The sequence below is a fragment of the Bidens hawaiensis genome, unplaced genomic scaffold (genome assembly GCF_021521415.1).
Source record: "Bidens hawaiensis isolate Kalapana, Puna unplaced genomic scaffold, B.hawaiensis_p1.1 tig00000697_1, whole genome shotgun sequence".
Lineage (NCBI taxonomy): Eukaryota > Viridiplantae > Streptophyta > Magnoliopsida > Asterales > Asteraceae > Bidens > Bidens hawaiensis.
This window is the reverse complement of record NW_027491041.1, coordinates 884,422-956,510: the sequence shown is the minus strand read 5'-3', so window position 1 is coordinate 956,510 and position 72,089 is coordinate 884,422. Positions and strand designations below refer to the sequence as shown.

General features: G+C 35.2%; 1 pseudogene across 1 annotated transcript; it reads left to right on the top strand.

Annotated features, from left to right (window-relative positions):
• Window positions 1–42,303: 42,303 nt before the first annotated feature.
• Window positions 42,304–50,146, top strand: LOC143531159 (beta-1,3-galactosyltransferase 7-like; annotated as a pseudogene). The gene is made up of 11 exons (XR_013134981.1): window positions 42,304–42,400; window positions 42,497–42,573; window positions 42,667–42,713; window positions 47,374–47,556; window positions 47,661–47,724; window positions 48,311–48,383; window positions 48,469–48,589; window positions 48,692–48,779; window positions 48,883–49,008; window positions 49,727–49,821; window positions 49,911–50,146. The product of XR_013134981.1 is annotated as a beta-1,3-galactosyltransferase 7-like (transcript).
• The last annotated feature ends 21,943 nt before the right edge of the window (window positions 50,147–72,089 follow it).

Here is a 72,089-nt window from a genome sequence, read left to right as displayed (position 1 = left end):
AATCAAATGCTTTAAACATGATCAATCAAGCATATGATGAGGGAGATTCGGATGTTGAGGGGGAGGATAAAGAAGAAGAAGAAACCAAAGAAGAAATTTTGAAAAGAAAAGCAAAGGGAAAGGGGGTTGCACTTACTGATGATGATCTACATCCCCTGCCCCAACATACAGTCCAATCTGATGATATTTTGTACAAAGAAAATGTAATTGATCCAGATGTTGTAGAAGCTGAATATGTAAAGACAGCCATAAACTTAATGAATGAAGAATTAGAGGCTTTGGAGAGAGAAAAGGAGGAGGAAATCCCTCAGGAAGTGCTTGAAGCACTTATAAACATGAAAGAGAAAGAAGAGGCAGAGGAGAGGAGGCTGAAAGAGGCAGATGAAGCTATAAAAGCTACACTTAATGCTTTGAGAGAAAGAATGAATGTTTATGAATCTGAAAAGGATGAAACTAAAGAACCTGTGACAGCTGAACAGGAAGAGCCTGCAATATTTGACCCTGAAATCCCTGAAACTGAACCCATCAACATTGAAGTGGAAATAGATGTGAACAGGAGACTGGTTTGGGATTGAGTGATGAGCCTGAGAAGGATGAAGGACCAAAGATGCCATGGAATGTATATATCAAATTTATTGCTCAGTTGGTACTACTCAGAACACATTATGATATTCTTCTACATCCTGAAGAATACAGTCCAGAAACTGTGGCTGCAGCCAGGAGGGCTCAAGAAGAGCAAAAAAAAGAACAGTGGGAGAAAACCAATTCCTGCTGACAGACACATCTGAACATATCATAGAAGAAGTTGGTAATAAAGACAACTATGAATCAGAAGAGTCTATGACATCAGAGTCAGTTGATGAGGAGATTATACTGGAAGGACCAGAAGTTGAAACACATCAACCTAACACTCCCACTCCATCTCAATCAAATTTGAAAAGAAAAGACACAGCTGAAATAGAAATACCAAAGTCCAAGAGACAAAAATCAGTGAATAAAATGTACAAATTACGATTGGAAAAACTGGAAGAAATAAGGAGAGCTCAACCGGAAAGAAGTGAAGAACCTATGATTGAGGCTCTCCATAATCTTGAATAAGTGATTGATTTAGATGATAAGAATGAAGATGAGGAGGGGTTAAAGGATTCTGAAAAGGAAAATGAAGATAGAGCTTACCTGATAAATCTTGAATATGATGAAAAGTATCTTCAAAGACTGACAAAAGAACAAATAACCAAAGAAGCAGAAGGTTGGAGACAGAGAGATATACGAAGAGAATTTCTAATAAAGGTTGGGTATAAGCCTGCATTTTTAAATCTACAATCCTTTGAATCCATCGATAAATTGTACAAAAGGGCTCTGGTAGATGATATGGCAAGCATGGTTTAGAAAGTGAACAAAAGAAGAAAGAAAAATGAGGACAAGGACTATGAACCTATGAAAAAGAAACATAAAGATATTCAATTCCTTCAAATTCATGGTTTTGAGTATGAGTCATTAATCAAACTCACTCTGGAGGAATTGAAGAAGAAAGTGCAAAATGTGAAAGACTCTCATGCAAGAAAACAGACAGCTGCAAATTTTGAAATAAAGAAAAAGCAAAATGAGCAGAAAGAAAAAGAGAGAATTGAATCTGAGAAGAAAGAAACTGAGGAAAAAGAATGGTTTGAAGACCCTCAGAGAGTCCAAACTTTAAAAGACCTAGTAATGGACAAGGATAGGACTGGAGAGGAATTTAATAGAATGCCCCATGCTCAACTACTAGAGATATACAAAAGGGAGCAAAGAATGTACATGGAGACAGAAAGAAAAATGCAGGAAGAAAGAAGGAAAATGGATGATTTGGTCAGAGCAGAAATGATGGCTGCCTTACATAGGAAGGGTGTCGGTATGGATAGACTGATAAATCAATCTGATGAGACATTGAGAAGAGGGTATAAGAAAGAAGGGCTGGAAAAGGTAAAGACAACTCAACAAGGAAACACCAGCCATACAGCATCAAGATCTGAGAGTGTGAGGCTTGAGCCACCAAGGAACTTAAACTTGCCCACACATCTCTACTACGAAAAAAGATCAAAGACCTTGAGGGTGGTAACTAAGGATAAAGAGGAAACACTCATAATATTCAAAGATGACCGGAGGAAGTTTTCAAAATAACAACTGAAGAAGATGGCTGAACTAACACTATATGACAATCAAATCAGAAGTCAGCCATCTGGTCAGCAAAGAAATGATCTCTCAAAATTTATCAAAGAACAAGCAGAAAGGGGGTTCCCATTCTTGCAACAAAGGAGAAGAGAAATAAGAAGTGAAGCAGAGAAGGAGAAGATGAACAAAAGGATTTGTGAAGTGCACATCTAAGAACTCTCCCTCTTTGATTCCAAGAAACGAAAGTCTGAAGCAATCAGCTCACACCATAAAAGGAAGACCTTGAAAGAGTGCTTGGCGATGAGGGAAGTGATGCAGGAACCAAACTCAATGGTACAACAATTTGGGAGAATCACGTACATAACGTACAATCAGCATAATGATTCAATCACTTTGAGAAACGAGTATGGAATTCCCATTGCAGTGATAAGACAAAATGAAGATCTCAAGTTTATGCATCCACAGGATCTTCAGGACTTGATCACTGCCAAATTTTCTTTTGACTCCTCTGATTCCGTAGAGCTAGACATGATTAAACAGAAGGCAGCCTACGTGAAGAAAATGAAAGAAAATGCCGATGCAGGGAGGAAGAGAAGAAGATAGTAGAATGGAGCTCAAAGAGAATCAATTTGTTTCTGTTTATCTTGTATTTTTGTTTAAATTTGTATTTGAGGCAAAAGAACTTTAATTTGTAATGCCCTAGTGGCAGAATTCCTACTTATGTAATGAAATGACATGTTCTCAAATGATATATTTTTTATGTCTGATACATGTGTAACTCTATGCAGGTATGTTGGTGCATCTGAGCTTGTTCCAATCTAGGGGGAGATTGTTGGGTCGGATTTATGATAAGGAAGATTGGAATCTTCTCAACCTCTTCTGAAAACGGCTAAGTATGGACTTCGAGCAAGCCTAGACGATCGAGCATGGCTTTACTACTTCGAGAAAGGTCTACAGAACCTTAAATGGTTAATTCTTCTAAGTGTTAAGGCTTCTAGCAAGCTACACTTCAACGAGCAAGAGTATTCTTCTATCGAGCATGGATTGCCAATCGAGCAAACAGCTTGATCATACAAGTTTTAACCAAGTGTTACCAGCACAGGATGATCGAGCACATGGGGACAAGCATGGATGTAATAAGAAGATGTCAAGTGATCAAAGCAAAGACTTCGAGCACAGTTCAGTTCCCGAGCAAGATTTACATCCGAGCATGATAAAGATTGCTGAATAAGAAAAGCTGAAGACATCAAGAAGAATGAGCTAGCTCGATGGACTAGTTCGAGCAAAGCATGGACCAGTCAAGAAGAATGAAGTCTGCTGGAAGGGAATATCTTCACTAAAGATATTCTAAGTAAAGTATGCTCGAGGACACACATCAAGCATACATAGCATAGTGAGCTTGCTCGAGCAAGATTGTTATCTTGCTCGAGGACTCAACACTTGTATTATTTTGTATTTCATTATGTAATGATTAGGAGCTTTTAGAAGGAATGTCAGGGTCTATAAATAGGGGTCCTAGGATACCTTTTAAGATACGGATTTCCAGATGGAATACAGGCTGGCACACACTGAATAAGAAAAGCATTCCAAAGAATATTCCATTGTTTTCCTCGTACAGCCGCCGCCGCGTCACACAAAACCCTAGACATTCCTTTCACTGTTTCATTAATGAATCATTTAATACAGTGAATCTTTGTCTTTGAATGAGCATTTATTGATTATCTATTATTGTTTTGTGTTTGCTACTTACACCACTTCGTTCCCACTCCTTGGATATCCTGATTCCGCCGGGATATTCAACAGGCCTTTTAGGTTTTCGAGTCGGTGTGTTCTTGTCAACCTTTTAGAAGGTTTCTCCCGATTCACCGTCCTGACATGAAGTATCTTTCACCATTCCTTGTCATTGCCTTAAAAAGACCACATACATCCGAATGTATGATACCTAATAAGTCTTTTGCCCTTTGGTTTGTTCCACTAAAGGGGTCCTCGGTCATCTTTCCTAACATACAAGACTCGCATTTATCAAATGAATCAGTTTCACTTGATTCTAAAAGACCATTCTTTTGAAGTGTATGTATGCGATCTTTGTTTTTATGACCAAGGCGACAATGCCAAAGATAAGTCTTACTCAAATCCATTTTGAGTCTCTTGGTGCTTGATTGGTATAATATGTTATCATAAGATGTGTTATCATGAACCAATTCATAAATGCCATTAGATGGCATTGCTTTAAAACAAAATACATCATTCATGAAAACATAAATACAATCATCCATAAAATTAAAATCATAACCATATTGTCTTAGATGTGAAACGGAGATAATATTCCTAGTCAAACTAGGAGCATACAAAACATTATTTAAAATAACTTCCAAACCATTTGGAAGCTTTAAAATGTAGTCCCCTCGGGCTTCGACAACAACCTTTGCTCCGTTGCCCATGAAAAGACTAATATCTCCCTTCTTGAATCCTTCATTTCCTTTGAACCCCTGCAACAAATTGCAAATATGAGTTCCACATCCGGTATCCAATACCCATGTGTTAGAGGAAATAATATTAAGATCAACATGAATCATGAAAGTTGTACCCAAGGTTTGACCCGCATCCCTCTTAGCTTTCAACTCTTTGACACTGGTTGGACAATTCCTCATCCAATGGCCAATCTCCCCACATCCAAAGCATGGATCCTCCGAGCTAACCTTTAGCTTCTTTGGTTTGGGTGTTCCACTTTTGCCTTTCCTGAAAAACATGTTAAAACGGGTCAACTACAAATAGTTGGTGAGTTTCACGAGTTTCAAAAATCAGTTGTGCGCACAACAATCACAGTTGTAAGTACGCAAGTATGTATATATGTACGTTCACATGTACGTCTGTTTGTATGTTTATGATGTAATTATGCTAAGCTACAGTGAAGCCTTGACTTTCTGTGCTGCGTGCATCCATTTCCCACGCTCAATCAACCACTGTGGCTCCCCTTCCGCCCACAACATGCTCCGGTAGCTATGTCTAACACTACATGCCTGTTTGTATAAGTATGGCCATGTGCAAACGGCGCTATGTGACACGGAAACCAGGCCGATTCCGTTTGGGTTTGTCAAACCAATAGTACTATTCACAAGCCACCGGCTCGAAGTTAATCACTGTGTTCGTGAGGACTTTCATGTGTTAGCACTTAGATAATTCCCATCATCAAACAATTCAGAGTATATATAGATATGTATCAACATGTTTTTCACCCCAAAAGTTCGTAAAGGCAATTTAAAAGCAGGGTCATGAAACTCACCGTTTAATCAGTAATCAGTAATCAGTAGTGTAACAGTCCAGGGTTTGCTCGTCTCGTAATTACTGGTCCCTATAATCAATTTTATAATAATATTAATATTTTAATATTATTATAATCTCAATACTAAACTGGGCTGTATAACTAATCTGGGTATAGTTGGAACACCCAGAAAGTGGCAATAGGCTTAGGTTGTGATGTTGTTCAATGTCTAATACTTAAAACCGAACTTCGCTCAGATTCTCGTTTTCCCAGCTGGGCCAAGTTGTTGGTTTACGCGTTCAGAAAATAGTTATAGGGAAGTAAGCTTGGGTAAATGTATTGGTTAATAAAATGATTAAGTTATAAAGAAGGATCACATACTAGGGTCCCGGATTAGCCACGGGGCCCGTTTCCGTTTATTCAGTTTGATTTAAGAATAAACGCGCACAATCTATCCGGATTGTCCAGGTTTCTCATAGAAAAGTTTTTTTTTACTTAATTAATCCAAAAATATGATTTTTGATCACTCTTGGTGTTCTGATATTCCCGCAGGTTCGTTAGTCGCGAACTTGCTGGTTTTTATAAAAACTGAATTTGTTTAATCTTTAAATTAGCATAATTAATTAACCGTTAATCATTAAATTATGAAAATTTAACCACTTATCAATCAAAATATGTAGATTTTTATAAAAATATTTGGAATTATTTACTGATTTATTAATTTATAAAAATTCATTTTATCAGCTATATTTCGCCTGAAAATCGTCCGTTTATCCCAAACAATTTTCAAAAATTCCACAAAAATTCCTGAATACTCAAATTATGTCTCAAAACAACCTGTATCAATTTCAGAATGTAAAAAGCTCGTGCAATATTCTTTTCAGCCCAAATTCGGCTATAAAAATTCACACGAACGCATATGTACAAAATACCCTTAGACTTCTCCAAATGATCCCAAAATTCATATGTGATCAAAATACATTAAATCTGAGTTCTCCAAAAATTTTCATTATTTTTCAATTATTTTAACTATTTTTCTCAAATAAATGTCCCAATTCGGTAATAAATTCGTCAAATATTCTCGGATGGTCAAAAAATTACCAAATTTGAACAGGGACTCAATGACATGGTCCCTGATGTTACTGCAAAATTTCAAGGCCTAATAATATGCACATCAGAACCGTAACCTAAACAGCCCGTAAGCGAGTTTTCGGCATTACCTTAGCGGTTTTGGTTCGTTTCCGCCTTTCTAATCAACTTTTCAAGTTCCTATGCTCCTATGCAGGCTAGATACAAGTCCTATATCACAAACCAAGCAATTTTTCATCAACATAACAGCCCTTAACTTAGGGTTTCGGCTAGTGCACAAAAACGAACTTTTAAACCGTAAAAACGCCGTTTCAACCCTTAATCCGTGTTTATGGCCAAAAAACTATCAAACCAGGTTCCTAACCATGTGTATGATCAAAGTATATTTTTGGACCATTTTTTAGGGTTTTCGCATGGTTAGGGATATTTTTTTGGTAATCAAAAGTTCAAGTTTTATGTACATACCATGTTTAACAAAGCTTAAATGACAAAAAAAAATACCTTGGAATTTATGTGTGTGTGAAACTCCAAAGTTTCTTATCAGTTGTGAAGATGATAAGATAAAGAAAAATATCTTACAACAACTTAAAGTGTGAAAAGAAACAATCAAGGGTGGTTTCCCCTAACTTGCGGCCGAGAAGGGTTAATGGGCCTCCCATGGCCCATTTTGGCCCAAACTAATAAATTTACCAGCCCAAACGTGAAAGCCAAGTCCAAATTTAGTTCGGGTTCGGTTTTTGGCGTGAAAAATTTATCAGGTAAGAAAACAGTGCGAAAACGCGTGTTTTTCTGTTAGTTTTGTGTAAAATTATAAAAACATACTATACGTTTGTAAAAAACAAAAATATTTTCACGGATCGCTTAAAACATTTCAATTAAGTGTTTGGTAAGTCTTTTTCGGCTTAACGGATGATACAATGCTTGGTTTGTAACTATCTTTCGTGTTTCAATCTATTGCGGGTAGTTAAACGAGCATGTTTTCGTTTAACTTGTTTGCTATCGAACTAAGGCCATATTACCAATATTTTAGCTTAGATTAGACGTATATCACTTATAGATGGCCCCCCGGGATATCTGGGTCATAACCCGACCCGTTCGGTTAATCGTTCGTTCGTTACGTAATAAGCGTTTATTTGCTTATTCAATTTGTGAAAACTGAGGTATATCCGGTTTTGTCACGAATGTCACATTTCATCTTAAGTACATAAGATGAAACCGATTGGGTTTCTTCCATACGACATGCATGAAGCGCTCGAACCGTTTCGAAGCGTTCCATCCTAGCTTGTGTAAGGAACATTTCCTTATGTTGGGTGATCATGCCGTATGCCCCATGAAGTTCAAAATCCTTTTGAATCTCGGGAATCATAGTTCCCAACATGAGGCAAGAAACTTGCACCGAATCCTCATTGTGCTTAACCCAATCGTTATGGTCTTGGACATCGTCAACGCTAGGTTCATCGGGAATAGGTTCGTCTATTACGTAGTATTTCTTTTCTTTCTTGAGAACGATTCTCAAGTTTCGATACCAGTTCATAAAGTTGGTATAGTTTATATGCTCCTTATCAAGAATAGATCTTAGTGATAGGTTATTAATGGGTGGGATAATAACGTTAAGTGGATTGTTGATTGCGGCCATCTACAAATATAACAAAGCTCAATTTTAGTATTTTCGATATCAATAATTAATTTTAATCGTTAATACCCTTTATGTCTCCTAGACAATTAATGATTAAAATCTAGAACTCAACGTTACATTCAAATAGTAGTTAGGTGTGACCTTTATCCTACTATTTAAATTAACAAGGTAGTCAACGTTTGACGATTGCAACCCTTTGCAACTTCTAGTTTTATGAGATCGGTTAAACATCTAATGTTTAGTTGGCATGTTTAATCCCATCAACACCATTGTACACTATGCTTCGGTGACCCTATTCACATGGTTTCCAATTTAAGTCGTCCTACTTATACACACGTGTGAGTTTACACATACAGGTGGTTAGGTGACCTTTATCCCACAAATATGGTAAACCCACCTCAAACTCACAAGTTTCCTCCAACATGGTTAGGTGACCTTTATCCCATACCGAGTTCCCAAGTGATTTGAGTGTTGTTTAAAAGGATGGTATTCGACTTATTTATAAAAGGGATTTTTTTTTGTTTTCTAAATTCTAGGTTGGAAAACAGTTTATGTACCTTTCATTTGCATGAATTCAAATGTATGGTACTTAGTTAAAAAACCCATTTTCATAGTTCCTATTAATAAAATCCATTTTATTGTGAAATCATTAGCCTTTAATAAAACCAATTTTATTACCTAACGATTTCTAAGGAACCAATTTTATGCTTGTTGTTGATTTTAAGTTGTTAGCAAACCACATTGCAATAACACAAACAAAAATAAATCAACCATGCAAGCATAAAACATACAACCACAAGTTCATAATCATAACCTCCTAATGTTGACTACACTTGTTGACCGAAGACAAGTGTGTTAAAAGTCTCTCCTAAGGGACTCATAAGAATATAAGCTTGTGTCGGTGAACTCACACTTGATCCCGCATCCAAATGCTCCAAGTGTTCACCCCCGTGTTGTGGTCTCCATCCACTTTATTTGGGCTTCCTTCCATGCATCTTCTTTTACAAAATATATCCTAATACATTTTTTCTAGTAAAAGAAATGCATCTAATCTACTTATTATTACAAACCAAATGAATGAATAAATAGATTACAAACCCAAATAAATATTACAACCATATCGAATGAACAAACAACCACTTGAATGAACAAACACATCAACACAATCATTCAACCAAACACAAGGCCATGGCTAGGTTATGAACATCCATTACACATCCAAATATGCGACAACACAAGACCAAAAATGGTTCCCCTTAACCCCTTAAAACTTTCGGCCATAGCATAACCAAACCGAAAGTTTCGGGTTTTATCCAAACAACACAATCAATCAACCAAATGACTTAGTTTTTCAAGATTACCACATGCATGTAAAGTATAATCTTGAAAAACCATGGGGTAACCATAACCCCTAAAATTTTTGGCCATATGGTAAAACCCCACCATAAACCCGAAAATTTTTGGGTCTAATGAAGCATGCATCCGTATAAGCGGCTCTTGATGCCATTGTTGGGTTTTAAACAAGATTATCAAAGTCATAAAACCCCAATTTTATGAAAAACGCAGCGGATAAAAGTTTTAAATCTTGTTAGTTTATAGTGTATAAAACCAATTTTATACTTGCAAAACCTAATCCCGGATCCATATACGAAATACATACAAATAATCACATGCATGTCACTATAAATCCATGCATGTCAAGACTACCTTTCAAAACCAAAGGAACTGTGAAAGAGATGATGAATGGTAGGCTAGAACTTCAAGGTAGGAGTTCCTCAAGCTTGTATACCCTTCAAGCCTTCAAGCAAACACCTTGTAGCTAGGATTTACACTCAAAATTTTCTTCCTCCCTTGGCTCCTCCTTTTTGGCCGAAAATATAGAGAGAAAAAGGAGAGGGTGGAAAACTTTTGTTACTTGCAAACAAATGAGAGTGAAAGAGAAAGTGTGTATGTGTATATTTTGGCACCACCCATGGCACCAATTATAAACTTTGCATGTCTCCACTAATGTTTGGAATAATAATAAAATAACAAAAGAGAGAAAGAGAGAGGGGGGCACCCTCCTTCCTTTCTTGTTTTATCATTTTTTATTACACTTTCCATATATATACATATGTTATAAAACTTATATATATATATATATATATATATTGTGTTATAAATTAACACGTTATAGGTAACATGATAGGTAACAATTTTCACATATTGTTACTTAATCATCTTAAATAACACTATGGAATGTTCTCTCTCAAAATATAAATCATCCATATGATCATTTATTTCACAAGTACACTGTGTTTAGAAACTCTTTCCAAATAACATAAGTGTCAATATTTATTTACTTATGACCATATCATATATAAACAAATATAATTGGTGTTTGTCTAGCTTATTATTGGGTATGACCCGACTTGGATCATAACGTACTAGCCACATTAATCATAATATGTGTTTTGGGCAGACCGAGTCCAACACATACGCCTAACCTCTTTATATCAAATTTGATCTGTTATAATTAACGTATTTATGAAAAATAGAACTTTTGTGTATTAAGAATTTTTTTGATAAATTATTATTTTCTTTTTGATTTATTTTATTTCAAAAAAATTTTAAAAATGCATGTTATTTTTAGAAATTAATTAAATCAACCAATAGAATAAAGAATGTATTGAATAGTTTTAATAGTAGATATAGAATAGAAAAACATTCTTAAAATCCATAAAATCAACTAAGATAAAAAGAATCTATAAAACAGAATTATTATCAATACTTACATTTCTAGTATTGGTTGAATCAAATTGAAGACTAAACGCCTCAGAACTCCTGCATTCGACCGAATAGAATATCATGAGTGTGAAAACCAGTTACATATAACGCTGTTTACATTAGGGCTTGTTTGGTTTACAACCAAAGGAATGTTTTTAATAATTTTTTGAAGTAAATAAAAAAAATTAACTTGAATCATCAAACATGAATATCATTATTTTTTAAAATTATTTTTAATAACATTTTAACATAATTATGACATCATATTAAATAAGGCTCACTAATTAAAATTAAATGTGTATTTATTAAATGACTCATTAAGTTGTTACTTTAATACGGAAGACAACATAACACGAAAGAATAATATTAAAATAAATAAAAGTTAGAACTGTAGGTAACTAAAAGAAACCAATTTTTTTATTTTAAAACGTATTAATTGAAATGAAACTTATAAACTAAAAAAAATAATAATGAATCTAAATCAAATAAATTGAAACGAAACTTATCAAAAAAAAACTGAATAAACTGAAACGAAACTAACAACCAAAAAAATCTAAGTAAAACGAAACCAAAAGCCGATAGAAACAAAATAAAAAAATAAAACCAAACGGAAATGACTAAAATAGGAAAAGCATGTGATCGAATATAATCAATTTAGAAAAGCATCCTTAAAATCCATAAAATCAAAGGAGATAAAAGAAATCTCCAAAACAGAATTATTATTAATACTTACAATTCCAGTATTAGTTGATTCAATTTGAAGATGGAAACGCCACAAAATTCGTGCATTTGACCGAATAGAAGATGATGAGTGTAAGTACCATGAGAAGATCTTTCAATGTGATATTAACTCATTGATTAGACAGAAATTAATCAATAAGCCGATTCTATAACAACCAAAGCAATAACAATGAACACGATGAACTAGCTTCAAAATACACGTATATTATTACGTCAGGTGCTTAAGCACTTAACAAACATACACGGGTGATCGACCAGCTTAGACGAACAACACTACAATGAACTACATACATCGTATATATAGATCTACCAACCTAGGCCCAAAACATACTAAAGCCCACCGAAATCTAAAGATTTTGGTTTACATATTATAGCCCAACTAGGTCTAATAATACAAAGCATAAACCACAAAATACGGCCCAACATTCTCCCCCTTTGTTTATTGCTTCATCATCACTCATGCTCAAGTATGTCAGTATCTGCTTCCCTATGCGCATCATCCCATAAACCTGTTCGAATAATCGATCCTATCAAGCTCGTATATTCCTTAGCGGCTGGCTCATAAAGTGGTTCAGCTGAAATCTGAAATCCGCTAAGGGTCTTGATGTCTCTCTCACCAAACTTCAATAAATCCCTAGGATTAACAAGACGGTATTGACCCTTGACCAGTCTTATGATTACCGTAGCCGTTTCACTATCATACGTCCAAAACTTCATTCCATCAAGAGCTCCCTAAGGAAATCTCTTGGTGATCGGTATTGACGTTTCATATCTGTTGGTGGCCACATTACATTTACCATTGTCTTGTTGGTGTGAGGGTCACGAACACCTTTTGCTTTCTTGAGAAATTACTCTGCTGTAGGCATATTGGGAAACCCACGCTCCACTTGATTTTTCAAATAGCTCCACAGCTTTGCTGCCCTTGGATCATTGTTCGGATTGCTAAAAGGAGCATTAATCAAATCAGTCAGATCAACTTTCGTCCATGATCCAAAACTCTTCATTTTCTTGTAATACTCAAGACTACCCAATTTCCGTTTGACCCACCACATCTCCTTGTCTACATCATATCCCCACTAAAGAACCCCAGAACGATCACCGCATTTGTCCTAAACACCCTTTTGTAGTTCCACAACGAATTTCTCATGGTGATCAGGGGATACAACATTTTGATTTCAGTTTCGTGTTATCAACATCTTTCTCATCAGCCTTTCCTTCTTCTCATCTAACTTTGGTGGAGCAGACGTATATTTTTCCATTTGCAAAGAAGTGTCAATGTTTGAGGCATGACGCATGTCGTGAGCAATATTAGCATCACTTCTAAATTCATCTCCAAATTTCTAAATAAGCTTTTGTTGGAGGTCCAAATACATCGCACTAAGGCCACCCATGCTAGCTTGAAGTTCTTGAATCTTTGAGTCTTTGCCTACAGGGCTATATTCAAGCTCTTTAATGCAAACATCCTTTACAACTGAGTCTTGTTCAAGCTCAAATACTCTACGTTGCAATTCTTGAATATCAATAGGTGCAGCTTCTAGAACAATCCCCTTGCCCTTGTCTTGTACAAACTTGTCTTGCATGGCTAAAATATGATCTACCTTCTCAGCTGCACTTGAACTTTCTTGACCAATCGGATTAGACGATCCCGATGGTTCAGTGGTGAATGAATATGAGTCTCAAAGTCAAACTCATGTTTAATATATTCAAAAATATGTTCTTGAGATTGTTGAGAAGCAATAGAAGGGCCTTGAGCTGCCAGAGTTTCAATAGTTATGGGCTCCACAGCATTTGGTTGAGTAATTGGTATCACCTCACTAGCCAGCACACCCGGTCTCGGACCTTCCTTTAGTCGTTTGCATGGAATGAGATCGACGGCTGGCTCTTCTTCAAATTCTTCTTCAACATGTGTCATAGTGACTAATTGAGGAGGCTTCAATGTAGTCGACTGGAGCTTTTCTTTAAACGCTTCGAACTCTTTGACTTGTTCAGCAGTAGGTAGTTACTATTGTACCTGGTGTTCAGTCTCCATAGGTTGTGATGGAGGACTATCAGAGTCATCATCATCAGACAATGTCTCAAAGATGGTAAATACCTTTGAGCAAGAACCACATGTTCCTTAGTCTAAACTGCACCAGCAGCATCAACATTCATCTCGGTCTCAGCAAGTCTTCAAAATTTAACCAACAGATGAAGACCTCGATAAACCACTTTGGCTCCTTTCCTTTATTTCATCATTAAGCCATGGGTGTTAGGTCCCAACACCTTCATATCGAGCGTCTCTGCAGATTTGATCAGGTAAGGATAATGAGAATCAAAAATAATCTGTAGAAACCTTGGGTACATTAGAAACATCTCCTTCTTCTTCCCTTTGAGATTGCTCAACATTTCATCAAACAAAAAATTGGAGTAGTTATAGTTCCATCTAGGATCAGAGCAACTACAACCGACATCTGAGTAAGGCTGATCTTGTTAGTACCACCTTTTCGTCCTGATACCCACGTAAAGAATGTGTGAATCAAGAATCTCCAGTACGGATGAAAGAGCTTCTTGATGGCTGGAGGGTAGATTCCCTCGTAGTTCATTCTTCTCACAATCACAGCAACATCATCAGTTGAAAGCTCTGTAGGGTAATGAGGTTGGTCCCCAAATAGTAGCACTTCACGGATTATAGCCTCAGAAATAATGACAGGCCTTTTCTGGATCTTTGACTCAATCACAGCTGCTCCCCCGACACCACTTGGATTAATGGAAGCAAACTTCTAGAAATCAGTCACCATCTTCTTACATATTACAGGAGTTTCTCGTAAGGCGTGAGAAATCCTGCATTTATTCAGCCCAATAATCATGGACTCAAATTCCTTATGAGTAGGGGGAGGATCAAATAATCATCCAGCAACATTGTGAGAGTAAAAAAACTTCAGAGGTGCTTGGTCAGCCATAACTGTGACAAATGAGTCAAATTAGTGATGCATTCAGTTAATCATAAGGAATGAATATGACTTGAGGATTTGACGCTTTGACCGGAAACATAATTATGTTAATGGTTATATGATGAGTTTTAGGTTCAATCTGTGAGTATTCAGTCACATTTTGGGGGTTTTCTGTCCAAGTTAGGAGTTTTCGGTCCAATTTTTATGTTTTCGGTCCACATAATGTTAGATACACCAAGAACAATGAGTTCTTGGTTGACCAAGAGGGTTCTTGGTCAAAGTTTGACCGAGAACTCATAAGATATCAATTGAGCCAAAAGATATCTAATTTGGCCAAGGGTATTCAGTCAACCAGTACCGAAAACCCTTAGATTCAACATCTTCATCTTCCCAAAATCGCCAAACACCATTGATGAACAACCAACAACTTCAAGGAAAAATCATAGCACAGTCAATCAACCTTAATCGTTCACCATGAACATATAGACAAGATACATCTCACACTCTAATCGTTCCAAAACGACCCCAATGTCCTCGCAACCATAATCCAAAAACCAATTTTGGTTAAGTTTTATTAACTTTTAATGCTGAACGAAATCAAGATGTGAATGTTGATTAAAGAATTTGGAGTTTTTCCAGGTGTTTGGAAACAAGGGCTTTAAAGTTTTTGTGAATTTAAAAGAGATGGCCAATAATACACCAAACTCTGCCTTTTAAACTTCTGATATACCCTTTGGGCCGAGATCATGAGAATTTTGAACGAGTTGGGCCAAACAGAATGGCCCAAGAACATGACTTGCAACCGTCCAATTTCATGAGCTAAAAAAACAATCCTGATTCATGTTAAAAAACGATTTCTTAAGGCATTTGTTTCAACACGAGTAAACATGAGGTAAAAATTAAAAGGTTAAAAATAAAATAAAATTAGAACAAAAAACTAAACTAAAACAAAAATAATTTACCTATATAGCCTTCAGTAGATTTAACATATTTTGGGATCAAATTTCAGCGGTTTTAAACAAGCAACCCTTTTAAGAAAAAATCTAAACATGAAATCATATTGATTAAGATGCTTTCACAATGATTCATTTTTCAGCATTATTATGACATAGTGAAAAGGTTGATAGCAAGTAATTAGAAACTTAGCATGACTTTCATTGCACCAGTGATATGCTTAGATTAAATTAGGCATAAATCTTATATGGACATCACTTATGGACCTATAATGCCCCTCATCTCTTCTCAAAGCATATTTGGCTTTCCCTAGATCACCCCAATTTGACTCCAACCCCCTAGTGCTTGATCAAAAGATTTTCTCTATACAAAAATAATTTTAAGCTTTAAGGTTGAACGTTGGACTTACATGCCATCCGGACTTACAAGCCTTACATTCAAGGTATTTAGGACTTAATTGTATGTCCCACCCCTGTAGTTCACTGGGACCACTTTAAGCTTTTAGAAAACAAATTTGATTGACAATAATTTTCATATATATTTAAAAATTTTTTTAATGATATATAATAATTTTGGCGATCAAGACATTAACGGGCTCGTGTATGACTGAGTAACTGCTTTTCTGCCTATCATTTGGAGAGATGTATCTAGAGACATTCAAACATCTTCAAAATGACTCTCCACAATAACATTAGCAAATTTAGTTTATATCACTTCAAACTTTTACTTATCATGGAAAGCTACCATACACATCATTGACTGTTCAAAAGCCCTTTTAGCTTAATAACTTCACACGTTAGGCACACAAAATCAATTTATCTATCATCTTTCAAAGGTTGGATCCATTTTAATTTGAAAATATTTTAAGGTTCTATAAATCTTTTAGCTGAATAATCGTATCACTTTCCAGATGATAAATTAGAAGACAAATTTAGATTCAGTCACCCCAGTCACTTTCAGTCTTAAGGTAAATGGCTATCCTATATGTCTAAAAGTAGACACTAGGATCAAGCATATATTAATATATGTCCTTCAAACTTAGGTAAGCGACATAATTTTCAGTGAAAGAATTAAAATCAGATAGTTAAAACAAAAACATTATATATATATTTTTATATTCAGTCGCCCTAGTTAGTCCTTAGGTTAATGGCTATCCCGTATGTCAAAGATTGACAACGGGACCAAACACAAAAATGTGTCCCTTGAACATGAGTAACCGGCATAATTTTAAGCGACAGAACAAAACCGATTTTAAAAAAACACACGCACACACACACACACTCTTTTTATATAAAAACACATACACACACTCTCTTTTTGTATTTATTCTTTTTCTCCCCTTAAATTTGTACAGAAATTATGATAAAACAAGAGAATTTTTATGTACAGAATTTAACCTCAAAATTACTCAGTCATCGAAACGCAACATCTTAAGAAACCCTACAAGCACATTAAATCTGGCTGTTCCGACCGGTTTTGTAAATAAGTCTGACACATTATCGTCAGTGTGAACTTGTTCAAAATGAATCAATTTCTGATCGTAACACTTACGAATAAAATGAATTTTGATATCGATGTGCTTGGTTTTAGAATGCTGAACCAGATTTTAACAATGGCAATGGCAGCATCATTATCACAAAAAATAGTAGTGTCAAGAAATTCCAAACCGTAATCAAGCAATTGATGTTGCATCAAGATAACCTATGAATAGCAGGCAGCAGCAGCAACATACTCAGCCTCAGCAGTGGATATGGACACTGTGTGTTGTTTCTTGCATTGCCATGAAATTAGTCGATCCCCCAAGAATTGACATCCAGCAGATGTAGATTTCCTGTCAGCATCATCACCTCCATAATTGCTGTCAGCAAAAGCATACAGATCAAATTATGAATTTTTGGGATACCAAAGACCTAGCTTCGGTTGCCCTTTCAGAAATCTAATAATACATTTAACAGCAATTAAGTGAGAAAGTTTAGGATTAGCCTGGAAGCGAGCGCATTGACAAACTACAAACATGATGTCTGGGCGACTAGCGGTGAGATACATCAGGGATCCGATCATCGACCGATAGTACGTCTGATCTACGGGTTTCCCTTCAGGATTTGATGAAAGATAAGGTCTTTCTGACATATGAGTCGCTGCAATCTTGGAATCATGAAACTCAAACTTAGACAACATGTCCTTGACGTATTTCCCTTGATGAAGAAGAATACCTATTAAGCTTTCGCGAACCTACAAACCTAAAAATGTCGTCATCTCCCCCTACGAACTCATCTCAAACCATTTCTTCATCACTTCTTCAAACTCATAGTGCAAGTAGAGCCGAAAATGATGTCATCCACATAAATCAGATCCTTTTCCAATAGTCTTAATGAACAGTATCTGATCTATGGTTCCTCGCTTATACCCATGCTCCAAAAGATGAGTCGTCAACGTCGCATACCATGCCCGAGGAGCTTGATGAAGACCACGAAGAGCCTTGTCCAACTTGTAGACGTGTGACAGATGCTTTGAATCCACAAAACCCGGTAGCTGATCCACATAAATCTCCTCCTTGACTTCACCATACAAAAACGTTGTCCTGAAATCCATCTGATAAACCGTGAACCCCATGTAGGATGCGTATGCCACGAAATTCCAAATGGCCTCAAGACGAGCCACTGGAGTATAAACCTCAATATAATCCAAACCTTTAACTTGACGAAAACCATGAACCACAAGTCGCGCCTTATTTCGAACAATAACCCCAGTATCATCTTGCTTGTTACAAAAAACCCATCTCGTATCCAACGACTTCTTCCCAGCGGGCAACTCGAATAACCTCCAAATCTTGAGTTTCTCAACTGATTCAGTTCCTCATGCATGGCGTCAACCCAGCTTGGTTCTTGCAAAGCCATCTCAACAGTCTTAGGCTCAATCTGGGAGATAGGTCATGTCTGCCTTCTGGTTGAACCGCCAACTTCAAGGGGACCAATAACATTTTCAATTTGGTTATCCCGTTGAATTCTTGAAGGAATGGAGTGAGAGGGTTCTTCCATCCAGATGCCGCAGTACTATGCGAGCACGAGGTACTGGCAATATAATCATTTGGTATGGCATCAGGGAATAGAGTGCTACCCGAAATTTGACGAATGACACTCTCCCCCTCAACTGGTGAGGCCTCGGCTGCATAATTCCCTTGTGGGGACATAGTCTCAGTAACAACTTCATCTTGTTTTTTAGACAACGGCTGAGTAGTATCCAAAGATTCAGACGGGTCGACACTCAGCATAGGAGACTTTTGAACATTAGTAGAAATGTCGTCTTCATCATCAATAGCATTAGAAGTCCCTGCACCTGAGTTTTCTGCATCAACTAATGGAAACACATTGAACGGCTTAAACAGTTTGTTGTAGTCAAATAACCAGTTAGAACCCACACGAGCATCCGTTTCATTCTCCTCTAGCTAGCGCACATCATAAGATTCGACAATCTGTTTTGATGCCTTGTTATAGACTTTGTAGGCAGTGCGACCAACATATCCAACAAAGTAACAATCATTTGCCTTGGCTTCAAACTTTGGAGTCGATTCGAGATTCAATTGAGTACACGGACAACCAAAGGCTCGAAAGTGTGTAACAGTAGGCTTGACCATAAACAATTTCATAGGGAGTCTTCATCTGTGATTTGTTGATCAACACCCAATTTTGAACATAACAGGTAGTGTTGACCGCTTCAGCCCAAAAGAACAACAGTAACTCTGAATCACACAACATAGTTCTTGCAGCTTCGATCAAAGTACGGTTCCGTCTTTCAGCAACACTATTTTGCTGTGGAGTATGAGCTGAGCTGTACTGTCGAAGTATTCCCTTCTCGGCACAAAAATAATTCAGTGTAGAGTTCTTAAACTCCATGCTGTTGTCACGAAGAATTCCCTTGAGCTTCAGATTCAGTTGATTTTCCATAAGCACTACAAATCTCTTGATCAATTCTACAATTTCACCCTTATTTGACAAGAAGAACACCTAAGTGACACAGGAGTAGTCATCGGTGACAACTAAACAATGACAACTGCGAGAGAGACTCAAAATGTGAACCGGATAGAACAGGTCCATATGAAGCAGTTGAAAAACGCAAGAAATCGTATTGATCAACTTTGGCTTGTGTGCTTTGCAATGATGTTTGCCTAAAGCACAAGCCACATATTTCTCAATTGTCACAAATTCTCTAACGGGCAGACCATGGACTATGTTGTTTTTAGCAAGTCGGTTTTGGTTTTTGACATTTGCATGACCAAGGAAACGATGCCAAAGCATGGCATTGTGTTCCGACACTTTTGAAAATAAACATGTAATTTCGTCAGGAACATTGTTGTTCATGTCAATCAAGTAGGCATTGTCTTTCCTTTGAGATCGAACAAGAACCCAATCCTCTGGTATAATGATACCAGGCTTCAGAATCAAACACTCTTTGTTGGTAAAATGAGTTGAAAAACCGTTATCACAAATCTGCGAGAGGCTGAGTAGACTGTGTTTCAACTCCGGAACACAGTTTACATTCTCAAACTTCAGAACACCATTACTCACAGTATCCTTCTAAGTAATCTTTCCCTTCTCTCCTCCCGCAAAGGAAACATACCCTCCATTAAAAATTTGAATGTCGCTCAGTTGAGAGATGTCTCCTGTCATGTTCCTAGAACAGCCACTATCAACAAACCACGGTCTGATGATATTCCTCCATAGCTGTTCCTGCACGATGTGCTTGATTAGTTAGTTTTAGGTACCCAGTCCATAGTCGTTCTAGGTAGACCTTACTTGTTCAAACGTGTCACAGGTTGTCATAACATGTCTTCCTGCTTATCAAAGATCGAACAGGAAGGCTTTGATGACTTGGTCACAGGAAACTTAGGAAATCATATATATTTAGGTTTTAAAACTTTATTGTTTGTACAGATGGTTAGTTTCGTCTTCGGTTTGCGGACGGAATACAAATTTGACTTTGACCTTCTAAACGATTTCAATTCTGAGGCCTAGATGGGTCTTAGAGTCGAAAACAAGTTTTCGTTTCGCTTTTGAACCGAATTAGGCTTGGTCTGATGGGAACTTGACCTGTCAGCCTTGTTTCTCCTCCAATAACCGTCAAAGGGCTTTGCCTTATAATACCTTGTTTAATTTGAGTTAAAATTCTCGTAGGTATTCTGAGGCATAATCTTCTGATGGCGTCTGTAATATGGAACATACGGGGGACGCGAACAATTTCTAGCAATGTGACCGGGAATGCCACAATTAAAACAGGTTTGCCTTTTAACGAAATGATCGTTGTGGCCAATTCCCCGTCTTGCTCTGTTGTATGAGCTTGTTTGTCCGTCTTTGGACTTAGCACTAGATTTTTCAAAGTTGTGAGTACATGAACCTTTTTCTTTAACAAACTTAGGTGAAAAATGTTTGTTCGGATTTTTACTTTCATCAAGTTTATAAAAGAGCAGATCATTGCTTTTAGAAGTTTTCGAAAAATCAATCACACAATTGTTTTTGCTCTTAAAAACAGAGCCCACACAAACATCAATAGCAACATTATTTAAAACAAGCAAATTCAAAGAATCAAGAGAATCAATAGGTGAATCATCATCCACATCAGTCAAATCCTCAATTATTACTTCATCTGCACGTGAAGTAAACACATTAGAATCGTTCACCCCAGATGTTGATTCAGTATCTCTGACTGAACCAATCATACCTTTGCTATTTGCAGTTGACTTACCGTACTGCATGAATTTTTCCTTTTCATCCTCTTCCTTGGTATGAGGAAGACCAGTGTAGTTATCATTATATGAAGGGGGAACCATGTTGTACCCAATACCCACGCACTCATTCTCTTTCTAGTTTAACTGGCTTTCAATCATTGACTCAATGACAGCGCTAGAGACATCAAATTTCTTAAAATTGAATTCAGCATTTTGAAATTTATAAGTTAATTTAGCTATCTCCAACCTTGATGCATCTAACTAGGTGGTTAGTTCAGAAATTTTCTTTCTAGCATCTAAGTGGTGACAGCATTTTATGCTTAAATCAGATTGAAGTTTTGAAAAATCTTTTTCTTGTGCCTCTAGTTTCTTAGTAAGACCCTTTCCAGTTTCTTAAGGGTAATATTTTCATTTTTAATTCCCTCCATTTCTTTAAGCATATTACTATTGTGAATTTTATACAAATCTACCTTATTAATATATGATTGGGAACACAGTTGAGAGAGCTTAATATGATCTAGATCTTGTGATTACATCGATGAATTCGTCATGTATGAATACGATTAAGCTATATTACTTTAAGTGTGTGTAATGTGTGTATTGACAGAATGTTTGGACAGAGTAACGAGAGGGAAATCGGGAATAATCGATCTGTTGCATTAATGAATAGTTACAGTGGTATATATAGGGGATGACCTCATTCGTTAAGATAAACTTGACGGATGAGTCATTCGTTACATTAAAAGACTAACGAATGAGATAACTCATTCGTTATACATTACATACCAAAAAGCCTTCATTCGTTATGTTCCATTCGTTAATCTTGGTTAACGAATGGAGCTTCCATCATACGAATGTGACACATTCGTTACGGGGTAATGAATGTTCCTTACGAATAGGCGAATGAACATATTTACATTAAACCCCCTTATAAACTAAACTATTACATTAATACCCTGATAAAGACCGAGACGTACAAAACATGTATCAACAAACTCCCCCTCGTCTCGAGCTCTTTATCTTCATCTCTGGAACATCTTTGTCTTTACGTTTACGTTGCTGAGCATAAGTTAATTCAGCTTGTGGTCCTGGACCACCATCATCTCCACCATTTCCACCATCACCACCTTCTCGTTCAGAATCCGAATCGTCATGAGCCCAACGATCATTAGGTGGCTCTTGATAATCAATGTTAGCGAGATGACCGATCAATCGCTTAAACTACTGTCTATCTTGAAGACTTTGACCACGGTATGATCTTAAACGTCTCACCATTTCTTCATTCATATGTTCAAGACTCATCACATCGCTTTGATCTTTAATCAAATCAGGCACCAGATCATTGATCATCATTTGCAGAAATCTGGGATACATTAAAAACTTATGACGGCTTGTGATGTTTTCCTTTAGATGATAATAAACCAATTTCGAGAAATTGAATGGTTTATTCAATACAAGAGCAACAAAGGCTGACTGTAGCATCACTCGGCATTCATCAAACCCACCTTTACGTCCACCGAGACAATGTATCAACACATGAAGCAAATACTTGTACTGTTCGCACAGGTTTGCTTTGTTATACATCGACTTGCCCAGATCTCCATTATACTTTACCCTTCCAAATAATCCATGTATCAAACTCCGATCAAACTCGCATATATCGTCAACAGTATTATGGAATCCCAACGAATCTCGAATCACCCCAACATCAATCACTACTCTTTTATATTGAATTACTGCCTCGATCTGATTCTCAGCCTCATTATATCTAGCAGTATTCCAAAAAGCTCGAATAATTTTCTGCTAAACAACGGTACGAGTAGAGATGGCTTTGTAAATTCTCGAGCGTGTCAAGAAACTAATCATTTCCCCGAATATCGGAGAGTCTTCAAAGTTTGGCTCTAGATAGGCACATATATTGTGGCTCTTGTTCCATGATAGCATCACAGGAGCTTGTTCAGGTTTTGGATTATTTGCTGGTTGTTGCTCAGGAACAGGATTTTGAATATTCTCGTCTGCCATTACTATTTAAAACAAACAAACATTAGTAAAATATTCAAAAATATAATAATCTGATTAACGAATGTATATCTCATTCGTTATACTTGTTTAAACGAATGAGACATTCATTATGTATTAACTGTTTACATTCGTTATCAGTAACTAATCAAACTTATAAGTTAAATCATTCATTATCATAGCGAATCTCGTTTTAATACTTTAACGAATCAACTCATATTCGTTATACTTATACGTTAACTTGAGATAACCCATTCGCTATCTTAGCGAATATGATAGGCATTCGTTAACAGATTTAACGAAAATGATTAACCATTCGTTATGTGAATAACGAATAAGTCTTAATCTGAAACATTTGACTATTGAGAGTAAATTATACATTCAGTTTTGATTAATAACAGTCAATGACGATGAATATCATCTGAATATCCTTTGAAAATTCAGAAATTTCCACATGGATTCTAATGGAAACAATCGCAAACGTGTTTAATACATTAACTACTAATCATCGGTCCTAATATTCATCAAAGTATTAAGTTAATAAGTTGTTAATTGTTCAGTTAACACTCAGGTTTCAACCATTCAATTAACCCTTAACACCAATTAACTTCCATGGAAATCATATCCTTGAGATCGTCTTTACCTGCAGAATACGAAACTGTTATTCAATTAAGCTAAAATGCAGGTACTGAGATTTGCAAAAATTTTGCAAGAGTTTTGTTAGAGAAACAATGAAATATGAACAGATGCGAATGATGGTTCATTCTCTGCCTAGGGATGATAAATCTTCAAATTGTCACGTGAATCGGGGTCATTCGTTCAAATTTTGAACTAACGAATGGCCTCATTCGTTAAACTATATACCTGATTCGTTCAACCTTTAAAACGAATAAGTTGTCCTTTCGTTAAATTTTAACAAATCTTATAATTAATCCTCTTATTCGTTAACCTTTTAACGAATATTAGGAGTCATTCGTTAACCTTTTAACGAATGATACTTTAAAACATTCCATTTGCTAAAGTGTTTAAGCGAATGTCTTCCATCCGTTATACACAACGGAAGTGAATGTCATTATAACGAATGAGAGACCTCATTCATTAATTTTAAATAACGAATGGCTTTACATTCGTTAAAAACAATTAATGAATCACCAAAATTCTTAGCGAATGAGATGAAAATCTCATAAAGGAATTAAAAATTTATTAAAAACCAATTAGGGTTTTTAAAGAATTAAATAATCAATTAAGCCCATTAACAATCTATTAATCCATTAATGTTCCTATTGAAATACATTAAAAATACCTGATCAGCCAAGAATCGGTAAGACTTAAATTACGGATTTTTACATTAAAAATCAATTGATACCAATTGAAAATTTACGTTAAGCACGATTAACTTAAAAACTTGGGGTAGAACTTCTCTTCTTTTTGTTTTGATTTATTCGCCAGCTCGGTAAATCGAAAATAAAGTAGAAAAAATAAAATCTTTTTGTATTTTTGAAATATTTTCAACATAAAAATCAAAGGAAAACTAACTAATATGTAACATCCAACTTTTTGTTAAATAATAAATGACGGAAAGTTTTGTTATTAACTGTGTGTCGTTAAGTTAGTCGTGTGTTAAGTGTTTGGATAATATTTGGATTTGGAATTGTGAGTGGGTTGTGGGGCCCATGGCCCCCTATATAAGCCTAACCCCTTCACCCTTTCACAATTTTGTTACCTTTCACCACACACACACTTCAAGAACACACACACTTTCTCTCTACATTCCGGACCAAATCCGTGTAAAAAAACAGAATGAAGAATTTCGTGTGTAGACATCATCAAATAACAAGAATCACGTCCAGATCTACGTATTGTCCGGATCTGAACTCGAACCCGAAGCAAAAGGTAGGTTTTGGTTTAAACGGTTAAGTTTTATGGTTAGAATCGGCATACAAACAGATATAATGATAGATCGGGTTGTGAAATGCAAGAAAAATATAAACTTGGTAAGTTATAACCTCTTGGATGCACTTTAAGATAAAAAGGTGGCGTTTGGACTATGAGATATATGGGTTCAGGATCAGGTGCATGGGGTCAGAATGTGTCGAAAGTTGAAAAAGAGTAAAAATCAGGTCCTGAGGAAGAGTCACGATGTAAAATGGCTTTAAATAGTAAAAACGAAGAAAGGAAGGAAATTCGCTTCGCTCAGCCATGAGAAGCGAAACAGGTATTCTGCTTCGCTCATCCATGAGAAGCGAAACAGGTATTTCGCTTCGCTCAGCCGTGAGAAGCGAAAAAGTTATGCGAAGCGAAATTCTATGCGAAATTCCTCCCATGCGAAATTGTTTAAGTTGTTATTAGAATGTGACCCGATTTATTTTCTGATGCGTTTTTGTTAAAGGACCTATCAACCCCAGCCAGAGGCTCTGCCCCTTGGACCCTGCTAGGGGCTGCCGCCCCTAGACCCCGCTACTAGGGGCGCTACCCCCGGACCCCCGTTAGTTGAGAGTTTCATTAACTTAGATGTAGGAAGTAGTAGTAATGAATAATTGACACGCGTAATGTATTGTACAGTTAGCCATGCACAACTAAGGAAGGGCATTACCATTAACGGCGAGAGAAACCGACTCCATGTGAGTTCTAGCCTCATTTTCTTGTTATGTTTTCGGGGCTGTGTGCATACTCCTATGTGGCAGTTAAAATGCTTATCTTAAGTGATAGGTATATGATACGTGTATGATCGTGCATCGAATGTTATTACTATAAGACGGCTATGTGAATGAATGTGTATGTAAATATTATATACATAAGACAAGTAAAGTATGCGCTTATGATAGGGACCAGACCCTCATAATATCTGAGATGATATGAACCAGACCCTTATAATATATGAGATGATAGGAACCAGACCCTCATAATATCAGAGATGATAAGGACCAGACCCTCATAATATCAGAGATGATAGGGACCTGACCCTTATAATAGCTGAGATGTTAGGGACCAGACCCTTATAATATCTGAGATGTTTAAGATAGAATAGCTTATGGTATACCATAGGGTTTTATGAAAGAAAGTATGTAAGTATGTATGCATGTATATAAAGTATGTGTGAAAGAAGTAATAGAAAAGTAAGGGATGAATACGTATCTTCGAACGTGTATGAGTAAGGATAGGAATGTATTGTATGTAAATTGATTAACTAGAACTCACTCAGCGTAGCTGACTTTTAGTATGCACGCAAGAAAATAGGTTGAGGCAGCTGGCTTGTGGAGGGACACATGGCACGAGCTAAAGAGACTGGCATTTATGAAGAAGTGTCATGACTATTTTATGTTATGTTATGAAAAGACAATTTGTATGTTAAGACAAAAATGAATGTTTGTAATGTGATGTTTGAAGTTTAAATTATTCCGTGAAAGTTTAAATTAACTCTGATTTTAGAACTGTGTTTATGAGTAAATCCAACACCAAAGTAGGGTTACCAGGAACGGGGCCTTACATAATAAAACAGTACATATTTTTGTGAGTTGAGCAGGGAATCATATTGACGAAAATATCACTAAGTAACACTTCAATTTCAATGATTATTATACACGTAACCAACGATGATTGCAGATATAATTGTCCTCTTAAACTTTTCACAGACTCTTCGGAGACCTTACGATATGCTTTAATTTTCTTCAATTAGGCACGAACCTTATGTGGACCCCATCTATCAGATATAACATTTCTATCTCTTATACAGTGAATTCACATGTACGTTTTTCTTTGATTCTCCAAATTTTGATTAATTGTGACTCATGCAAAAATAATAAAAATAAAATAAAGCAGAAAGTTAAAATTTTTCCTTAAGATTGGTATTACTACACACAGATAAGGTTCCATTTTAACAAAATAAAAAGATAAAAATAAGTTGAAGTTGTACAGGCCTTAATCCCCAGTTCGATACATGACTTTCACACATTTATGCTTATAGTATACGCGGAGGAGATCCAAGGCTTGTGCGAAACACCAAGAAAATAAAGCAGAATATTCAAATATTAACCCTCAGGTCGAATAGTCTTATCGCGCAGGAGAGAATCCAATATTTGAACAAAAATAAAGTTGAATTTCTTTGCAAAATAAAATATAAAACAAAGCAGAATTTTCTTCAAAAATGAACGCATGCACACACAGTAATCATTTTGACTTTTGACTTTAATTAAATCAGATATAGTATCAATCTTTCAAGATGCTATACCACTAGGTTCGGCATTCATTATCTTTATATCTTATCAGTTCCAATATAGTCTGTCAAGCCTACCGTTGCATATCATATTGTTGGCCTTACGGTAATTTTTAATCTAGTTTATCCATTTACTAGATCAATCCCGTCAATGTACTATCATTTTCCCTTTTTGCTTCAAAACTCATTTTGAGGAGCATTTTTCATTGTTTTTGGATTTTCAATATTTGAATGTTTTTGGAGTTTTTAATTTTCTCTATACAAACTGAAAACAAAATATTTTTGGATTTTTATATTTTCTCCCCCTAAAAACAACAAAAACTGAACTAAAATACGAAAGAAACAAAAATTGATTTAACCAGGCTTTTGAATATCTCTCAAAGTTTTTAAACCATTTATACCCAGCAAATATTGAAAACATGTTTTGCCAAACGCTTTGGTATAAAGGTCAGCCTTTTGAAAATCCGTGTGAATTTTATCAATTGAAATTAATTTCTTTTCAAAACAATCACAAATAAAGTGATAACGGATTTCAATGTGTTTGGTTTTCAAATGGTGAACTGGATTTTTGGTGATAGATAAGCGGCCAAATTGTCAATAAAAATAGGAGTAGTAAGAAACTTCAAACCATAATCCCGCAAATGTTGCTGGATCCAGAGAACTTGTGAATAGCAACTCGAGGCCGCCACATACTCCGCTTCGGCTGTAGAAGTTGAGACCATTGTCTGCTTACACTACACACTGCCAGGAAACAAGCTGGTTTCCTAAGAATTGACAACCCGCTATCGTAGACTTGAAATTGATCTTGCATCCTCCATAGACCGAATCAGTAAAAGCGGTGAAGTCAAACTTATCGTCCTTGGGGTACCACAATCTGATGTCTGGATTTCCCCTCAGATAGTGTAAGATACGCTTTACTGCCACCACACTCGGGGACTCGATTGGTACCTGGCACACAAACAAACAGCAAACATGATATCAGGTCAAGATGCAGTCAAATACAAAAGAGATCCGATCATATCTATATACAGGGTTGGATCTACGGTATCCTCCAATTCATCCGGTGATAAATTGTGACCCACGGGAAGAGGTGTCGAAGGAATTTTGCCATCGGATATCTTGAATCGGCTCAAGACATCGTTCACATATTTGGTCTGATGGATAAAGATCCCAGAATCAGACTGGTGAACTTGCAATCCTAAGAAAAAGTTCATCTCTCCCATCGAGCTCATCTCGAATTTGTTTTGCATCGTCTTCTCGAAATCTTTGCACAGGTTGTCGTTTGTCGAACCGTAAATTATGTCGTCCACATAGATTTGGACGAGGAGCAGATCATCACCCACGTTCTTATAAAATAAAGTACAATCCAAAGTTCCCCTCGTGAATCCACTTTCAATCAGATGGTCAGCCATCGTGCTGTACCAGGCTCTCGGGGCCTGATGTAAACCATAAAGAGCCTTGTTTAGTCGATAAACATGCTCTGGAAAGTCTGGATCCTCGAAACCGGGAGGCTGCTTCACGTAAACTTCTTCATGAATAGCTCCGTTTAAGAACGCCGATTTCACATCCATTTGATAAACGTTGTAATTTTTATAGACTGCATAGGCAAGAAAAATACGTATAGCCTCCAGTCGTGCCATAGGAGCATATACTTCAGTGTAATCGTGCCTTATTTCTCACGATTACCCCGCGATCATCCTTTTTGCACTTAAAAACCCATTTAGTCGGAATAGCCTTTTTCACACAGTCGAGTTTATCAATTAAGTCCCATACACCCAGTCAAATAAACTGTTGCAGCTCCTCCTGCATAGCTTTAACCCAAGACGGTTCCTTGAGTGCCATCGTGACACTTGTCGGTTCAATATGTGATAGAAAGCAGGTGTATTGTGCAATACTAAGGATACCCGAATAGTGCAAATCCGCATAAGCACAAACTATTAAATCCTCAGTAGGAGATAAGTTACACTCAACTTTTTCATCACATACATTAGCTAATTGGTGTCTCGTACGAACCCCGTCGTTCACATCACCAATTATATGTTCCTTCGAATGATTAGAATGAATCCTTAAGGAAGGATTAGCAGGCACAGATACGTTATCACCCAGATTGGTGATATTTTCCTCTGCCATGTCTAAAGAAACATTTGGAGAGTCATCATCAATTAGAATAGGCTCGTTTGTGTCTGTAGCTTCATCCAATGGAACTGACGATGAATCAACAAAATCAGCGTCATCGGAAGACTCAGAAGCATCGTTCGATGTCTCTGATACGTTAGGAGAGTCATTCACATCAAAAGACGAAGAACTAGGAATTGGAAGACATTGTTCTTCCAAATAAGATCGAATATAATCTTCAAATATATCGTCAACTGTTGGCGTAAACGAATTAAATAAACCGTCGTAAACAAACATCCAATCGGAACCCTTGCCTGTAGGTGGAGTGGTATAGCTTTGGCAATCAACATGGTACCACTCTTCCACACAACCCGAAGAGATATTGAAGATCCGCTTCTTCGGAGAATTGTATCCCAAGAAATAACCATCAAATGCCTTTTCTTCAAATTTACCGGCATCTCTCTTCAAAACAGTCCAAGGACACCTAAATGGTTCCAAATACTTTAGATTCGGTTTACGATTATTCAGAAGTTCGTAACTTGTCTTCTTGAACTTCTTTACTGTTAGTACGCGATTTAGTGTGTAGCATGCTGTATTCACAGCTTCATTCCAGAACTGAACGGGAAGCTTAGAATTAGCAAGCATCGTTCTCGCAGCTTCGATCAATGTACGATTCTTTCTTTCAGATACACCGATTTGTTGAGAACATACGGCACACTGAACTCACGATGAATTCCCTTCTGTATGCAGAAGAAATCCAATACATTATTCCTGAATTCAGTTCCAATGTCACTACGAATTCGTCTCACTTTCAGTTTGTAAAGTGATTCGATCTTTGTGATGAGATTTTGAATTAACACAGGAGTCTGATCTTTAGATCCCATAAATAACAACCAAGAATATCGTGAAAAATCATCAATCACAACTAAGAAATAAAAATCACCCGCGATGCTAATACGATTCATAGGACCAAATAAATCCATATGAAGTCGTTCTAGGGGTGTAATAATTGAATTAATCGATTTACACGGGTGTGACTTTGTCTTTTGTTTTCCCTTCTAGCAAGCGACGCAGTGATCATTCAACTTGAAGTTCTTAAGGGTTACACCATCTACCAAATCATTTGAAACCAAATGATTCATTTTGCGGACATGGATGTGTCCCATACGTCGATGCCAAAGGATCGTATCTTTCTCCGTGGCTTTGGAGATAAAACACGTTTCTGAAGGAGAAACGTTTACATTAAAATTCATATCTAGGACATAAGTATCATTCGATCGAGGTGATCTTATGACAACCATTTCTTCAGGAATTGTGTATCCCGGTTGAAGGATAACACATTCCTTGTCTGTGAAAAATGTGGTATATTGTTTATCACAAATTTGTGAAATGCTCAACAAATTATGATCCACTTTTTCACAATAATTTACTTTTTCAAATGTCATTTTCCTGTTTGAAACTTCTCCTTCCTTTGTTATCATCCCACCGTTGTTACAAGCAAACGCCACGTAACCCCCTTGAATATCTTTAACATTATTCAGAAGGTCCAGGTTGCCAGTGATATGCCGAGAACATCCACTATCCAAGATCCACTTGTGACTTGACATGGATCTAGATGAACTCTGCACAACAAGGTAAAGAGATTAGTTCAAAAAGGCAACCCAAGCCTCAGTCTTGGGCTCTCCCTTTGATACTTTGGGAGAATCATTTAACTTAATACTGACATTCGGGACTTGAGAATAAGTGAGAGGTTTCTTGACTTTCTTCTTTAAGTACCCATCACGTATTCTTCCTAAATCAGTGTTTTTACAAATAGGTTGAGCACGGTCAACGAATTTGTTTGAAACGTTATCAGAATCAACCTGAACAACTTTCTTCGGATTAATATTTGAATACATTATGACACACTCATCAACTTGCTTTTCTTTTAAATTTTGAAACAAATCAGTCTCTCGAGTTGATGCAGATTTGATATCATCTATCTTTGCTTTACATTTCTTGAAAACATGACCCGGTTCACCACACTTAAAACATAACCGAGAATCTAAAAATTTGTTTGGTGAACAACTTGTCATGTTTGGTAGCAAAGACTGATGAGTATCAACCTTGGGTTTCTCAAACGTTACCGACTTTGGAACTTCATGTTGTAAACCCTTTTTAGTCTTATAGAATTCAAGATTTGTTGAATTCGAAGAATTCTCCAAACCTGATGATTTTACAAATTTGATAGGTTTAAACACATTATTTCTTGGTTTTTCTTGAACATGAACAGAATTTGATTGATAGAATTTTTGTTCAAGTTCGGTAACCTTTGAAGTGTCATCCTGATATACACTTTCGATCATTTCGGGTTTAAGAAGGTTCAATGGAACTTCCTTATCCGAAAACACTTTGGACAACCCTTTTGACTTAAATACTTTCCCATTCGAAGAAACAGACTGAGGATTGACAAATTTCATCAACTCCTTATCAATTATAGTCAGTTTATTTGACTTCTTCAAGTTAGGAATTACATTAGACTTTTTGGCTGAATTACGCTAAGACTTTGAGCCATAAACGGCTTGCTCAAACTCTTCAGGTTCACACAGAATGTGATTGTCAATAGGTATATTCTTGTTTTTGACAATCTCATCTGGTTCAGACAACTCCTAGATAGAACCATCCAATTCATTTTTGGTAAAAACAGCTTTACTTTTGATAAGAATCTATTCTCGAGTAGTTTTGGTTGAATCAATATCCTCAGATTTAACAGTAGGCATTTCTGAGCATTTTTCCACATCTGGAATGCTACTGTAATCTTCCTTAAAAGGAGGAGGAATATCGACATATCCTAAACCCGCTTTTCCATTTTTCTTATGAGTATGCTTTACTTAAATGATTTCATTCAAAAGAAACAAGGAATCTCGAAATTTTCCAAGTTTATTTTTAAGTTCCATTATTTCATTTTCGAGATTTGAAATACAGGTTCGGAGTCAAAGAATCTCCTGAAAATGTTGATCAACAACGATAATCTTACACTGAATCTCATCTTTGAGATCATGATTGCTTTCAGATAGATTTTGAATTTTAAGTGTTGATTGTTCTATTAATTTTGATTTCTGTCTGCATTCATTGATCATAAAATGATCTTTTGTGAGAGTAGTATTATGATTTAAAGCTGTTTCAAGTTTAGCTTTGAGTACAGCACATTCAGAACACTCGATCACTTCAGTTGAGGATTCAGATACATTAACTTGAGATTTAAGACATACCTCATCAATCTTAGCCATACAGGCATAAGATTCAACTTGAACAGGAAATGATTCGCTTTGAGATGACGAACTCATATCAGTATCAGTTTCAGAGTCAGAGAAATCGCTTTCGTCAGATACATTATCACTGCTTGCATCTTTGAACATCTCAACTAGTTCAACAATAGCCATATTTTCTTGATTTCCCAACAAACGTTGAGATCAGTCAACAACTTCATTTACCACAAGAGCTTGAGTAGCTGGAGACTACTCCTATTCACCACCAGCTGAAGTCGTCTTACTCTTGTCCCCACCAGATGAATTCTTTCCTGAAGATCTATCTGAATTGCGTGGCCTAGAATATTCTTTTCTTAGTTTATCGCATTCTTTGGCAAAATGGCCAAAATCCCCGCAATTGTAACATTTCACCTTCAGTTTATCAAATCCAATTCTCTTATTCAAAGTTGGAAGATCTTTCCCAGTTCGCTGCATGAATCTCTTAACTTTTCTGACTATCATAGCCATATTCCATTTGAGATCCATCAACTTAAGATCATCAGGGTTGATTTGATTGTAGTCTTCATCTGTTAACTCACTTAGTGGCAATTTTGCTTCCAACAAGCTATTTATACGAAGTCATGAAAGCGCATAAAAATGCAAACTGTTGTTCAGCCTCTTGAAGATTTACTTTAGACAAGCTTGAAGCTGTAGCATTTGTACTTGCATTGGCTCCATTAGCCATAAAGCATACGTTAGGAAGACTGTTTACATTAGGAGTTTCTTCTTGAGCTTGTGCAAAGAAAGAATTAATTGGAACAGAACTTGAAGAATGATTTGCTGGCATTGCACCCCCATAAATTGAAGGATTTTGGTTTGAGGGATGCTAATTTTGTTTTCCTTCAATGAACTTTGGCATTTGATATCAAATTCCCTTTCCTCTATCTTATTGATGAATTGTACAGCAGTAAGCTCGGTGTTTCGGAAGAAACCATTTTCTTTCAACACAAACAGGAATGTTGAATATGATGAGGGCAAGGCATTCTTCAACGTATCAATCTTGTCAGTTTCGGTTGGCTCAATATTAACACTTGATATTTCCACAATCAAATGACTAAATCGGTTAATCATCTCTTCAACCGTTTCATTTTTCATCAAAATAAAATTTCTAAATTGAAATTTTAGGAGAGTCTTCTTACTCACGAGAGTATTTCCCAAACTTCTTGTCTTCAAAATTGTGAACAATGAAGTACAGATCTTAATAGTACTGTATTGATGAAAGATTTGTTCTGGTAAAGCCATCGTGAGAGTCGAATAAGCCTTTGTCTCACTCTCAAAATCTTTCAGTTCTTGTGCTTTATAATGTTTGAATTCCTTCGGAGTCCAACCCATGTTGTCACTGCCTACCAGAGGTGCTGCATACACATCATCGAGATAGCGTACGCTACTTGGATGTACCGATCCCAAGTGAGCACGAAACATCGGTTCCCACCGAGCAAAGTCTGATAGTTTTAGAAGTTTAGGACATTTGTTATGACTGCCAATCTCATTGTCCATAGTTAGCATCTGTTGCATTAAAGCAATCTAAGATGCTAATGCATAGTAAGAAACGTTTTGTGCAGCCATGAGTAAACAATTGTTAACCTTCGAGGACCAAAATTACCAATACTTAAAACTTATGGTTACTGTTCACATGAATGAAAGAACAGTAACGAATGTGAGTTGCAACGATTAACGAATGAATGATATTCGTTAATGATTCAAGCGAATGTGACTGGGTAACAAATGGATTGCTATTCGTTATGGATTGAAACGAAAGTGAATAACGGCCAATCCTCAATCGACAGCAACTTCGTCCCCCGCTGAAGCAATTGTTGCTGTGGAGGTAGCTAAATTACCTATCCGCTATAGACGGAAAAGGCATGCTTTTACAGCCTCGTGGACGGATGAAAGAAGGTAAGTTACAGAACGGGGGAATGAGTATAGACGAATGGTGAATGAGTTTAGCGAATGAGGAATGACGAATGTGTATAGCGAATGTATATCACAAATGAGTAGCGAATGGGATTAACGAATCAGATTGAAACAAATGAGGAATCAAATTTAGCGAATGTGGTTTAAACAGCAAATGAGCAGTTAAAGATTAGCGAATGAGCAGTTATAACTGTAACGAATCAGTATTCAACCAGTAACGAATGAGTATTCAAAACTTCAAACTTCATATCTAAATCCGTACTCGTTCAAACTCCTTGAAACCTATATAAACCGAAACCTCCCTATGTTCGTCCGTATTCACAAACACTTCAAACCAGACCTCAATTGACCAAATAATCAACCGCCATTAATCATTCAATTCAAACCTAAATTCACTCATCAATTCAATCAAATACTTATCTATTCACCTCAGGCTGAACTCAGATGTCCATAATCATCCACAATTACCTTATATCTATTCCGAATTACACTTATATCCGTTCAATTACTGTTAAAACTGATGCTCTGTTTATCCAAAGCTTAATAGAACACCATACAGATTAATACCAGTTCATATTAACTCAATGAACTATGAATTGATAACAAATAACATCGAATGATCAGATCACAGGCACTGATACCACTTGAGAGAGCTTAATAGGATCTAGATCTTGTGATGACATCGATGAATTCGTCATGTATGAATACGATTAAGCTATATTACTTTAAGTGTGTGTTATGTGTGTATTGAGAGAATATTTGGACAGAGTAACGAGAGGGAAATCGAGAATAATTGATCTGTTGCATTAATGAATAGTTACAGGGGTATATATAGGGGATGACCTCATTAATTAAGATAAACTTAACGAATGAGTCATTCGTTACATTAAAAGACTAACGAATGAGATAACTCATTCGTTATACATTACATACCAAAAATCCTTCATTCGTTATGTTCCATTCGTTAATCTTGGTTAACGAATGGAGCTTATATTATACGAATGTGACACATTCGTTACGGGGTAACGAATGTGCCTTACAAATAGGCGAATGAACATATTTACATTAAACCCCCTTATAAACTAAACTATTACATTAATACCCTGATAAAGACCGAGACGTACAAAACATGTATCAACAACAGTTTAGAACTTACCTTAGAGGATTTGGTGGATGTGAAGGCCATGAAAGCATGCTGAAGATCCTTAACCTGCTCCTCAGATTCATTCTCTTCTTCTTCAATATCGACATAAACCTTAGCAAAGTTGGCAGTTTGATTGCTGATGTCCAGAGCTGCCATCTGATCATCCTAAGAGATGTGTTGAGCCAGCAAACCCCGCTCACCTTCACTTGAACTAGCCGCATTGTCACCTCTACCACTGTTCATCGGTACCAAAGCCCTCTCCTTGTTTCCCTCCTTGGCTGGATTTGTGCACTAACAAGCAAAGTGACCCGGCTCATGACAGTTATAACACCTCAAGGTACTCTTGTTAAACCCCACCTTTTGATTTTCAGGCCCATTCCAATTGTTTCTGCTTGTCCTCTTTGTAAACTTTTTGGCTCTAAACACAGCCATGGCGGTTTGCCAAGAGATATCCATCTCCTCCACATCATCAGGATGGATCTGATCAAGCTCGGCAGCTACAACAGGTTGAACCGTATCTCTAGCAAGAAAAGCATTGTAGCAGTTCATAAAACCTGCCATCAAAGCATTTTTTTCTTGAGTCTCCTTTGAAATAGTAGGAATCTGAATGGGAGACTGGCTGGAGGTGGCAGTGTGAGCTTGTGGCTTGGTCGCAGGAGCCGATTGTGGGAAGAAAACAAGAGCAGCCTGTACTGGTTGCAGAGTGAATTGACCTTGAGCTGACTTGAACATTGAGAAGGTCTGATGAGACTGCTATAGTTAAACTTGTTGACCCTGTAACGCCCGTTAATTCCGGTTTCAAGAATTAAAGCTTGTTGAGTATGTATAATTCTCGGGATTTATTCGGCGTTTCTCGGAGGCCTTTACGTCATCTCGGTACGTTAAGCCATTTAACTTTTCTTGCATAATGCCATATGTTTAAATTTGGAGGGACTTGGATGTAACTTTTTATTTTATATCATAAAACAATTACCCTAACCCTAACTTCATTCCTAGCGGCTAATCGCAGCTAAGACCCCCTGCTCGTTTTTCTTCTGCCCAGCCAAGTTTCAGCCGTGAAAACTTCAATTCAAGGTCAGTTTTAAGATTCCCCATGTCTTTTACACCTTAATTGATCATATTAACGCGCTTATTGGTCGTTAAGGTTGAGTTTTGATGATAACAGTTTGCTGACAGATTTGTATACGTTTATCGTAGGGTCTGTAACGTGATGATAATCCATTGTTTTTGATCGATTCTTGATTCCATGATGTTCTAACTTGAGTCTAGTTTCCAGAAAGGTATAATACGTAATTTTTGGACGAGATTTGAATGGTTTTTATGAATTTATAAAATCGAGTGTCAAAGCTGATGCGGGATGATGGATTCTGGTCTGTCTTCCCGACGTCATAACCTTTTTCTGACAGGTCCAAATTGGTTGGTTCCACTTCTGGAAGTTAGTATTTTGAGTTAGGAACCAAACCCAATTGGAATCGTTTAATTTGGTTTGGTAATGAATTTTATAAAAATAAAACCATTTTGTTGCGCACTGAAATAGCTGCACGTACCTTGCTGTGTTGGAGGAATTTTTATAATTTTTTTGTCCACTAGACAAATATAATAAAAATATTTTTATAAACATAAGACATTTATTAAAGTCTGGTAAAAATTTAATAATTTATTTCAAAGGTTATCCTATGTAATTAAATGCATCTTCGCATGCTAAAATCTACACGTTTTACTCGTTATTAATCGATAAGTTCGTTTTAGGCTTAACCGGTGGATTTGGTTAGTTGAAAGGTTTTTGGGGCTGAGGTAAAGTAATTGGGTATGGGTTGGGCCTTGGGCCAAAGTGTTGGGCTTGAACGGCCCATTAGGCAAGAGTGTTCTTACGGTCTAGTTTAGTAACGTGTTGTGTATAATTTATAGGCCCTTACTTGTGATTGTGCACTTAGGGATTTCCTAGCTCGTTGCAGGTGTTCGATTGATTTCAGGTGAGTTCTTGATGCCCCGTCTAACTCTTTTTAAGTTTTGGGCTAGCATGCACACCTAAGTGTTTTCTTACTTGATGAAATGTTTTAAACGATTTTACATAGGCTTGTTAGTATTGGTAGGCCTTGGAATGTTAAAGAATGTATGTATGTGTGTGTATATATATATATATAGGCCAATATTTGGCGAATGTTGTAGTCGTCTCGACTACTGAATGTTGCGTATGCCTACTTTGTGTTTGCATGCGCTAAATGTTACGTATTTGGGTTGTACGTTTTCTCGGCCCTGAATGTTATTATTGAATGTTATATATATATTTATATATATATATAGGAATGCATGTATATAGATGCTCATACGTAAGGATGATTATTTATTTGAATGTGGTGACCTAACCGATGTACTTCCGTTTACCGTTTTAAAACCGTTGGAATGATTATTAAGACTTTTGTTACTTATTTAAAACTTAAACTCACTCAGCTTAAGCTGACTTTGTGTGCATGTTAGTGTGAGTTTCAGGTTAGGAAGAGGATGCCTTATCGCTTGGACGTGCACGAAGCTACTTGGACGGTGAAGGGCATACGGGAATTGAAGATTTTATTATTAAACATTTATTTTTAAAAATTTTTATTTAAAGATAATTATGTAGGTTTTGGGCAAAATTCCCGGGTTTTGGGAACTCATTTACTTATTTACGTTTTCCGCCGAATTATACTATGTGATGCTTATTTTAATAAAAAGAATTGTTTTTAAGTTTAATTATTTTTGGAATGATTACCAACTGTGGGGTTCCCGGGGTTCGGGGCCTTACAGACCCTGAGAAGACTTGAATATGGAGAAACTGTCTTGTGAAATGAGTATTGTTGGAGGCAACACTATAACCAGCAGCATTGTAGGAATTGACATGATTGATTGCACGCTGCTTATCATCCATATTACAAGCCTTAATAATCACCATCACTTCTGAAAGAGTCAGTTTGGCCATTGAAATAAGCCTGTGAAGTTGTTTCTCCAATGACTCTCCCAAGACATAATTGAACATGTTGAATTGTTGTCTCAGAAGATCCTGCCTACGTCTCCTCATATCCTAATTTCTCTCATATACTTCAATGAGGGCCTCCCACAGTGCTTTCGCAGATTGTAGCTCTCTAAACCCCAAGGCACTTTCAGGTGAAGTGCCATGGTCAATGTAGCTAGAGCCTTCTCATCCTCCTCAACCTTATCGAAATCTGCATCCACATATAACTCAATAGGCTTTGTCTCCACTTCGTCAAAACCTTCTCTTTGATAAGTAATGACCTGAGGACCTCTGACAATGCTCCTCCAGGTCTTTGTAACCTTCATCTTTATATACTTCTCAAACCTGAACTTCCACTCAGCAACCCCTCAGAAGACAGTAAACGGGGTACACGAGTAGCAGTCCCCATGATTGAATCCAGCTCTTGGTGTAAAGTAGCATTTGAAGATGTACTGACTGATTGGTCCATCTTAAACTTGACCGAAAACTGTGAATTCTGATGATAAAATCGAGAACAATGAAAACTTGCCAAGAACACTGAAAATTGACTGAGAACAGTCAATAATGCCCGAAAACACTGTAATCTACCTGAGAACACTGAAAACTTCCCGAGAACACTGAATTTTTTTCCGAAAACACTGAAAGTTTCCCGAGAACCCAACAAAACTACCAAGAACTATCAAATCTATTCTGAGAACCTTCAAAACGTCGCAGAGAACTATTAAAAACTCAAGATATGGTAATCTTTGACGATATAGCCAAATCCCGAGAATAAAGGGATTTGAATTAAACTCGAAGATTTACCCAAATCTTTTCTGAAAGCTCTCACCAGCCTGAAGAACACGAAGAACAGTTCTTCTTCAGAATCCAGAAATCTTCAACCAAAACACAACCAAAAAACACCGCTAGAATCCTTGATATCACCTTAAACCGAGCCTAGAATAGGTCTATAGGCTCTGATATCAATTGTAAGTCCCGTGAGAGCATCTTTCAATGTGATATCAATTAACTCGTTGATTAGGCGGAAACTAATCAATAAGCCGATTCTATAACAACCAAAGCAATAACAATGAACACGATGAACTAGCATCAAAACATACGTATATTATTACGTCGGGTGCTTAAGCCCTTAACAAACTTACACGGGTGATCGACCAACTTAGACGAACAACACTACAATGAACTACATACATCGTATATATAGATCTACCAACCTAGGCCCAAAACATACTAAAGCCCACCGAAATCAGAAGATTTCGGTTTACATATTATAGCCCAACTAGGTCTAATAATACAAAGAATAAACCACAAAATACTACCCAACAATGAGCGTGAAAGCCGTTTGCACATAACGTTGTTTACATTAGGGCTTGTTTGGTTTACAACCAAAGGAATGGTTTTTAATAATTTTTTTAAAATAAATAAAAAATTAACTTAAATCATCAAACATTAATATCATTATTTTTAATAATATTTCCTACATAAGCGTAACCTCTTTTATCAAATTTGATCTGGTATTAATTAATGTGTTTATGAAAAATAGAACTTTAGCTTATTAAGTTTTTTTTAATAATATATTATTTTCTTTTTGATTTATTTTATTACAAAAAAATTTTAAAATTGCATGTTATTTTTAGAAATTAATTAAATCAAACAATAGAAGAAGATAATATTGCATCGTTTTAATAGTAGATATAAACTAGAAAAGCATGCTTGAAATCCATAAAATTAACTGAGATAAAAGAAAGCTACTAAACAGATTTATTATTAATATTTATAATTCCAGTATTGGTTGAATCAAATTGAAGATGAAAACCCTACAGAACTCTTGTATTCGACTGAATAGAAAATGATGAGCGTGAAAACCGTTTGCACATAACGTTGTTTACGTTAGGGCTTGCTTGGTTTACAACCAAAGGAATTGTTTTTAATAATTTTTTAAAATGAAAAAAAAAATTAACTTAAATCATCAAACATTAATATCATTATTTTTAAAATTATTTTTAATAACATTTCCTACATAAGCGTAACCTCTTTATATCAAATTTGATCTTGTATTAATTAAAGTATTTATGAAAAATAGAACTTTTGCTTATTAAGATTTTTTTTATAAATTATTATTTTCTTTTTGATTTATTTTATTACAAAAAAATTTTAAAATTGTATGTTATTTTTAGAAATTAATTAAATCAACCAATAGAAAAATATAATATTGCATTATTTTAATAGTAGATATAGATTAAAAAAGCATGCTTAAAATCCATAAAATCAACTGAGGTAAATAAAATCTACAAAACAGAATTATTATTAATACTTACAATTCCAGTATTGGTTGAATCAAATTGAAAATGAAGGCGCCACAGAACTCCTGCATTCAACCGAATAGAAGATGATGAGCGTGAAAGCCGTTTACACATAACGTTGTTTACATTAGGGCTTGTTTGGTTTACAACCAAAGGAATGGTTTTTAATTTTTAAAATAAATAAAAAAATTAACTTAAATCATCAAACATTAATATCATTGTTTTTAAAAATTATTTTTAATAGCATTTCCTGCATAAGCATAACCTCTTTATATCAAATTTGATCTGGTATTAATTAATGTATTTATAAAAAAATAGAACTTTTGCTTATTAAGATTTTTTTTTGATAAATTAATATTTTCTTTTTGATTTATTTTATTACAAAAAAATTTTAAAATTGCATGTTATTCTTATAAATTAATTAAATCAACCAATAGAAAAAGATAATATTACATTGTTTTAATAGTAGATATAGATTATAAAAGCATGCTTAAAATCCATAAAATCTAGTGAGATAAAAAGAAATCTACAAAACAGAATTATTATTAATACTTTCAATTCCGGTATTAGTTGAATCAAATTGAAGATGAAAGTGCCACAGAACTCCTGCATTCAACCGAATAGAAGATGATGAGCGTGAAAGCCATTTGCACATAAGGTGTTTACCCATTAGGGCTTGTTTGGTTTACAACCCCAAGAATTGTTTTTAATAATTTTTTAAAATAAATAAAAAAATTAACTTAAATCGTCAAACATTAATATCATTATTTTTAAAAATTATTTTTACTAACATTTCCTACATAAACGTAACCTCTTTATATCAAATTTGATCTGGTATTAATTAATTATTTATAAAAAATAGAACTTTTTCTTATTAAGACTTTTTTTGATAAATTATTGTTTTCTTTTTGATTTATTTTATTACAATAAAAATTAAAAATTATTTTTAGAAATTAATTAAATCAACCAATAAAAAAAATAATATTGCATTGTTTTAATAGTACATATAGATGTAATAAGTTCATCTCTCTCCTCTACTAGTTATTATAAACACAAACAAGAGAAGGGGAAATGAAGAACAACAAAGCTGGTGGGAGGAAAGTATCAGCTATATGGATTATCATTTGCAGCATGTTTACTTTTGTTCTTGGCATCTTTTTAACAAACAGGTTTGTTTCTGTTAATAATTTCTCAACCCGAACACAAACAAATTCGGGTTTTAGAATCTGATCGGTCATGTGTTTTTATAATTTCATTGATGTTTGGTTATGGGTCCCACTCGATTCCAATTTGGGACGGAAAGAACAAGATCATATGAAAATTGATTGCATCACAAACAAGGTTTTGATTTTTGTTAATATAGGCTTTTAGTATATACTTTTGAGGTTTGGTTTATCAAATGTTGATCATGTGCACTTGATCGGTTTGGTGAAGGATGATGATATACTTGAAGAAGTTTACAAAACCCAAGAAGCAATCAAGTGAGTGTTTTACTTCATATTACTTTTAGTCTATTTCTTCTAGTGTTACAAATGTGGAGCATAATGTTAATTATTAAGTGTATGAGTCACATAATATGCCGAGATTCCTTGGTTCTAAGGCTGGGTGAATGACATAAGCACGTGACACCGATCTAACATGAAAAGTGTGGTTTTTAGGACGTTATTTGGCCAAACTTGTGAAACGCTTAGTTAAACTTGTAGTTTTTAACTAAGACGGGGAAGGAGGAAATATTATGGGATTCTTCTATAGAATAGTAACCAAGTTTTAGATTTGTTCCAATCAGGTTATTGGTATAAAGTTTTGTGCAATTTATGTCATTTAACTTTTTTTATTTAGTGTTTTAATCATAGATATTTGACATGAATAGCAGTTTATCTAGGTTTTTTTTTTATTTTCAAATATTTTGACATTGCATACTAAACACATGTTAACTTAAGAGAAGTGCAAAGTAAGCACCTCTTAACTTAAAAGGAGCGTAAAGTAACACTTGTTAACTTAAGAGTTCATAGTTAACACCTGTTAATTTAAGAGGAGTGTAAAGTAAACAAATGTTGACTTAAGAGGAGTTCATAATTAACACTCGTTAACTTAAGAGAAGTGTAAGGTGAACACCTGGTAATTTAAGAGGAATGTAAAGTAAACACCTGGTAACTTAAGAGGAGTGCACGTGTTTACCTCTTGCTTAAGATGGGTGTATAATAAACCTAAATAACATGCTATCCAGGTCAAATATCTAGGATTGAAATACTAATAAAGGTTAAGTGACCCGAATAGAACAAAACTTTACACCAGTAACCTGATTAAACAAAGCTAAAACTTGGTTACTATTCTGTGAAGTAATCGTAAATTTTATTAATCAAATTAGGTCATTCTAAATGTATTATATATGAGTTACTGGTTTGATTTAAAAATTATTAAATATTAAAACAAGTGAATTATATTTGGTAAACTTTTTAATGGGATGAAAATGTTAAAGATAGTTAAGAGATAATTATTTAAATTAAAAAAAAAGTTAAGAGATAATTATTTAAACTAAAAAAAATATAAAAGGGAATGAATTAGGGAATATTATCTAAATCAAAGAAATAGTGAAAAGCTTATTTTGATAAATACTTTTAAAATCGCCTATTTTGATAAATAAAATTTTCTCCATCCTTATTTTCAGAAAAAACTCGTTAAACTCAGTTTTAGTTTTGGGTCGGCCTAATAGTTTTGCAAGTTTGGTCCATTTAATTCATGTACTTAGTATAAGAAAAATGTGTATTATGTCTAAAGATATTGGGTATTTTATGTTAAAATTTAAAAGATAAATGAGAAATAAGTGTTATGTTTCATAGTTTAAAAATGTATTCGCCTTCATTGCTTTTGTATTTTCAGTTTTCAATCTGTACTTTTAGAATATTATAATATAAAAAAATAAAATTATTTGGGTAAAATGTTCACACTCGTGTAACCCACAAATACATATGTTATGTTAAGAATTAAGATTATTATGTTTTAGTCTGGTTTCTCCCACGTCTACAACCATTTAGCACCGTAGCGAATGCCTTAACTGAAGAGACTATTTAATGTGTTGTAGTCGTTTATTTAGAACTAACATTTGTATTTAATATCATTTATTGAAAGGCATTTGACTTGAGTCCTATTTATTTGAATGTTGGAGATTTAAATCACGCAATAGACGAGTTAGGTGAATTTTAGAATATAATATTAGTTGTTAGAAAAAAAAAAGAATCAATTTAGGTTAATTTTAATTTTCAAGTAGCATTGATGTATTTTTTTTTGTTTAAAAGAGTCAACTTTTATTGTATTTATGTTTATCTTTTTAACAACCATTGAATCCTCTAAATGGACAACTAACTAAATCCATAACATCAGAAAATACTCGTCTTTCGATCAAGAAAAACCCTCACTTCAACGCCTGTGAACACTTTCCCGAATGCACGACTGTGCGATGAGATAAAAATTGTTTAGATTAATGATCCAACTAGTGAATGTCACATACTCGCATAGTTTCCCATCGTCACGGGGTGTCCCTGAAACTAAATGATGGGAGCGTGAATCAAACATATTTTACGTGAAACACCAAATCTTCTCCTTACCACTTCACCACCAACCATATTAGCTGCATATTTGTTTATAAGGAGTTATTATTATTATTATTATTATTATTACCAAAATATGGTATGACGGAAAAGAATTTATCAAATAGATGGTTTGAAAAACATTTATCTAAATGAGTATTTCTTTTTTTAACTTTTTTCTCCCACTCCGAATCTTATTAGGTTATTGACTAAATATAATTTATATTTATAAAAAACTTAGAAAAAGTTTCTAACAAAATATAATAAATAGATGTTGTTGAATCATGATATTTTATCAACAATATATTAAATGCTATAATCTTCTATAAATGTGGGTGCAACTCATTATAAAACGCTTTTTAAATTCAAATGTTTTTATCTTTTACGAATTTTTAGAAGTATATTTTTATTAACTTGTTTGGTGAAATTGAACTTAATTTTGATTAAAATTACATTCTAAAAGATAAGAATTAAAACTTAATACCGAATTCGGTACCGGTATAGTACCCGTACCGAAAACGGTCATCCCTAATATAGTATATGCATTTTCATCTATTTTTGAGTTTTTAAATTATAATTTTTGAGTTATTTTAAATTAAAACATAAAATTCTTTAGGGTAGTTTGGATACACCATTACCAGCCCTTAAAATAGCCCAGGTTATTGAAGGTAAAAATGATGTGGCAGCTATCTTTAGATGACCACTCCCTCCATCCTAAGAAATTGAAGGTAAGAATGATGTGGTAGCTATCTTTAGATGACCACTCCCTCCATCCTAAGGATTGACTATTAATTGCTAATTAAATTTTCCAATACCAAAAATGTATATTTGTTTCTAAAAACCTTTTAATGTGTTTTAGTAATTTTAAACTAACATTTTATGTATTTTAATATTTTTTTAAACGGCTAATTATTTACTCTTAAACTCATCAAACCAGTTTACTGCGGGATATGAATTCTCAGCCTCTATTTGAAAAAAAGACCTACTACATCTTCGGATATCATTGAGAAAGAAATTGGATACCATTGAGCGAAATTCCTTTCGGTTATGTATTTTAATTTATAAGGATCAACTTTTAATTTATTTGACATCAATATATCTTTTATTGTATTTTTGTTCTTAAAAGACGACGTCTAATATGTTATATTTATTTAGCACCAACATTTTTAATGTATTAACTTATCCCCCACAACAAATTCTTAGGACGCGTTCATTTTACGGAATGGAATGAATTGGAATTTGAATTTGCATAGGATTTTGAATTGGAGAGAATAGGATTTTGAATCTGAACAATCCAATAGGAATTGGAATTTGAAGGAATTGAAATCCAATTCCATTCTTGGTGTGTTTGTTTGACAAAAGAATTGAAATCGAGTTTTTTTTAACGAGAATAACTGCGGAAACATTTTAGTTTTTTAAAATTTTTTATTTTTTTATTTATATTTTGTGTTATGATTTTTTAATGATTTTTAGGGGTTTTCTATTAAGATCAAAAATCCCTCAAAAAAATATTAAAAAATAATAATAAAAAATTATAACTCAAAATATAAATCGAAAACAAAAAAAGTAAAAAAACCAAAGTATTTTATTCGTTGTTCTCGTAAAAAAAAAAAAAAAAAAAAAAAAAAAAAAAAAAAAAACTTGAGAAAAGATTCCAACCAATTCCCTTGAAATCCTCCACATTTTGGAAGGATTTAGAATCCCATCATTTAAAGGAATTGAATTCCAATTCCAATTCCAATTCCAATTCCTTAACAACCAAACGCATCAAAAGGAAATTAAGATTCTAATTCCAACGAAACGAACACGCCATGTCATGGGATTTTAATTCCAATTCCCTTGAATTTCCACGAATTCTGTGAAACGAACACGCCCTTAGTATTAGTTTTACAACTTTTAAAAATAATCAACACTTACGATTTATGATAAATATATACAAATTACAAACTATATAATGACCTGTCTTTTTTAATTTTAAAAAAAAAGTGGAAGTAAAATATAATTAAATTGCAACCGACCCACTTCACTTCATCCGTCATTGGCCATCCTTACCTATAATGATCTCAAGGATGTGTTGCCTCAACAACTACGGCAATCAAAAGCGAAATAAATAACATGGTTATCACTTTTTAATATTTGACATTGCATTTTTAAACACCCAATTATAAAAGTTGGAGGGGAGTGATCACGCCTATGGTTTTGGCACAGTCCGAAAAATGTTACCTAAGTTATTAGGTTTCTGGCTAAACAATCTTATAACTTATTTAACATGTGAAACATGTTTATTGAGTGTCTCGTGTTTGGGTTGTATCTATTAAAAAAAATGCTAAAATCGAATGCGAATGTATTATTAAAAACAACAATACACTCAAGACTTGAACAAATTCGGCCTGACTGATTACAGACTTAATAACTTGGATTCACTCAAAGGAGCTTAAATGGAATAATAAAAAGGCAAGTCAGTAATACTAGAGCCAAAGAGCTTTAAACTAGTTTAAAAGTTTTTGTTTGAGGTACATATAATATGTTTGATTCATGGAGAAATTGCTACCAGGTCACTTGAAACCTCAATTTCAGATCTCAGCATTAATCAAAGTTCATCTGAGGTGATAACACGCGATGACTCGCATGAAGCAGATTGAGAAAAGGAAAAGGGCATTTATGGTAGTTGGGATTAACACTGCTTTTAGCAGCACAAAGAGACGCGATCTGATTAGAAAAACATGGATGCCTACGGGTGGGTATTAACTACGTATTTTTCATCATGTCTATTTTATTTTTAATTATCTTAATTTTCCCTTTTCTTAAATAGATGAATCTTAAATTGTGTTGTTTGAGCAGGTGAAAAGCTACTTAAGCTTGAGAAAGAAAAGGGTATTGTTGTCCGTTTCGTTATTGGTCACAGGTTATTTCTTTTCGTTTCTTATATCTTGACCTATTTCCTTTCTGTTTTCTTTTCATTTAATTGTTTGTAACAACTTGTATGTTACGAGTGGTCATGATATGCTAATATAACTTTTTTTTTTTTAATTCATAGGGTAGTTTCGACTTTCGACTTTCTCTTTACTATAAAACCTTGGTTGAGAAATACGTACAAAGAAAACCTTCCAACTCTCAAAAGAAGTTCTAGCAATCATTTCTTAATCAACCTACATCTTGATTCGAAGTACAATTCGGGTGTTCGTGTCTTTCCTGGCAGTGCATATATACTACTTCTACTATTATATCCTTAGAAATAGATGGATTCTCTTAGGTGATCCATAATTTCTTTTAACGAGCCATTTTAAACAAAAATCCTCATCCACACCACATTCCCTTGTACTTTTGTTTGTTTCAGTTGTAACAAAGTATTTTTATTTTACAACATTCCTTTGTTTCTTGTATTGTAATTTCATTTCAAAGTGTTTTTACCGTTTACCTTTATACGTTTTCGTACATAATTTTCCATTTATTTTCCCTAAATCCAAGTCATTCTTGGTTTTCTCTTACAGCACAATATCTAATAGCATTTTAGATCAAGCCATTGACTCAGAGGAAGCTCAATATAAAGATTTTTTTTGGCTTGTAAGATCAAGAACAAGAATCAAGTTACATTTTATTACCATGATTTCAAATCTGAATATATCTAACCTTGTAATTATTATAACAGGAACATGTTGAAGGGTATAATCAGTTGACTGCTAAAACACAAATTTTCTTTTCTACAGCATTCGCCAAATGGGATGCAAAGTTCTATGTGAAGGTGGATGATGATATTCATGTTAATATCGGTACGAAATTTGTAAAAAATCTCATTTCATGTTTGTAGGCATTTTGCGTTATTTTTCTGTTATGACAGTTATAAGTAACCGATTCTTCTTTTCTTGTTGTAGGCACATTAGCTACAACTCTTGGACGACATACCTTAAAACCAAGGGTTTATGTAGGATGCATGAAATCCACACCCGTTCTCTCACACAAGTAAATTCTACCAAACAGTATTTGCATTTCATTATGTCATTCTTAATTTCTAGCCCGATGAATTTGGCCATCACGTACTGTTTTTATGTATTATGTTACGTAGAAATGTTAAATACTATGAACCTGAATACTGGAAGTTTGGAAAGGAAGGAAATACGTATTTTCGGCATGCGGCTGGAGCGGCATATGCAATTTCGAATGATCTTGCCGCATACATCTCCACCAACCAGTAAGTCCTTTTTATTCACGAAACTCAAAACATTATCTTTTTTATTTCAATGTTTATATGCTATTCTTTTGTTTTTCTAGAAATATTGTGCTGTTTTTATATAATTTTAGGGATGTGCAAAGTCGGTTTGGTTTGGTTATGGAAGATTGCTTAACCATAACCATGAATGAATGGTCGGTTAACCCTAGGCCGGTTTCGGTTAACTTTGGTTAATTGTCCAATGTATTTTTTATTACCTTTTTTCTTGGTTCTTGGTTGAAAATGGTTCGGTTATGGTATTTAAATCTTAATTATGAATTTTCGAAGCAAAAATATGATGGTTCCATGCTTGCTTGGTTATGGTGTTCCAAGCTGGCTGCAGTATAAAGTTGAATGTTTGTATCTAAATGGAGGTATAAAAGATGTATAAAGTTTGGAAAAACAAAAACATAGAAGGTTCGTTAGGTTTTGGATAAAGCCGGTGAATGAACGCACATTAACGGTAACCATAACCGTATGGTCGGTTAGCCGGATTCATATAACCATAATCGATCGGTTTTGTCGGTTATGGTTAATTACGGTTAATGTTTTTGGTTAACAATTCGCTTGTGCTCACTCCTAAATAATTTTATGTTGCTTTAATCTCGTATGAAAGCTAAAACATATTATCAAAATCTTAAGTCCCTTGGTTGTTTTTGTGACTCCATAAATCTCAGCATGCTCATCATATCGTATGTAGGCTTATCTTGCACAAATATGCTAATGAAGAAGTATCAGTTGGTTCTTGGTTTATCGGTCTTGACGTTGAGCATATGTGTTGTGAGACCCCTCCTGGTATGCACTCATCATTTTTTCTTTGAGGGGTTACTGGAGCTTGTTGGAACGATTCTTTTCATATTCTAACGTTGTTTTGAACTGTTTAGATTGTGAGCGGAAAGCACAAGCCGGTAGCGTGTGCATAGCATCGTTTGATCGGAATTGCGCTGGCGTATGTCGGTTAGAGGAACGACTCAAAGATGTTCACAAGAGATGTGGCGAAGATCTTGCTGCTCTTTGGAGTGCAAATATTGAAACTCAACCAACTAGCTACTTACCTATATGTATGATAACTACCGCAGAAGACAAAATAATCAAAAGAATTGAGTGGCATATTGACTAGTTTGGCTTTTATATTTATTATGCGCATACATTTTGTTGTTATATATTATAACTTACTAGTTTCAGGCCCGTCTATTACACGGGTAGTTTTTGAAAATACAATATTTAATGAATAATCGATATACAAGAAACAATAAAACTATTAAACATTATTAATGCACAGTCGTTGTACAATAGTCTTTAAAACATTTTAAAGTAAAAGATTATGATTATGATTATAAATATCAACTATTTGAAAAAAATATGAAGTAAATATTAAATTAACATATTTTGAAGCATAAATTTATGAATGGTAAATATTATTTTACTATTATAAATTTGTTAAAAATGGTGAGGTTTAATATGGGAGTGACAAGTGACAAAACTTGTATGTTTTTATTAAAAGGTATAGATTGTTATATATAATGAGGGAATCAGAATGAGTATGACCGGAATAAATCTAAAAATAGGAAATAAGATAATAAATAGCTATTTGAACTAAATAATATAATAAAAGATATAATTTTAGAGATTATTTGATACTTAAAATATGTATATTTTTATATAAATCAGTCCAACTTTTGGTTTGAAAATGATTATTTTATTATGATTGGCTAAGCGACATCTGTCACTACCCGAAAGTCAAAGTCTTCTGTTGCTTATATTAAGGTTTTCAGGGTTTGACATGAAAATCCAATTCCAAGATTTTACGAATTAACTGGTAGGATTTCTTATTTAGGTAGATGTTTTCCCTTATTTGAGATTCAAACCAACTTACTCATTTCTAGTTTTTGAGTCGGTCTTAGTTTAAGTATTCCTTAGTTTGTATTTAATAATAAAAACCCAAAAATCAATTAAACCAATTTAATTAGTTTTCATACAGAGTCTATTTTAGGTGTCGCTAATGTCCTTTAGGTTTGATGCTCGGGCTTCATTAGGATTTAGTACATTCGATAGATACACATGCCTGTCATTGTGGTCTAGTATAAGTACATTCTTGAGTATTACTAGGGTGACTAGGTTAGGTCGATATTAGGTGGCACGTATTTTTTACACATTCCTTCTTTAGATGGTTTAACAAAATTTATTTTTAAAATAGAACATGCAACATGCGAATTTCTTTAAGTTCTCATACCAGAAAACTAAATCATTTAGAACAAACAGACACAAAAAGGTTCAATACACTTAAAAAACAGAGCCCACAAAAGATTCAGTTTTAGCACAATTTAAAGATAAATCAAGTTTAGAAACATCAACATCCTCTTTAGTATCAATATCATACACATTATTAAACTCAGGTTCAATTGGCTTGATTGAGCCTACACCATTTCTTGTTTACCATAATCCCTGTGTTTCTTCACCTCTTCTTTCTCTTTAGTTACGAGAAGATATGTGTAATTATCATTAAATGGTGGAGAAACTATATCATACTCTATAACCTCACCCCTTGTATCTTTTCATTTTAAATGAGTTTCAATCAAAGATTCAACCACTTTGCTAAACACATCAATTTTCTTAAAATTAAAATCAGCATTTTCAAATTTTGTTTTAAATTGTTCTAGCTCAGTTGTTAAATCATTAATACGTTTCTTAGCATCTAGATATACACATCATTTTTTTGCTTAAGTCATTTTTGAGCTTTGATATATCTTTCTTTTGGTCTTCTATCTTTGCTTTGAAAAGTTTTATCATTTTTTTTAATGTGAAGTTTTTTTTTTCTCTTTAAGTATCTTCTAGTTCTCTAATTAGGTTAGCATTGTGTAATCTATAAGATGCTACTTTATCTATGCTAGCTCGTGAACACAAATTAAGACATACCTTAGAAGAATCTGGAGATGTTGTTGCCATGAATGCAATGCGAGTCTCCAGTGTGTGTTCCTCATTGATCAGCTTCTCCTTAGGCTGACTTTCTGAATCTTTGCGGCATTAGCAAAATTCTTCGTCAGATCCAGTGTTGTACACTATCGTTCCAATCAAACTAAGTTGTTTGCCTTTTCATTGTTCTAATTCAAGGACCCAACTAAATTATTAACCCCAAAAGGAACAAAGACCTTTTAAGTGTTTCTCTTTTCTTGGGGATTAGGACACTCACGAGAAAAGTTACACAACTTTTGATAGTTGTAACATCTCAACTTGGACTTGTTAAAACCAACCTTTTTATCAGTAGGCTTAGACCAGTTATCTCTTCCAACTTTCTTTACAAAATTCTTGGCCTTGAAAATTATCATAGTCCGTTGGTGTGAAATAAAAGCACTATTTGATTTTCCCATATCTGCATTATTATATCTACTGGTGTAATTTTATGCCCTTTGCTTGATCCATCTCACATGATTTAATAATTGAGATGATATCTGAAAGAGTAAGACATGCAAAACCTTTTGTTTTCTTGATTATAACCACATTCATGTCCTAACTTCTTGAAAGAGCATTTAGTAACTTCTTGTTTATTTCTGTGTTGGTCAAATGGATATTAGCAATTCTGATTTCAGTAACAAAAGTGAAGAACCTCTAGATTTGATGCTCCAAAGATTACCCAAGAACATAGTTCAACATGTTGAAATTTTTATTTAGCATGTCTTTATGACTTACATTTATATCCTTGTTTCTTTCATAAACTTCAATCAAGGCCTTCTAATATCCTCAGCAGATGTTAACTTTCTAAATCCTTATGCAATCTCTTGTGATAATGCCATGGTCAAACAGGCAAGAGCCTCTTCAGCTTCTTCCACTTTCTTAAAATCATCGTTAGTTTATTGTTCAACATGCTTTTTAGCAACTATCTTAGCCTGGTCATCCATAATGTAGGTGATTTCACAAGGACCCTTGAGAATGGATCTCCATATCTTGGCATCTTTCATTTTCACATATTTTTCGAATCCACACTTCCACTCAGCAAACCTGTTAGATGAAACGGGGAATGCAAGTGGCAGTCCAAATGATAGAGTCCAAGTCTTTGTGTTCATCAGAAGTAGAAGCAGCGAGGTTGTTGATTTCCATTGAACCCGTGAACAAAGCTTAGGTTGTGAACAATAACAAACGTTGTAACAACTATTAAAAGTAGTAAAACCCTAGAACACCTTGAGCCTCATGAACACTTTAATCCCGTATGCAGTGTATCTCGAGAACGTATAGAACTCGCAAACAAACTTGATTGTTGTAACATCCTAAGTTTCGTTGGTATTTAAATTAATCGGGTTTTAATTGTATTATAGAAGATAAATGTAATGATCTAAAGTATGAGGGGGTTAAGTGTCATTATATGAAAAGTTCAACATGAAACCCTACCTCTTCCTATAAGCGTAACCACCATCTCATTTTATAACCATCTTAGCCTCTAACCTCATTCCAACCAAAATTCCCATTTTTGAGTGAGCAACCCACAAAACCCGACGATTCCCGAAGATCTAACCATCAGATCAGTCTTAGATTTTAACAGAGTGTTTGTAGCATATAATAAAGATTTCCACCAGTTGGATCTTCGATCAGAGGTCCAGAAGTCCAGTTTTTATCAAGGAAACTGTAACAGTGGAAAGGCGAGTTTTTTGGCAGCCACTTGGTTTTTCCGGCGACTGTAGCGGTGGATTATGACAGCGGCAGTGGGTGATGCTGGTAGAGCTCGACAACCAGGATGCGTGGAAAAGTGAGTTTTTTGGCAGCCGCTTGGTTTTTCCGGCGACTGTAGCGGTGGATTATGACAGCGGAAGTGGGTGATGCTGGTAGGGCTTGACGACCAGGATGCGTGGACGCTTGAAACACTCAATTCCGAGTTCGTTTGATATAGTTTTGGGCTATTCGAGTGTTTTCGAACATAAACCTCAAAGGTACATTTTTTTAAAAAAGTCTTACTTTTTGTGTACGGGATTGCATGAAACTTAGTAGGATGATAGATCGGGTCACGATTATTGATAAAGGAATGATCTTGTGAGTAGATGGGTAAGTTAGTTAGGTTTGGGTAAAACGAGTAGTTGTAACATCCGTTTTTTCTAAGAATGATAAATAACAGAAAGTTTATTATTAACCGTGTGTCGTTAGTTTAATTGTGTGCGTGTTTATGTTTGGATAAGGTTTTGGTTGGAAAAGGAAGTGGGTGGTGGGGCCCTTAGACCCCTATATATACCCCAACCTCTTCTTCATTCCATTTCTTTCCACCATCACACACACTCAAGAACACACACTTTCTTTCCCACAAACCCGGATCTAAATCCGAGCCAAAGAAGGGTGCAATCTCGTGTTTAACATCTTCAAGCAACAAGAAACACGTACAGATCTTCGGGTTTGTCCAGATCTGAATCGAACCCAAGAACCGAAGGTGATTAAAAAGGTTAAGTTTTATGGTCGGTTCTGACATGCAAACTGATATCTTAGTATACCAGGTTGTAAGATGTAAGAAAAACATAAAGTTGGTGAGTTATAACCTCACGGGTGTGTTGCATGACAAAAAGGTGATGTTCGGACCTCATAAACACGGGTATACAAAGTTGGTACGACCCAAAACCCATAAAAGAGTAGAATCGGGTCCTAAGAAGGAAACAAGGAGAATATGGCTTTAAAATGGTAAAAATGACGAAAGGCATGAATTTCGCATCGAACAGCCAAGCGAAGCGAAAAAGTCATGCGAAGCGAAATTCCATGTGAAGCGAAAAGTCATGCGAAGCGAAATTCCATACGAAGCGAAATTCTTCCATGCAAAATTTCATGAAATTCATTTTGTGATGCATTTTTGTTAAAGGTTTGTTAGTGAAAATAAATTTTTTCCGAGTTGATCTGGCAGCTCAACCCCAGCCAGGGGCTCTGCCCTTTGGACCCTGCTAGGGGCTGCCGCCCCTAGATCCCGCTACCAAGGGTGCTGCCCCCCGAACCCCCGTTAGTTGAGAGCTTCAATATCTTAGATGTAAGAAGTAATAGTGATAGATAATTGATACTTGTTCCTTGTTATATAGTTAGCCGTGCACAACTAAGGAAGGGCATTACCGTTAACGGCGAGAGAAACCGACTCCAGGTGAGTTTCTAGCCCCATTTCTGTGTTATGTTTTCGGGGCTGTGTGCATACTCAATGTGATTAGTTAATACACTTACCTTAAGTGGTAAGTGTATGCCATATGAATGCTTATAAATATACCTGATTGGTATAGAAAGAGTTAAACGTATGTGCGAAGAGGTGTATGAGAATAAATATAACTAATGAAGAAATGATATGCATGATGTGTATAATGTATAAATGGTATATATGATATGTATAGTTTAATGGATAAAAGGGTTGCATACCCTAATAATATATGCGAAGAATAAAGGGTTGCATACCCTAATAATGTATGCGAAGAATGAAAGGGTTGCATACCCTAATAATATATGCGAAGAATAAAGGGTTGCAGACCCTAATAATATATGCGAAGGTTATATGGCGAAAGGCTCTTTAAAATATAGCACGATATGTACGTATAAAAGAACTGAAGTAAGGAAAAGTATGAATGTATGGAAGTAAGAAAGTAAGAACGAATGTAATATGTGTCTTCAGATATGTATATATAAATGAGCAAGAATGAGAATGAAATGTATGTTACCTGCTTAACTAGAACTCACTCAGCGTAGCTGACTTTTAGTATGCACTCAGGTAAATATATTGAGGGAGCTTGCTTAAGGATGGCACGTGGCAGGGACTGGAAGACTGGCATCTTGGAAAAAAATGTTATGAATTAATATGATATGTTTTAAGAAAGTTTACTTTTGTTAAGACAATATTCGATGATGTGTAATGTAATGCATGAAGTTTTAATGATTCCACGAAAAGTTTTAATTAACTCTGATTTTAAGACTGTGTTTATGAGTAAATCCAACGCTAAAGTAGGGTTCCGGGATCGGGACCTTACAGTGGTGTTTAGTTCGTCAAAAGGATGTGTAAAAGAAGTCGGTTTTGCACGAAATTTGAAAGGAAGGTAAATCGGGTTGAAAAAAAGTAAGAAAGACCTAAACTTGGTGTTAAATGAGTTGTTTGGGATGAATGGGTAGCGTTCAGACCATGTATGGAACAGTTACTAATATTGATCTTAAAGGCATACATTTTTCCCACCAAGTCAGTCAATTCATGTGGAATCATGGAAAGACCATCATGTAGAAAAAGTGAAAGTCATAAAAAGGTAATTAAGACTGGTCTCTTCAGATGAGTTTTACATATCTAAAACTAGATAAAATTAAAACTCAATGAGTTTGTCAAGTAATTCTCTAGCACACTTCTTCAACAACTTTCGAGCTTCACGATCGAAAACAGTTAAGAGGAAAATTCTGTGTTATCTTCTAGCCTTAGTGGAATCTTGAACTTATAACTTTGCAGGAAATAATAGTTTGATACTTAAAATTTAAAATCATAATAACTTAATAATTAACGGTAACATATAGTATAAAATTAAGACTCAACGTATAACCTTGGAATAGCGGACAATGCTCTTTTGTTACATGCATCATTAGGACATTAAATAATTTGTTTTGGTTCAACCATATTCAATGCATCAACAGGATCAGTAACATAAACAGTTTTGACCTTGTTGCAGGTCTTACATGCATTGTGGTACCAGTCAACAGAAGTCATGAAACTTATAACAGTACCGGTTACAACAAGAGAATTGACAACAAATGATAAATTATATAAGAAGGGCCTATATATATATATTTATTAAACTTTGCAAAACTATATTTATTTATTAACAGAATAAAAAATAAACAACCTTTGCCTTTTTATTCACATTTGTTAGAGTGTTGAAAACAGAGCGAGTCAAGAAATCAATTTCAAAACTTCAAGGCTTTTGTGATGAAGCCAAGCATTGAGTGGAAACAGATTGATGTCCTTCATTTCCAAGCAAACTGTTAATAGAGAGCAAATAAAATTAGTGATAATATATATATATATATATATAAATATAGGATCAGGATCATGTGAGAACTTTTTGAGAATTGAGAACTATGAGAACCATTTTGAACAATAAAAAAACCCAAAAATAAAAAAAATCATAAAAAAAAAAACACAAAAATAAAAAAAGTAAAAAAACCAAAGTTCTTATTTATCATCCCGGTTTGTAAAAAAAATTCTCGGTTTAGCTAAATTATACATGTACATATATGTATAATATGTACATATATGTACGCACATGTTTTTTCCGTATACACATATGTATAATTTAAGGTAAATGATAACGTACATATGTGTACATTACGTAACTAGAGATTAAATGAAAGTATACATATTTGTATAGGTATAATACGAATTAAAAAGAAAAAAAAATCGGTTTTTTTTATTATACATATATGTATAATATGTACACACATGTTTTTTCCTATACACATATGTATAATTTAAGGTAAATGATAATATACATATGTGTACATTACGTTACAAGAGATTAAATGAAAGTATACATATATGTATAGGTATAATACGAATTAAAAAAAAAAAAATTTCGGTTATTTTTTTTATGAAACCGGAATGAAATATAAAAATTTTGGTTTTTTTACTTTTTTAAAATTTTCGTTTTTTTTGTTTTATAATTTTTAAATATTTTTTAGAGGTTTTTTTTATTGGTCCAAAATGGTTCTCAAAGTTCTCAATTTGCCAATGTTTCTCTTAGGATCCTTACCCTATATATATATATATATATATATATATATTATGTTAAAATAAAAACCCACTTAAGTTGTGAAAACTTTAGAAACCCATTTCCAACCACATGTTTTTAATTAAAGTTTGAATCTTGTGGGCCATAATCAAAGTTGATAAAAACTATAAACATAAATGTAACATTTACTCTCTCCTGAAAACATATACAAAAATTAGTAAAAAATAGCAAAACAATTTTTTTATTGATTTTTCGATGTTTTATATTAATTAAATGTAACAACATATTACATAGGGTTTTCACAACTCAAACGAGTTTTCATTCTATACTTCACCTATATATATATATATATATATATATATAATCAAAACTTGTAAGACGGAAAATGGAAGACACCTGTTTCTGAAAGAAATTATCTCAATGTTATCATTAATGAACATATCATTGCCCTAGAAACATGACGACACATAGGCCCTTCCGATATAATTAAAATATAAAATAAGACTAGTTTACTATTTAAAAAAAACATATCATAACACAGATCTGTTTAGTTATGTTATAACCTATGACCTGGATTTCTTGCTAGAATAATGACTTGATTTCCCCTCAAACACATCCATCTTCATATCGTAGTAAGGCTTTGTAAAAATTAGAAAAATAGATTACTGTGTGATACAACTCTCGAACCCAAGACATCATGTTTCAAACTAAAGATACTTATCAACTCCACTTAAGTGGTAATTGTGTTGGATTTCTTAACTTATAAATGATATATTGTTAAGTGAATATCCAACGTTGCATTGAAAGAGGCTTTTAGAGATTTATTAATTTTAAATTTATTATTATTATTATTATTATTATTATTATTATTATTATTATTATGAGTCCATAAGGTATATTATCATGTATATTATTAAATTTAATTTTATTTTTGTTGTTTTTAGCCACCCGTGTATCACACGGGCTCTATCCTAGTTTATTACTATTAAAAGAACTTATATATGCAAATTTAAAAGATTCGAAAACAAATCTCTAACCGCCTGAAAAAGTATATTTTACAAACTATAGCACGATAACAGCGGTATCATCTTCACGTTTGTTTGCTATGAAGGTATTCAATTGCCCAGCGTATGACTCACATAAAGTAACAAATATGTTATGAGACTGATTGATGCCGAAAGGTCAATCAAAAATATTTATAAATTACCTTAGCTAGGTCAAGTAAGGTGTCGATTTAACAGGGAATCAGTGGAAAATGCTAATAAAGTTTAATGTTTTTTAATTAATTATACTAGGGTGGACAAAGGATGTCAATCGGTTCGAATATTGATTTGTTTGTAAAACCGTTAGAGAAAACAGTGACACACTTCAGGTTCAGGTAATGCAATGAACTGATTAACGGTAATTTATAACAATTGGGAAATCACATGGATTCGTTTATTAGAATAGATAAATGATTGCTAGACACAATAGTTTGGTTATGATGATTCACAGAACTTCATCTGAAGAATTGACACAACTGAACACGGTCTATCTAATTACCAGTTCATTAATATAAAACATATCATCTATCGATGATTAATGGGAAACGGTTCAATGACGATAAGAACTTAATCCTAAATGTTGATGAACACAAACCAAATAATTGATGATAAACGAAAGTCCCAAAAACACAACTGTTTAATCTGTTCCAATAAACATGTAGATTCAATCAACCAAAAGATTAATCAAAACTAAATCCCAATATATGTAATGTTCATAAAAATAATCAGTTCATATGCAAACCCTACACCTTAGGTGGTTATGAGTGGTTTAGCCTTGTCTCTTCATCATAATTAGCTCGATTATGGATTGGCAGGATGAAACCCTGGATGATTATTGTAAGTCCCGGATCTGGATCACTAAAATTATGATATCAACAATCTAGGTGTTGGTGCGGAATTCCAACACTAGATGATTCAATAACACAAACAAAGCACAAACACTTCGAACACAAGAATAGCTTCAAAACACACGTTAATATTAACGTCGGGTGCTTAAGCACTAGCAACACAATATTCGTCTAAGATAAAATTTAGACTGCTAATAACCACGTGAACGAACAACCCCTAACCCTATACAAGACATTTATATATATAGGGAACTAACCACTCAAGCCCAATACTAACCAAAAGCCCACGGAGAACCACTAAAGTTCTCGGCTTACATAATATACTCTATCCAAGCCCAACCTACAAGCATAAACCACAAATATAGCCCAACATTCTCCCCCTTGGTTTATTGCTTGATCAAAACTGCTTTGGCGTTAGATAGTCATCGTCCATCAATACCTTTATTTAGGCCATTCGGTGTATATACTGTGGCTTCGAAATAAGCACTTGGAGGTTTAGTGTTATATTTAGCGCCTTAATTTAAAAAACCTGGCTGGAAGTCCGGCACATGTCATGCTACTTTCCATATGAAATAGGTAAACATTATGTTCGTCATCATGGATAGCAACGAATATTAGACTTGATTGACTCAGAAAAGTCAAGCACGATGTATCTTTGGTAGGACCAACGAATCCTCTGTCAAGGTTTGACTGAGAATGCTTTAGCAACTCTTCAAAACAAAAATCTCTCTGATTGACCATAAGAGGTCAGTCCATGCCGAAAACCTCAGAGCACTGTTTATCATCTTCAACAGGCCACCAATCATCATTAATAACCAAACCTGTAACTACAACCAATGACTAAAACCAACCATCAGTAACTTCAACATAGATCAAACAGACCTTTTTGAATGATAAATCAAAACAAAATAATCTCTAAGAATCTCTCAACCATACTAGAGTTCCTTACCTATTTAAGGAAATTTTCTTGAGAATCTCAAGGAGACAAGAAAAGAAGTAAGACAGCGAGATAGGTGAAAGATTTGATGGTTAGAGTGAGAGAAGATTTTGGAAGACACGAGAAGTTGTATTTTTCAAGATTAATGAGTACCTTTATAGACTACCTGGTCACATTAAACCAGACCGAAAACAAAGATTAACAAAAACATGTGGCGGAGAACTGTTCACTGACGGCAGAGAACTCTCAAATCTGGCCGAGAACAAGAAGCAGCTGGGAATATCGTCATCACAATCCACCGAGAACTCATAAATCATGTTTAACCAAGAATCCTAACCGAGAACGATTGCTTGTGAAAAACGATCTCTTAAAAACTTTGTTTAGACATGAGTAAATACGAGGCAAACATAAAATAAATGAAAGTAAATGAGAAAAGAAAAAATAAAAATAAAAAAAATAAAATTAAAATAAAACTAAACTAAAATAAAATTTATCTATCCAGTCTTTTGAAAATCAACATATATTGGGATCAAATTTTAGCTATTTTAAAAATGAACCCGCTTTTTATGAAAAGATCCGAACATGAAATCATATTGATTAAGGCACTTTCACAATGATTCATTTTCAGCATTATTGTGACATAGTGAAAAGGTTGATAGAGGGTAATTTTCTTGTATTTCATTGCGATAGTGATAAGATTAGATTCGATTGGGCATAAGACTTACATGGACAACACTTATGGACCTCTGATGCCCCTTATCTATTCTCAAGACGTATTTGGCTTTCCCCAGGTCACCCCAATTTGACTCCAACCCCCTAGTACTTGATCAAAATAGTTTTCTCTATACAAAATGATTATTAAGCTTTAAGGTTGAACGTTGGACTTACATGCCATCCGGACTTACAAGCCTTACATTCAGGGTGTTTAGGACTTATTTGGATGCCCCACCCCTGTAGTTTCCTGAGACCCCTTTAAGCTTTTAGAAAACAATTTAATGATAAATTAGATAATAATAAATTTATTTATTATTATTTTTTTTATTTTTTATGAAATATAACCTTTTTGGTGATCAAGATACTAACGGACTCGTGTATGACTGGGTAATTGCTTTTTTGCCCATCATTCGGAGAGATGTGTCTAGGGACATGCATAAATTTTCAAAATGACTCTCCACACTAAGTTTAGCAGATTTAGTTTGTATCACTTCAACTTTTACGTATCATGAAAAGCTTCCTCACACATCAATAACTAATCAAAAGCCTTTTTAGCCTAATAACTTCACACGTTAGGCCCTCAAAATCAATTTTCTATCATTTCTCAAAGGTTGGATTAATTTTCATTTGAAAAACTTTAAGCAATTTGAAAAGCTTTTAGCTGAATAATAATATCACTTCCCAGATGATATTCCAAAGACGATTTAAATCCAATCACCCCAGCTGCCTTCAGTTTTTAGGTGAATGACTATCCTATGTGTCTATAGGCAGACAATAGGACCAAACACATATTAAAATGTGTCTATCAAACTTTAGGTGGCCGGCATAATTTTCAGTGAGAGAATTTAAATCGATAGTTAAACAAAAAATTAAAAAATTTTATGAATGTTCAGTTGCCCCGGTCACTTTCAGTCCTAAGGTTAATGGCTATCCCGTGAGTCAAGAATTGATGACAGGAGCAAACATATGAAATATGTCCGTTGAACTTGAGTAACCGGCATGATTTTAAGCAAGGGAACAAAAATTTTGAAATTTTTTTTAAGTAAACGCACACACACACACACACGCACACTCTTTTTGTATTTTTCTTTTTCTCCCCCTAAATTTGTACAGAAACTATGACACAAAAAAAATTTATGTACACAATATAAACCTAAAAAATACTCAGTCTTCTAAACGCAGCATCTTGAGAAACCCTATAAGCACATTGAATCTGGCTGTTCCGACCGGCTTCGTAAATAGGTTCGCCACATTATTATCAGTGTGGACCTGTTCAAGATGAATTAGCTTCCGGTCGTAACAGTCACGGATAAAATGAATTTTAATGTCAATGTGCTTGGTTTTAGAATGCTGAACGGGATTCATGACAATTGCAATGGCAGCATCATTATCACAAAAAATGGGAGTATCAAGAAATTCCAAACCGTAATCCAGCAGTTGATTTTGCATCCAGATAACCTGAGAGCAGCAGGCTGATGCAGCAACATACTCCGCTTCAACAGTCGAGGTAGACACCGTTTGTTGTTTCTTACACTGCCATGAAATGAGACGATCTCCCAAGAACCGGCATCCGGTAGATGTAGATTTCCTGTCAATATCATCTCCACCATAATTATTGTCAGCAAAAGCATAAAGATCAAATTCTGATTGTTTGGGATACCAAAGACCTAACTTCGGTTTTCCCTTCAGATATCTAAAAATACGTTTGACAGCAATTAAATGAGAGAGTTTAGGATTAGCCTGAAAACGAGCACACTGACAGACTGCATATATGATATCGGGTCGGCTGGCGGTGAGGTACATTAGAGACCCGATCATTGATCGATAGTATGTTTGATCTACGGGACTCCCTTCCGGATCAGATGACAGTAAAGGCCTTTCCACCATTGGAGTGTTAGCACTCTTGGAGTCTTGAAACTCAAACTTTGCGAGCATATCCTCAACATACTTTCCTTGATGCAGCAAAATTCCCGCGGAACTTTGGCGAACCTGTAACCCCAGAAATGTTTTCATTTCACCCAGCGAACTCATCTCAAAATGTTTCTTCATTACTTCTTCAAACTCCGTGCACAACTCAGCACTGGTGGATCCGAAGATGATGTCGTCTACATAGATCTGGACTAAGATCAAATCTTTTCCTACAGTTTTGCGGAACAGAGTTTGATCAATGGTTCCTCGCTTATAGCCATGATCTAGAAGATGTGCTATCAATGTAGCATACCATGCTCGAGGAGCCTGATGAAGCCCATACAATACCTTGTCTAATTTGTAAACATGATTTGGCTTCTTTGAATCAATAAAGCCTGGTGGGTGATCCACATATATCTCTTCCTTGACCTCGCCATACAGAAAAGTAGTCTTAACGTCCATTTGATACATAGTGAACCCCGTAAATGAAGCGAATGCCAGAAAAATTCTGATGGCTTCAAGTCTAGCCACCGGAGCATAAACCTCAGTGTAATCCAACCCTTCAACTTGACGAAAACCATGAACTACTAATCAAGACTTGTTTCGAACAATAACCCAGTGTCATCTTGCTTGTTCCGGAACACCCATCTCGTATCGAGTGCTTTCTTTCCCTCCGGTAACTCAACCAATTTCCAAAATTTCAACTTGTCAAACTGATTTAACTCTTCATGCATAGCATCTACCCAACTGGGTTCCTGGAGGGCCATGTCGACTGTCTTTGGCCCAATCTGAGATATGAAACAGGAAAACAAACAACCGTTTATATTTCCTGTCTGACTTCTGGTGGAGACGCCCATTTCAAGAGGTCCTATAACATTTTCAATTGGATGATCTTTCTGAATTCTTGAAGGAAGTAATTGATCGGAAACATCACTGGTAGAATTCAAGTTTGACAAAGTCACGTCAATACTAGCAAGAGGGTTCTTCCATCCGGAGGTCACTGTACTATGTGAGTACGAAGTGCTGGCGACATATTCATTTAGAATGACATTGGGAAATAGTGTGCTCCCGAAAATCTGACGAATAGGACTCTCCCCCTCAACAGTCGCGGTATCTTTAGGCTGACTTGGCGAACATTCATTTTCCAGAACTGCTATCGGCTGAGAGATAGATGTGGGTTTGTCGTCAATGACTGGGTCTGGGATGTCGTCATCCAGAAGTGGAGAGATGTGGGATATTGCATGTGAGTCACCTTTCTTAGCATCCACTGTAGTGCTGCCTGAAGGTTTTGTGTTGATGACCGGAAACACATTGAACGGTTTGAAGAGTTCATTATAATCGAATAATCAGTCCGGACCAACACGAGCATCAGTCTCGTTTTCTTCCAACCAACGAACATCATACGATTCTAGAATCTGTTTGGTTGACTTGTTGTAGACTCTGTAGGCAGTATGGCTTGCATAACCAACAAAGTAGCAATCATCAGCTTTGGCCCCAAATTTCGGAGTAGACTCGAGGTTCAGTAGAGTGCATGGGCAACCAAAAGCCTTAAAGTGTACGACAGTAGGCTTATGTCCATAGACAATCTCATAGGGAGTCTTCATTTGTGATTTGTTGATTATCACCCGATTCTGAACATAACAGGCCGTATTAATAGCTTCTGCCCAGAAAAATAATGGCAGCTTAGAATCACACAGCATGGTCCTTGCCGCCTCGATAAGAGTCCTGTTTCTCCTTTCAGCCACACCATTTTGTTGAGGAGTCTGAGCTGAACTATACTGACGAAGCACTCCCCTCTCAGAACAAAAATGATTCAAGGATGCATTCTTGAATTCCATACCATTGTCACAACGAATTCCTTTTAGTTTCAAATTCAATTAATTTTCCAAAAGCACCACGAATCTTTTGATCAGCTCTGTAGTTTCACTCTTATTGGACAAGAAAAACACCCAAGTGAAGCGTGAGTAATCATCAGTGATAACTAAACAATAAGAACTGCGAGAGAGACTTAAAACATGAACCGGACCGAAAAGATCCATATGCAATAGCTGAAGAACTGAGGAGATGGTGTTGATCAGTTTTGGCTTGTGAGATTTACGATGATGTTTGCCCAGAGCACAAGCCACACACTTTTCAATGGTAACAAAATCCTTAACAGGTAATCCACGTACCAAATCATTTTTAGCAAGTCGGTTTAGATTTTTCACATTTGCATGACCAAGACGATGATGCCAAAGCATTGCATTGTGTTCAGACACTTTTGAGAACAAACAGGTTATTTCATCAGGAACATTTTTGTTAATGTCGATCACATAAGCATTGTCTTTTCGTTTTGATCGAACAAGAATCCAGTCTTCTGGTATAATGATACCAGGTTTCAAAATCAGGCACTCCTTTTTAGTAAAATGAGTTGAAAACCCTTTGTCACAGATTTGTGACTTTCTCGGCAAACTGTGCTTTAGTTCTGGAACAAAATTTACGTTTTCAAATTTTAGAACACCGTTACTTACAGTACCCTTCTGTGTGATCTTTCCCTTTTCTCCACCCGCAAAGGACACATACCCACCGTTAAAAGTTTGAATGTCGTGTAGCTGGGAAATGTCTCCTGTCACGTGCCTGGAACAGCCACTATCAACATACCATGGTCTAATGATATTCCTCCATAGCTGCTCCTGCATAAAGTGCGAGATTAGTTAGATTTTGGCACCCAGTCCATTGTGACACTGGGTACACCTGACTTATCTACACTAGTTACAGGCTGCCATGAAATATCTTCTCGATTATCTAACATGGAAGAAGAAACCTTCTTTACCGGAGACTTAGGCATCCATTTATATTTACCAATGTAGGATTTACTGTTGTTCGTACGAATGGATGGTTTAGTCTCTGGTTTGCATGTAGAGGTAACAAACGAATTTGTTCTCCCGACAGGCCGAAGTTTAGAAATCGAGTTGATTTTTGAAGTAGAAACATGGTTTCCACCCCTTTTCCGACATATGTAAGGCTTGGCCTGATGAGGACTAAACCTGCCAGATTTGTTTCGGTTCCAATCACCATTAGAGGGATTAGCCGTATAATGCCTAAATCTTTGCCTGTATGAATTGTGAGGCATATAAGGCATATTCCTCTGATAAAATCCATAATATGGAACATATGGACGATGTGGACAGTTTCTGGCAATATGACCGGGAGTGCCACAGTTAAAACACGTTTGTCGCTTTATGTAAAAATCATTTTGGGCAACTCCTTGTCTGGACTGGTTGTGTGGACCAGTTGGTTTTAATTTGCGAGAACCATGTTTCACATTGTGAAACATGTCACCTTGTTTGTCATTAGAGCAACCCTCCTTAACAAATTTAGGTGGTAGATACTTGTTAAAATTTTTAGATTTTTCAATTTTATTTGAAACCACATTTTCAAAATTTAAAGTTTCAACTGAATCAACCACACAAGAATCGTTGCTCTTTAAAACAGAGCCACACAAACAGTTGGAATAACAGAATTCAAAGCAGGTAGTTTCAAAGTAACATCAGAATTAAAGTCTTTATTAAATGAAACACAATCTTCATCATGCTCATCAGTCCAATCCTCAACAATTACTTTCTCTGCACATGAAGTAAACACGTTAGTATCATTCACTCCTGACGTGGATGCACTCACATGATCAGATACGTCATTCTTATCATGTTTACTGTACTTCATGTCCTGTACCTTTTCTTCCTGCTCTTTGGTGACAGGAAGTTGAACATAGTTGTCATTATTAGGTGGAGGTACCTTGCTGTATCCTAATCCCTCACCTTCCTTCTCCTTCCACCATGATTAATCAATCATTGAATTAAGGTCTCGAACTTCTTAAAATCAAGTTTAGCTCTTTCAAATTAAGCATTTAAGTTCAAAATTTCCAATTTGGAGGCTTCCAGTTTAGCAGTTAATTCAACAATTTCCTGCTTAGCATCTAGGTGGTGACAACACTTTACACTAAATTCAGACTTAAGCTTAGAGAGATCCTTTTTATATGCTTCTATTTTATCTACGAAGGATTTTTGATTTTTCTTAAGTTTAAAATTTTCTGATTTTACTCTTTCCATGTCTCTGATTAAGTTATCATTATGAAGTTTATATAAGTTGATTTTATCAACACAATCTAGAGAGCATGGTTGAAAGCTTACCTCAGATAAGCTGGAAGGAGTGAACGCCATGAATGCGAATTGAAGTTCCTTGACTTGCTCCTCAGCGGCGTTTTCTTCTTCAATGTCTTCAACATTTGCAAAATTTGCGGTCTGACTTCCAATGTTGAGAGCAGCCATCTGATCCTCCCAATAGAACTGTTGAGCAATCAGTCCCCTTTCACCATTTCCCGAACTCTCACCAACATCTCCCTTAGCATTACCCACTGGAACCAGCGCCCTTTCTGTGTTGCCCTCCTTCACTGGGTTAGTACATTCACGAGCAAAATGACCCGGCTCGTGACAGTTATAACACCTCAGAGTGTTCTTGTTAAATACCACTTTCTGATTATTAGGCATGTTCCAATTGTTTCTACCAGTCCTCTTAGTGAGTTTCTTGGCACAAAATATTGCCATGGCGATTTGCCAAGCGATATCCATTTCCTCAAAATCATCAGGGTGAATCTGATCGAGTTCAGTAGCCACAACTGGTTGAACCAAGTCTCCAGCTAGAAATTCATTATAGCAGTTCATGAACCCTGCCATTAGAGCTATGTTTTCCTGAGTCTCTTTCGGAATGAAGGGAAGCTGGCTTGTGTTTAGACCTTGAGCAGCACCAGCAGATGGAAGTTGAGCTAATGAAGATTGAGCAGACTTAGTGAAGAAAACTGGAGCTGGTTGAGGTGGAATAGAAGATGAATGGCCTTGAGTGGATTTAAACATCTAAAAGTTTCCTTGGGTTGGAGGTTGCTGAGTGGCCTTAAACATAGAGAAACTATCTTGAGAGATAAGAGCATTGTTGGAAGCAACGTTGTAACCAGTTGCACTATAGGAATTCGCATGATTTATTTCACGTTGCTTGTCGTCCATATCACATGCCTTGATAGTAGCCATCATCTCAGAGATCGACATTCTGTTGAGATCTTTAGTCTTCTTGATAACAGCAACATTCATATCCCAACTCTTTGGCAATGAGTTCACCAGATTGTTGTTTATCTCTGAAGTTGCTAGATAAATACTAGCGGATCTCATTTCAGTTACTAGAGATATGAACCTTTGGAGTTGAGTTTCCAACGACTCCCCTAGAACATGGTTAAACATGTTGAACTTTTGTCGCAACAAGTGTTGGCGACTCCTTTTCATATCTTCATTTCCCTCATACACCTCGATTAGTGCCTCCCATAGTTCCTTGGCAGATTGAAGTTCTCTAAAACCAAGGGCAATCTCAGGTGAAAGAGCCATGGTTTTAGTTGATAGGGCCCTCTCATCTTCTTCAACTTTTGCAAAATCATCATCATCATACTGTGCAACCGGCTTCACAACAACCTCATTTGAATCTTCACGTTGATACGTGATGACTTGGGGTCCTCTAACAATGCTTCTCCAGATCTTAGCATCTTTCATTTTAACATATTTTTCAAATCGAAATTTCCACTCGCTGAACTCCTCATGAGACAATAGGCGAGGTACACGAGTTGTTGTCCCCATTATTGAATCTAATTCTTGATGAAGTAGAGCACTTGATGATACATTGCTGTTGGTTAACTGTTCCATTTTTAGATTAGTTTAAAATTTTATTTTGGTCCAGAAGAATTTATAGTCTAAGTCCAACTATCTGGTCCAAATCAACTAATCAGGTCCAAATAGAGCCAACAGTTTACTAAGCCGAGAACTAAGGTTGACAGAAAACACCTTCAGTCAGTAGAGAACAACTCTATTGATTGAGAACAATAATTATTGACCAAAAACTCAAGTCAACCGAAAACTGCCCTAGCCGAAAACTGGTAGTAGCCGATAACTAAGTTTAACCGAGAATTGACTTTGGCCGAAAACTAGTTGTTGACCGAAAACTGTTGTGGTCGAGTACTAGTTGTAGCCGAGAACACTGATCCTCACCAAAAGTGAATCTGAAACGTAACAAACTTCCGAGAAAGTTGGGATTTTGATTTGTTTCCAAACCAAAACCAATCTTTTCCCAAAAGTGATTCTCCTTCTTCTTCGATCACTTGTTCACCAAAAATACAAGCAAACCACACCGGAAAATCAAACCACAACCACCAAAGATCAAAATCTTGAATACTTGATATCACAATAACGAGCCTGAAAAGGTCTAAGGCTCTGATACCAATTGTAAGTCCCGGATCTGGATCACTACAATTATGATATCAACAATCTAGGTGTTGGTGCGGAATTCCAACACTAGATGATTCAATAACACAAACAAAGCACAAACACTTCGAACACAAGAATAGCTTCAAAACACACGTTAATATTAACGTCGGGTGCTTAAGCACTAGCAACACAATATTCGTCTAAGATAAACTTTAGACGGCTAATAACCACGTGAACGAACAACCCCTAACCCTATACAAGACATCTATATATATAGGGAACTAACCACTCAAGCCCAATACTAACCAAAAGCCCACCGAGAACCACTAAAGTTCTCGGCTTACATAATATAGTCTATCCAAGCCCAACCTACAAGCATAAACCACAAATATAGCCCAAAAATTATCGTGATTTAGAGGTGTTAGAATGGCCCCAGATCGCCCAAATATGTTAGGATATGAGGCATAGCCGTCCTAGGGTTGAACTGGGCTTAAATATGGAACCAAAACCAAAAAAATCGTGTTTTTCCGCCTAGGCGACCGTAGCCTACGGTCTCCCCGCCGTAAGCTACGGTGGGACCGTAGCCTACGGTCATCAGCCACTGCCTTACGGTGACTGGCCCACCATACTGTTTTACCCATAACTTCTTCGTTATAGCTCCGTTTTACGCCTCGTTTTCGGCTACGTCTTCGTCTTCAAATTCTCTATCATTCCAAATAATAAAATCTTCATTTAAACTTCATATCAAATGCTCCAATTTAGATCCTTTAAGCTCTTGTAAGCTCCACTCACCTGTAAACATAAAACCACTCAAAGTAATTGTGTCAAAGACATATAAACACACAAATACACGATATAACTTACTTAACACACATTATTTCACCCACATATCACATTCCCACATGTAACATTCGTTAATTTTCGGACCCAAAATCCAATCCGTTTTGAACTTTCAGTATAACCCATAATGGTGTAATATATATATACATATATACACACACACACACACATATACATATATATATATACACACACTTCCACTAAAGTAATCAATGTTCTGTGCAAGAAATGAAATCTCGACTACATAATTTATGAAAAATTAGCATAGTTATTGTAATTATTTTTTTTAATCAAAATGTAGTTATATAAAAAGGGAATTTTTTTTAATGTTAGTTATATATGAAAATGAATTAGATACAAATACTTTTGATATCTAGTGAACTTATGTTAATTTCGATTAGTAAGGTTGGTTTGAAAAATTGAGAAATTATCGTAAGAATTTTAATGCACAATGAATGCATTAATTGGAATTTATTGTGTTCATATATATACAAAATGGAAATAATGTAATTATGTGTAGTATGGTCAAACTCTACTAACATATTTTATTAGCATGAAATCAATTTATATTATCATATTTATTATAGAAAAAAAATGTATTTTTTAACACATAACATCTCCACCTTGGTTCCACTTATCCGGCCACCGCCACAAAATTTCGAATGAGATTTAATACCATAATTAATAACCGAACCACCCATTTGATTACCCTTGTTGACGTGTAATCAGTAACCGAACATTTCGCCAGTTTTATCTAGCTTTAGTTCGTGACTTTATATACCAAATTAATCGCATATTGATCACGGGTTTACCATATATAGAAACGCGTTGTTACCCTATATAAACAGAACCTCATACTCCTCTTCGAAGAACGCCTCACATCGCTTTCCTTTATCTCACTCAAATCATCCCCTGCTGTGTTGAATCTCGTTCTCCGCCGTAGCTCCGGCCAAGTTTCTGCAGATTGTCGAATCAAGCACCGTTCGAAGTAAGTTTTGTATAAATAGACTTCTTTCCATATTTCGAGCAAAAGCCCTATTGTCTTATTCGTCAAATGTTAGGGTCGTTATCAAATTTGGCAATTAAAATAGGAATGGGTTAATGGATTGGGAAAGAAGACAAGTTCTGCTTTCATTTTGTCACAGCAAACAACGTTTTAAGACTCTTTGACTATTATATTATTATTATACAAAGCCTATTATTATATTATTGTAAGACTCCGAATCCCCGGAATCTTACAGTTGGTAATCATTTCCAAGATTTCATAAAAATTTAAAACCCAAAACTATTCATTTTATTTAAAACAAGTTCAGAGTAAATAAACAGCGAAAATTAATAAGTATCAAAAGCCCCAAAAACGGGGATATGTGCCAAAAAATCAATTGTAAATAAATTGTTTGTTTTATGTGAAGTCCTCGACCAGAAATGCCTTCAACCGTCCGAGTAATCTCCAGCATGTCCAAGCGGTAACCTCCAATCCATAACCTGAAAGTCAAGCTAATATACACACAAAGTCAGCTTGAGTTGAGTGAGTTCAAGTTTTTAATAAGCAATATTAATAAAACATTTCAAAGTCATAGGTATAAACGGTACAGATAGCAATAGGAAAATGAATCAATAAGTGAAGTTTTAATAAACAACATTCATAAATCCTTCAAAGGTTATAGGTATAAAACAGTATAAATAATAATGGGCAAATGAATAATTAAATAATTACATAAATAAATAAATATTTATATAATCACCAAATAATCTATCCACGGTCGAACATGCGTACGACCTGAGCACATGAT